The sequence below is a fragment of the Gadus macrocephalus genome, chromosome 5 (assembly GCF_031168955.1).
Source record: "Gadus macrocephalus chromosome 5, ASM3116895v1".
Lineage (NCBI taxonomy): Eukaryota > Metazoa > Chordata > Actinopteri > Gadiformes > Gadidae > Gadus > Gadus macrocephalus.
Genome location: NC_082386.1, coordinates 18,147,312 through 18,208,259, shown reverse-complemented (window position 1 = coordinate 18,208,259; position 60,948 = coordinate 18,147,312). Strand labels below are relative to the sequence as shown.

The following is a 60,948-nucleotide window of genomic DNA, read 5'->3' as shown; positions in this document are numbered from 1 at the left end:
CATCAGCTAAAAATGGACATCATTTGAATATCTACAGTTCACTGCTCACAGAATACGTTTAATGAAACACACTTTTTTGCGACGTCGGTTTGGTCTGACTCATAGACGGACATTATGAATGAATATGTTACTGTTTCTGCAACTCAGCCTGCTAGGGTTTCTTATATCTGGGTGGGAGAAACGGAATGTCTTTTGAGACTTACTTTTACATGTTTCTAAGATGGTATCTGCAGAAACCTGGACCTCTCTCTGAACTATTATTATATGAATCGACATAAAGTCAGTCTGTCACGTGGGTCATTTCAGCAGCAGTGGCTCTATGACTGACACTGGTCCACTGAATAAAGTGAACACACTTTCCAACAACATCCCCACAACCAACACTTTGCACTTTCAGAGATAAGAACTATAGCTTTAAACCTTCATTCTAAATGGTGCTGACATTTGTAAAATTAAGATAGCAGAGGTTTTATATGCTCATTAGAAGCCACATTCATTCTAAAATACAGAAGATGAATGATAGTAAATTATGACTAGAAAGAATATATTCTTTACATCTTTATTAAATGTTCAACATGAGACCAACACAACCAAGGGGTAAAAACCAGAAAGGATGATGTTATATTAATGTAAATCAACAAAAGCTGCGGTGCCACCTGAGACTGAGAGACATAAAGCAGACGTGTCAGAGGAGATCTGTATCCTCCAGTACCTCCATGCTGGAGCCTCTCTACTCTGAACACTCTCCAGGATTCAGGGTTTGAGTGACAGGCTGCGTCTGGCCATTCTTACTGGCCTCACAGCTCACTGAGCCCGCCTTCCTCCACTGGTCTGCAGGGAGGGTCAAGGTGCTGCTCCAGCTGTAGTGGCCATCTTTCCCCTGGACCCCCAGGCTATCAGACACCCCCCCAGACCTGCTGCTGCCCCCCACCTTCCAGCCAAGCTTCCAGTCTGAGGGGAAGCCCCCACTGGCCACACACAGCAGTGTAGCATTGCCCTGCTCCAGCTCCACTCTGGAGGGAGGGAGGACGCTCAGCGTGGGCTGCACCACTCCCACTGGAAGAGAGAGAGAGGAGTGGACAACAGGCTCAGTTAACATCAGCCTCATAGGAGCACAGAGGGAAGGGAACAACAGCATTCATCAAGAAATGTTGTTTATTGTAAAGTGGAAATGTATACAACCTTATTCATGACACATGTCAACTGCCAGGTTGCCATCTTAATAAATATTTCTTTCACTTCCTTTTTTTTATATTTCATTTCGGATTTTGCAAGAAAACTCTTAACAGGATATTATAAGCACATAATACGGATATAATATTATATTCATTAAATGATGACTGCATTTTTTGCTTTTAAAACAGAACCTGATTGAAACTTGATTTTCAATATAATGTAGTTAAAAGTAAATCAATAATGTTTTCAATAAATTATGAATTCTCATAAGAAAGACATGATTTGGAAAAAGTGTCAACAATAAAATCGAACGACTGAACTCCATTAAATGATGTTTAAACTGTCATTAGCCTATCCTACGAAAAATTAAATTAGTTAAAAACAAAGAAAATCTAAATCTATCTTTCCATGTAAGTTAATCAAAAGGTAGTTTTCTAAGTTTGTACGATACAAAAAAGTGTCCTTGTACTTACAGTCAACGATGAGTTTGGTGCCTCCACCAAAAGTGTACCACAGTGATACAAACTCGTTAAGAGGCTGTACAAAAACCTCCCGCATATTAAAGGCTTATCTTACTGTCACACAATCACTCGCTTTTTGACAAAAATCTCTGAATCATTCAATATTTGATTCGCTCAAACAATTATTATAATTTTTTATCTATTGTCTGAATGTACATGGATTAAACAAATGTATTTATTCAACATATATTTTCATATAATTGTTGAAGGATCACTAACAAACAGTGGATTGCTTTAACATTAGTCCAATCATTTGACTCATTAAAAAACCTCAAGACAATGTTATAATCATGCATTTATTAAAAACTGAACAATAAATTATTATCTATTATTCTAGTTTTAGTAAATAATGTTATGAGAATACATTTCATCAAAATAATAAAATTAAAGGATTTCATACAAACCCAGATCAATTTAACCAGAGAAATATAACACATTTTAAATCCCAATAGTTTCCATTAAATCTGTATTTGTATTCCAAAAGTGTGAATGTAGAAGAGATACAGCGGTCCTCCCAGAACGTCTGCAGTCACTCTCACCCCCAGTCTGATGAGTGGAAACAGGTCATTTCCATATAGAGGAAGCTTTGCATGCTCAGCTGAAACTGGGGTTCTGAGAGGGTTTAAAGTCCTCTGAGTTCAACACTGCAGGACTCAGAGCTGTCACTAAACACCCCAGAAACCGTGGCAACCATGAATCACCTCACCCTCCTTTTCTGGACAGTGGTCTGTGGATCCTTAACAGGTTGGTTCATTCCACTCAGTCAAAATGTGGACCACCCTTCTCTGTTTGCTTGTGTTTTCTATTGGATAACTCAATGTTTGGTTTGTTTGTTTCCTACAGGAACCAGCAGTCAGGTGACTGTGACTCAGACACCAGTAGTGTCCTTTACTCCAGGATCCACAGTCACTCTGACCTGTAAAACAAACCCAGCGGTGTACAGCAATACCTATTTATTCTGGTACCAACAGAAACCTGGAGAAGAACCCAAGCTCATCATAAGATATACAAGTACACTTGAATCATCAACACCGGCTCGGTTTAGTGGCAGTGGAGGCAGCACTGACTTCTCTCTGACCATCAACGGCGCCCAGCGTGAAGATGCAGCAGTTTATCACTGTAAGAGTTACCACTGGCTAAACAGTGTCAATGTGTTCACACAGTGATTGAGAGCCGTACAAAAACCTCCCTCAGTCACACTGCGTAGACACTGAGCTGTTACAGCAGGAACCTGCTGCAGCTGCTGAGGGGGAAGAGACTCTGACACAGAGCGCTGAGCACAGAGCTGGCTCTAACCAGGGGCCTCAACCAAGAGCCAGCATTAGATTCCTCAGCATTATTAAACATACAAGTACTACCTCAACTACCACGTGTTACATACAACTACTACCTCAACTACTGCATACAACTACCTCAACTCCAACTTAATACATACAACTACTACCTCAACTACCACATATTACATGTAACTACTGACTCAACCACAACATATTACATACAACTACTACCTTAACTACTAAATAACAATACTACCTCCACTACGAGATGTTACATAAAACTTTGACCTCAACTAACACATATTTACTACAACTAGTCTTGAACCTCAACTTATATATACAAGTTCCACCTCAAATAACACATATAACATAAAACTACTGTCATATCTTCAAGATATTAAACATATTAGATTAGATACAACTTTATTATCCCCCATAGGAGAGGTGTGTTCGTTGCAGCGAAAAAACACAGGATACAAATACAATACAAAACAATAAGAATGCAAAGTATTAATGCAAACAAAAAAATAATTACCAAAGCAACTAAAACAAATTAAAAAATACAACTAGAACTTCAACTACAACATGTTAAATACAACTAGAACCTCAACTACAACATATTAAATACAACTCCTACGTATTGAATACAACACGAAAAGAGTCGACTCGTCTTTATTGTAATGACTTTGGTTGGCCACAAGAGGATGTCATTGAGCTGCCTGTTTTCACTGTAATATCAAGAGACGCTTCTGGAAACCTCAGGCCTAGATTCGATTTCCACTGACCTTGTGTATCTCAATTGACAGAGGTGCACTTCACTTAAGACTGGAAAGCACTTGAATAGCTACAGTTCACTAAACACAAATTTCATAGCTTAAGCTCTTTCACATATATGAATAAGCCACAATCCCATCGTTTTTAACTGTCCCTCAAAATGGAACTATTAACTCAATTTTAACTACCCACATTTATGTCACATTAATATCGAATGTTCTTATGTATGTATATATATATATATATATATATATATATACAATATATATATATATATATATATTGCTTTTATATAGCTTTAATGCCGCCAAAGACAGCAGAGGGAAAAGAGAGGTATACGGTGGGTTGAAGGGTTAACAACGTATGTTTTTATTTCAGGAGCAGGAAGGACATGAGAGCATCTTTCTCAAGGACACACACATGTCGAATCCCTGTAAACAACAGGGATTCAAACCGAGAACCAAATTGGCTGGCAGTTTAAAAAAACACCTCAACCATCCTTTCCCCTATTACTGTTATCAATCAGTTATTCCCAACCGGGCAATGCCTCCATGCAAAACAAAAGCGATAACAATAATTCAACAAATTGCTGTTGTTGTATCTTATGAAGGTTACATGTTGCTGGCCAATAAGGTAAAGGCTGGAGAAGATTTATGAGTTAGCTTCCATTGTTAACGCCTATAGCCCAGTGGTTCTCAAACTTTTTTTTGTGTGACCCTGCTTAGAACTATATTCAGCAGAGTTACCCCATCAACGGTGCAACAATATTTTGGGGAGAAAAATTAAAATAACAAATTATGTATGTGCGTTCTATTCGGCAGTGTAAACATTAAAAGGGTGCAAATACTCAATTTACTCTCACAATTTAGTTAGAAAGGTTGACTTCCTCCCCTGTAAGCTCGCCCAGGGTAGGAGGTGGGTGAGGCAGCTCCCTCTGTCGTGTGTGTGTGTGTGTGTGTGTGTGTGTGTGTGTGTGTGTGTGTGTGTGTGTGTGTGTGTGTGTGTGTGTGTGTGTGTGTGTGTGTGTGTGTGTGTGTGTGTGTGTGCGTGCGTGTGTGTTTATATGTGTGTGCGTGCGTGTGTCTAGCAATTGCTCCTCGTCCATCGTCCAAATACAAGGATCAGGACTTTATGGGATCAACCACGTGTGACGTCTGTCGTCATTGTCTGACTGCAAAGAATTGAGCTGTCCCGAGGTTAGCTTGGCCGCTAACTTGACACGTCTTGACTCCTTGATCTTAGCAGACGTGGTTAGCCTACCTTCCGAATTAGCATGGCACGGCACTGACAGAACCCAGTGTTTACAGCGCAAGAGAATGCCCTCTTTCCATGCTTTCTGGACTCGTTTCAAGTGGATGTTAAAGATTATATTATTTTTTCATATTGCTCATTGCTAATTATTTTATTTCTGGCGAATAAATCAACAATAGCCTACTTCTCTGACCAGTTGGCAGATTACGTTTTAGGTTTTGTTTGATTCAGTAAAGTTGGATTCATGTGGGTAATAAAACATTAACTCACACAAACAGTATTCTTTACTTCATTAGCCTTTGTCTTGTGGCACACAACATGCAACAGGCTTTCCTTCGCTTGCCTGATGGGTTTAAAACAGTGGCAGCACATGTGTCTAGGTCGCAATTACAATACTCTGAGTGGAGGCCAGGTCTGTGTACGAAAGGTAGGCCTACCACAAGTAAATGTGTGACAGGTAAACTTGTGACAGTTGTAGGTGTAAATTGGTGAGAACGCACTATCAATTCATTGTCATTATTATTAGTTAGTAAGTTTCAATTCCTTATGATTTATTACTTAGTTACAGCTTATTGTTATCATTATAATTTTTGTAAGTATATTTTCAGGTTATTGAAGTAGAAAATAATGTGCAGTTTCGTTGAAAATATAACTCACTGTTCATTGTGTCCCAGCTTTATGTTCCACTGGTAGAAATACCAGTGGAACATAAAGTGTAAATAAATTGGGTCATTGTAACGTAAGGCTAATAATAGATAATGAAAAACGGTCGGTATGAGTGGAACGAAAACGAAAGGCATGTGGTTCCAAGTAATCATAACAAATTATTGAGAGTTGAAGCTACCAGCTGGAGAGTCATGAAGCACGCATGGATGCATTTAGCCCTTAATATGCTCATCCTGTTAGCCCCACGATGTACAGGGAATTGATTAGCCGGTGCTTCCTATTTGCGGCTGGTTGAGCTCTTCAGTGTAAAGTTGGACCGCAATACGAGCACACACACACACACACCTACCAACTGCACCCACGTACAACTTACACACAGCATCACACACACACACACCCTCCAGCACACACCCCTTCACCTGAAATACAAACAGCTGCCTCACTTTCGGGGGACTATTGAGACGAGGAGCTTGACATGGAGATGTTACGTAGGATGTTTAGGAACATGGTGTCGGTAAAAGTCCGGGAGTATGTGAAGGACTACTGCCGGCGGAACGGCCTCTTGACGCTGTCTGTGTTCGCCGTGGTGACGGGCTGCGTGCTGGGCTTCCTCCTGAGGTCATTCAACCTCTCCACGCAGGTACGGCAGGGCGCATACTGTCCCCACCTCCAAGGCCTGGTAGACCGACAGGGTGGGAATAGATGGATGGATGCAGGAAAAGCTGAAATGTTTTATGGGCGATTCGGGTTTAAAATGTTGTATAAAGTAAAGTAGAATATCGTGATTGTAGCAATTCGGGTTCTGTGGTCATATGGACTCTGTTACATAGCCATCCGACCCCACCACCCCACCCCTAGGGATAATTAGGATCACCACTATGCACAATAGTTAGTATTAGGATACAAATATAACAGGCCTACATAGATAAAAAGTGTGTGACAGCTATATACTTTCATACGTAGAAATATTGGTATTATGTGCAGATCCCCTGGCCTACAACACATGTGCTTCACATTGAGGCTGTATGACTTAATTGTTAAATATAGGCTACTTTTACCCTTTTAAATTTCATTCACATTGTTCGCTCGAATTGTTCGATTGTTTACTATTTTCTATTTAAAGCGATGCCTTGAATTGTGTAGGCTATTATTATTGTTATTATTATTGTTATTATTATTATTATTATTATTATGTTCTTTAGGTGAGCTTTCACTTACTGAACCGGTTTATGTAGGCCTACAACTGGCTCTCATCCACCACTGAGGGCCTTACCTGGCGGGAGAAATCACAGGGCGCCGTCTGCATCACGTTAGCAACACGTTGGCAATGCGTTAGCATAATCAAAACCACCGATAGAAGAGTACCGTTGTTATATCATGCAACAAACATGAATTAAAGTGGATACCATGCATATCTAACATATAAATCAAACACATTTCACACTTTTAGAATTTAATATAAATGGTTCAGTTGATCCTCCCAATCTCTGCTTTTCTGCAGGCCAAGATCTACTTCTCCTTCCCCGGAGAGCTGCTGATGAGGATGCTGAAGATGTTGATCTTGCCCCTCATCACCTCCAGGTACCGCGCTGATATGACAACAACAGGACAGCTTTGTGATCCGGGGGGAGCCTGGCGGCTGTGTGGCCGCGGGGAACGTTCACGTTCTCTCTGACCATCAGTCTGGCCGTTGAAAGCCTCTCCCAAAAATGAACAAGAGGAGAGAGGAGAGGAACAATCAGCGGTAGGGTAGGGGGACCAGTTGTGTCTTTCGTCCGGGGAGAGCCCCCGTTTCTGAACCTGTCAACATTTAACAATAGGGTTAGTAAATGCATTAATGGATTTTGAATCGGGAAAGGTTCTAGCTGGCTGATGAATATACATTTTAGGGCAGTTGGTAAAAAGTCTTGCGTCTATCTGATAGGCTGCAGCACGTCACCTCACTACATAGGTTCTATGTATCGACTTTCTCCCATAAGCAGGCATGAGCCATAAACAATTGGCTTTCAGTACAATTTAGATTTGAACCCTAACGCATCCATCTCCCTCCCCCACCACCGTACCATCATGGGAGGGAGTTTTAGTCGAGATAAACTTCATAACAATGTGGCACCCAAGGAACGGGTGGCCTTGGAGTCAACCGGGACTGAATATCAATGTTAAAAGATGAAAATCTGCACTTTTCATCGGAGGAGGTGTTTTGGTTACACTTACGACTCAACTAAGACAAGAGGTTAGCACGAGAGAGTCCCTCTGATTGGGTGGTGCTTTCTGAACAACGTAGGGCCGTAATGATTCCCCGGCCGGACTGAAATACCATGTGACACGCAAACTTCAATGCCTGGATGGCTAAGTCTAAGTCAATACAAGGCTAAGTCAATATGCTGATGCTGCGAATGGAAAGTGAATTATATACCCTCACTGGGAGCCGAATTAAAAAAAAAAAAATCAGACTGAAATCCAGTCCAAAAAACGGAAAGGATTTTGGACCCCCCCCCATGCTCCTACCCCCGACTCCTCATTGATCCCCTGTCGTCAATTAGCAGATGTGTTTATCCGAGCGACTTGAAAGTGACCATTTCTGAGTATGTAGCCGTCATCCTGCTCAAATATTCCTCTGGGTAGAATCTGGGCTCGGGGTCCGAACACCGAGTCCTTACGAAGGGAAGTCCCTCCCCCCCGGACCACCAGACCTTCCTGTCCGAACACGAGTCCTTACGAAGGGAAGTCCCTCCCCCCCGGACCACCAGACCTTCCTGTCCGAACACCGAGTCCTTACGAAGGGAAGTCCCTCCCCCCCGGACCACCAGACCTTCCTGTCCGAACACGAGTCCTTACGAAGGGAAGTCCCTCCCCCCCGGACCACCAGACCTTCCTGTCCGAACACCGAGTCCTTACGAAGGGAAGTCCCTCCCCCCCGGACCACCAGACCTTCCTGTCCCTGTGCCTACGAAAGGGAAGTCCCTCCCCCCGAACCACCAGACCTTCCTGTCCGAACACAGAGTCCTTACGAAGGGAAGTCCCTCCCCCCGAACCACCAGACCTTCCTGTCCGAACACGAGTCCGAACACAGAGTCCGTACGAAGGGAAGTCCCTCCCCCCTAAACACCAGACCTTCCTGCCCCTGTAGCCTCATGTCCGGCCTGTCTGCCATGGACACCAAGGCCAGCGGCCGGCTGGGGGTCCTGACCATCACCTACTACCTCTGGACCACCTTCATTGCCGTCATCGTCGGTATCGTCCTGGTGCTCATCATCCACCCGGGAACCGGCTCGGAGAAGGAGTCCGGTCACCATGGCGGCTCCGGCCCCGTCATGACCTCGGCGGACGCCCTGCTCGACCTCATCAGGTACCTGGCCCCGTCGACCCTTGTCTGCCTCACACCTGTCCTAGCATTCCAACACCTGTCCTCGCATTCCAACACCTGTCCTAGCATTCCAACACCTGTCCTCGCATTCCAACACCTGTCCTAGCATTCCAACACCTGTCCTCGCATTCCAACACCTGTCCTAGCATTCCAACACCTGTCCTAGCATTCCAACACCTGTCCTCGCATTCCAAAACCTGCCTGGCATTGAAACAACTGTCCTGGCATTCAAACACCTGTCATATCCGTGTCCTGCCATTCCCACACGTGGACTAGTGTTCCAACACCTGTCCTGATAATCAGACTGTGTATATGTTCTATATCCACCAAATAGGGCATGAAGAAAATGTGTTTAACGTTCATTGTGGAGATGACCATCCATTCTTAGTGTTCATTGTATAAGCCTAAGTGGCTTGGCAGTGGTTTGTAGGATGGACTGTATAATACCACATAAAACCACATACTACCCCCACAACAGAACAAAGTGTTCAGTGCAGAGGGTATCCCTTAATCCCTGCTACGTCCCAACGTGAACCCTCAGAGGACGGCCGCAGATATTACACAGAGAAGATTCTAGAAACCTTTCTCAGCTGAAGGTTGGAACTGGCGGTCTCAGCTGCTGTTTGGAAGAAGGTTCACGACCATATTAAACCAAAAGCTCCTGGGGGCAGTTGTCATTGTTTAAACCTAAGCCTAACAAAGCATGGTTCCACGGTCGTTGGTGAGCATCTTGCTCTTGTCTACATTGCAGTAAAATTAAAATGAAAAAGTGAGCAATACATAGTTACGACAACACAAAGTTTTATACCCAATGTTATGCCCAGACAGCCCGGTATGTTTATATCTTCTGAGGTTTGGGGAGCGGTTCAAGAGGAACCTCGAGAAGGTCCGTCCTGGGACTCCTACGACCTACAGCTTGACCCAGAACAAGGGTGCCCTTATAGGCCCAATTCTACCCCTTACCCCTTCCCTTTACCCCTCCCCCTTGTTTTGAAGGGGTAAGGGGGAAGGGGGAAGGGGGAAGGGGAAGGGAAAGGGAAAGGGAAGGGGGAAGGGGGAAGGGGAAGGGGTAAGGGATAGAAATGGGATTGGGCCTTACTCTTACCCCTTCAAAACAAGGGGGAGGGGTAAGGGGTAGAAATGGGATTGGGCCATATCGTCATCCTGTGCGCCTTTATGCTTTCTCTGAACGCCCTCGCCGCTACACCCTTAGCGGGTGTCATTCATCCACACAGCGATCCTGTTCGGCCTCCTCAGACTGTATAAAATTCAGAGGGTCCAGTGCTCGGGTGGTCCAGCCACAACGGAGGGCTGCGTCTGAGTCCTGTTACGGGTTTGACAGACAGGGCATGAGAGATCCTCGGGCTTCAGGGTCTGTCCTCTTCCTTCTGTAAAACTCTTCCTTCAGTTGAGGCACTTTCGGCAGGTTTTCACACCCTTTTTATAAAACCTTTATTTTTTATAAAAAATAACTTTTGTAGGGTTGGGGTTAATATTTTGTTCTTTGGTTGAAAATGTGGCGGAGAAGGTACAAACGTAAGTGTGTATCAAATGCATAGCTATTACATATCTTTATTTTATTATAATCATTCTTTTATCTGATTGCTTACTGAAATCGTGTGCAAAGATTAAGTAATGACATATATATTAACTTGACAGACATTGATGTCATGTCTAATAGATAACTGATATTCACAAAATAACAACTGTAAATTCAATGTATCACAACCTTCAGGAAATCATCATGCAACTTATTCACATTAGATTATCAGCCTTGACCACATCATAAAATCGTTCTGAACAGTATTGTGTCATTTCTATTACAGGAATATGATCCCGTCCAATTTGATCGAAGCAACCTTTCAACAGGTGAGCGGTTAGAAGTCTTGCTAGCTAGCTACGAGCGGCTCAGTGTTCCTCTGAAGTCCAACCCTCATGTTTCATTTAGTTCTCATTCATTGTTTGGCAAAGAGAGAACAAATGAAAAACATCTCTGTAACCTTGTCAGTTAGCCGGGAGGGCTAGCTTACAGACCCTGGACAGCACAGGCATACAAACACATGTGTACACACACACGCACACACACGCACACATGCATATACATACACACACATATACACACACTAATGCATATACATAAACACACACAAATACATATACACACACACACATACACGCACACACATGCAGACTCGGGGCAGTTCATTCATTAAAAAGCATCAGACGAGGTTAAATGACGTCATCGTTCTGACCCCCCCCCCCCCCCCCCCCGCAGTATCGGACGGATCTGATCCCCATCGTGCAGACCGACAGCGGGAAGGAGTCCCAGGCCAACTACGTGTATGTGATGCCCGACTACCACAACCCCCAGCTGGGCCACCCCGTGTTCCTGGAGATCACCCCGGCGCCCAACATCAAGTACAAGATCATCCCCGGCAACAGCAAGGGCATGAACGTGCTGGGGATCGTCATCTTCTCCGCCACCATGGGTGAGAAGCACATGCACATGCATATACATGCATGTGCACACACACATGCATATATACACACACACACACACACACACACACACGTATATACTCACACATGCATATACATGCATACATGTGCTCACACACATGCGTATACACACACACATGCGTATACACACACACACACACGTATACTGTATACTCACACATGCATATGCACACACATATGCATGTACACACAGACATGCATACACACACAAATGCATATACACACACACACATATGTATATACTCTCACACATACATATATGCACACAAATGCACGCATGCACACAATACATACATACATGAATCCTACATTAATACATACAGTACATACATATACCTGTATGTATGTATGACGTCATATATATATATATCTATATGAATATAGATATATATATATATTTATACATGTGCGCACACACACACAAATGAAAATAAGACACGCAAACACATGCAAACAAACGCAGGTGTGAACAAGGAAACCAACAGCCATTCACAAAGCCAAAGTAAGAAACTCACAGAGGTTCTCTGTGACATCACATCCTGCCCCCTCTCTCTCTCTCTCTCTCCCCAGGCCTCCTGCTGGGCAAGATGGGCGAGCGAGGCGCGCCGCTGGTCAACGTGTGCCAGTGCATCAACGAGTGCGTCATGAAGATCATCAACGCGGCCATGTGGTGCGTGGCCACTCTGGCTGGCGCCGTGTTGTGCGCACGCCGACAACAGACGACACAACACAACAGACACACAACACAACTGTACACAACAGAAAACACAACACAACACAACAGACAACACAACAGACGACACACCACAACAGACAACACAACAGACACACAACACAACTGTACACAACAGAAAACACAACACAACACAACAGACAACACAACAGACGACGCAACCCAACAGACACACAACACAACTGTACACAACAGAAAACACAACACAACACAACAGACAACACAACAGACGACACACCACAACAGACAACACAACAGACACACAACACAACTGTACACAACAGAAAACACAACACAACACAACAGACAACACAACAGACGACACACCACAACAGACAACACAACAGACACACAACACAACTGTACACAACAGAAAACACAACACAACAAAACGGACAACACAACAGACAACACAACAGACAACACAACAGACACACAACACAACTGTACATAACAGAAAACACAACACAACAAAACGGACAACACAACAGACAACACAACAGACAGACACCACAACAAACAACACAACAGACAGAACCAATCAACCAGCGGCTGCTCGGGGATTAAGAAGGACGGATCTGTTCTCGAGATAAGCGGCTGAGGGCCGGATGTGTTCCGGTCAGGGCGCTCGCCTCCCAGCACACACAAAGGTTGTGGGTTCACACCCCAACGTCTGCCGTCCACCTGAAGGGACCTCCATAAGCAAGGCTTAACCCTCTCATTAATGGCATGGATCTAAAAAACGCATGCATAAACGTAGCTTTGGACAAAATCGTTGAATAAATAACTAAATATGATTCTCTGCGAAGGTAGCAAAACGCTGTTATTTTGAAGGCCTCAGAATTAGTAATTCAGCGATTGATCTGAATAAATGTTTAACGGCAATAATATGAAAAACACGTGTAAGACCGATACACAATGCACAAAACAATATGCAAATAAAAAAATATGGGCGTAAAGAAATATGCCTGTGTTTTGGTATGCATTTGCATATGATTTAGCTCGACACGTTTTGAGAACGTCTGAATCGCTCTGTGTAGCCGATCTCGTTCTCAAACCGGGTCGAGCTAAATCATATGCAAATGCATACCAAAACACAGGAATATTTTTTTACGGCCAGGCGAACAATCCCTCTGAATGCGTCAGTACGATCACGCAAACCCGGCTGGCATTAGCCTGGAGAGATCCGGCGGCTAAACGTTGGGTGTTGCTGCTACGTTGCGGCTAGCTGCGCTATGCTATGGGTGTTGCTGCTACGTTGCGGCTAGCTGCGCTATGCTATGGGTGTTGGTCATTTTACCAGGTGCAATTTTAGTGGCGAAAAGAACCAACGTAATTCCACGGTAATTCCCCAGACTTAGATGGAAAAAGGAAGAGAATCACTTAGTGATCCCTTGACCTTTGACCTGCAGCCTGCAGCCGCCCGGCGGTGGCGAGGTGGGCCAAGCTAAGCGGCTTAGCACGCCGCTAAGCCAATGAAACTAACACGTAACGGGCCGTTGGCATGTCCAGCCCAGAGGGCACACGCGAGAGGGCCCGCCCTCTCGCGTGGGGATCTGCATCACGGAGCGCCACACATTCACACACCGGGGATCAAACTAGCAACCGTCTGGTTACCAGTCGACTAGGGCGGGCTGGGCGAAAATCTCAGATTTTTTCAAAACAAACCCGATCATCGATTTTAATCTATTCTTTTTTTTCCAGAAATGACAAATGTGTATATTATTTAGGTTTGGATTTTATTTGAACTCTCAAGCACTCCTTCTCCTCCACACTAGCCCCCCCTTCTCCTTCCCATACTCCTCCTCCTGATGGCGTGTTGTCTCGTCCGTCTTAGGAACTCCCTCCTCCTCCTCCTCCTCCTCCTCCTCCTCCTCCTCCTCCTCCTCCTCCTCCTCCTCCTCCTCCTGACGGCTCCTGGTCCAGTCCCCTCAGGTACTCTCCTCCTCCTCCTCCTCCTCCTCCTCCTCCTCCTCCTCCTCCTCCTCCTTACGGCTCCTGGTCCGGTCCCCTCAGGTACTCTCCTCCTCCTCCTCCTCCTCGTGACAGCTCCTTGTCTCCTCCAGGTACTTCCCGTTCGGGATCGTGTTCCTGGTGGCGGGGAAGATCCTGGACATGCACGACCCGGCCCACCTTGGGGAGAAGCTGGGCATGTACTTCATCACCGTGCTGGCGGGCCTCTTCGTGCACGGCCTCATCCTCCTCCCGCTCTTCTTCTACGTCCTCACGGGGAAGAACCCCTTCGCCTACATCAGGGGGCTGCTGCAGGCGCTGGTCATCGCCCTGGCAACCTCGTCCAGGTGCGTCTCCCCCCCCCCTCCTCACCAATCAGACGCGTCTCCCCCCTTTTCCCCCCTCCTCATCCACAGACATGTCTCCCCCCTCCTCACCTACAGACACGTCTCCCCCCTCCTCACCCACAGACAAGTCTCCCTCCCCCTCACCCCCAGACACGTCTCCCCCCTCCTCACCCAGACACGTCTCCCCCCTCCTCACCCAGACACGTCTCCCCCCTCCTCACCCACGTCTCCCTCCCCCTCACCCCTCCTCTCCCACAGACACGTCACCCCCTCCTCACCTATCAGACACGTCTCCTGCCTCCTCACCCAGCAGACACGTCTCCCCCCTTAGCCACAGACACGTCTCCCCCCTCCTCACCCAGCAGACCCCCCTCCCCCCTCCCCACCCAGCAGACATCTTCCACACATTGTATTCACCGTCATCTCACGAACGCTCATTACTAAGTGGAAGGCATTGTGGAATTATTCTTTCGAATAAATGTAGGATTATCCCGAGCTATTCTAGTCCCTCGATGATGTCCCCTTTCCAATTGTCTCCAAGCTTTTCAGGATTTTTCCCAGACGAAACTCGCCCAAGTCTTAAGAACTCGAAACTTGCTCCCTGGATTTTGCCTCAAGAAAATGAGTGCTCGTTTTTACCCTGATGGTGGCATGATCAGCTCTCTCTCTCTCTCTCTCTGTCTCTGTCTCTCTCCCTCTCTGTCTCCGTCTCCATCTCTGTCTCTCTCTCCCCCCCCCCCCCCCCCCCCCCCACAGCTCTGCGACCCTCCCCATCACCATGAAGTGCCTGCTGGAGAACTGTGGCGTGGACCGGCAGATCGCCCGCTTCGTGCTGCCCGTGGGCGCCACCATCAACATGGACGGCACGGCGCTGTACGAGGCCGTGGCCGCCATCTTCATCGCCCAGGTCAACGAGTACGAGCTGGACTTCGGCCAGCTGGTCACCATCAGGTGAGGAGGTGACCTTTGACCTTTCTCACGAGTTGAGAGAGGAGGAGGAGGAGATCAGAGAGGAGGTGGAGGTCAGAGGCTAGGTGGAGGTCAGAGAGAGGAGTTGGGGGGTGATAGTCCTATCGTCTGTCTCATAAAGTGAACTATGTCGAGACACGATACGCCAACAATCAAAACTCCAAATTCAATGTATGTTCCTGTGGGAAATGTAAATTCCTCTCTCTCCCTTTCTGTCTCTCTGTCTCTCTGTCTCTGTCTCTCTCTCTCTCTCTCTTCTTCCCACCCCCCCCAGTATCACGGCGACCGCTGCAAGCATCGGCGCGGCCGGGATTCCCCAGGCCGGCCTGGTTACCATGGTGATCGTGCTGACCTCGGTGGGGCTGCCCCCCGCTGACATCACGCTGATCGTGGCCATCGACTGGGTCCTGTGAGTGACGGCCTCGGGCCTTTAGGGCCACGGCCCGGCGCACCACACTGGGGTGGCCATGGGGTCTTATGATTGGATAAGACAGGATGTCTCAAGGGCTGATTATGGTCCCACGTCACGCAACACAAGGACCGCGCAGACGCTCCCGATTTGGTTCTGCGTCGAGTTTGAGTGAACGGACCAATCACAGCCGTTGCTGCTGCGTCGCCTCTGCGGAAGGTTACAGTTTTTGGGAGGCGCACGTCAGGCCCTTGCAGTGGACGCAAGGAGGGTCCGCGAGGACGTAAGGGGTCCGTAAACCCCTTGCGTTGCGTGAACGTGGGACCATAATCAGCCGTTTAGGTGTTACTGGCCCTAGAGGGAGATGCGGGCTCCCACGGCAGAGGTGCACAGGAATACCGCAGTGAGAATTAAAAGAGAAAGAAAGAAAGAATTATTATTATTATTTTATTTTTTTAAAGAACAAACCTGGGACCACATCTTTAGCCTTTGGGCTTTATTTAGTCATCCCTGACTATTTGTGTGTTTCAATGTGTGACACAGAGTGCTGTTTCATATTTTATATAAAGAAATTGTCAAATAAAATCGACCGATCAAAGACCGGCGACACGCCGCTCCACACGCACCTGACTTGGAGCTTTGTGGTTTCCGTAGCGACCGCTTCCGCACCATGATCAACGTGCTGGGCGACGCCCTGGCGGCGGGCATCATGGCCCACCTGTGCAAGAAGGACTTTGAGAAGGCCGCCGTCGCCGCCGCCGCCGCCGCCACCGCCAACACCACAGTGGGACCCAACCGGGTAAGAGAGGGAGGGGGGGGGGGGGGGGGGGGTGGGGAGGTAGGTAGGTGGAGGTCAGTGAGAGAGGAGGTGGAGGTCAGAGAGAGAGGAGGTGGAGGTCAGAGAGAGAGGAGGTGGAGGTCAGAGAGGAGGTTGAGCTGAGAGAGATGAGATGAGAGGTTGAGGCTGACAAGAAGACTGAATTAATATGAGAGCATGGTGACTATAACTGCTCTTTATATCCGGCTGTGGGTGGACTATTTACTCTACACATTGGCAAGGTGAAAGGTTTTCTAAGGGGTGTGTGTGTGTGTGTGTGTGTGTGTGTGTGTGTGTGTGTGTGTCTATATAGAGGGACACGGCCATCTCCTTCGGGAACCAGAGTGTCACGATGTCGGAGGCCCCGCTGATGTCGCACCGCTGCGACTACGTGTACGAGGTGGACCGCGACCAGGTGATGGAGAGGCCCCTAGCCTGCTACAACCTCTGCCAGGTCTGAGCCCGCGGCCGAGACAGGGGGGGGGGGGGGGGGGCCGACGGCCGGGGGCAGCCACCCCCTGGAGGAGGCAGACAACGTGGGCAGCATGTGCAGAACAGGACTGCAGGGGACGCGCACACACGCGCACGCACACACGCACGCACGACCACACACGCTGCACTCTGCTGGGATCAACGCGTACAAACCGGAAAGTTTTCAGATGACTTCATTTTAAATTCATGGGCAGGATTTGAATTGTTCTTTCTGAAGAAAGATGAATGAAAAGGGGATGCTGACAAAGAGCTGTTATGGTAGTAAAATAGCCGGGAGTCAACCTGAGCTTTCTATTTCTTGATGGCCTGTACTATCATTCGACTGAAGTGGTTGGGAAACGCACTCCATTAGTGATAAAGGAACAATTGTGTTGCCAATCGCTTGGAAAAGGGGGATCGAATAGTCTTTCGGTCAGGATATGCCTTAATCTGTTCTATGGACTGTGACACTCACTGGGGATTGCCCAAAATTTGAAAATATCCTAATAATTATATCAAGAAGCTGGTAAGAATAATAGCCAGAACTTGATCCTAATAACACCCAGAAGCTGGTTTCCGGTTTAGATTTCCTAAAGAAAGTGTCAAGTATTGCAATTACCAATAAGAGTTCCATTGTTACTGTAGAAACGTGAAATAAGCCATATAAGGTGATTTATGTTTTATACAAATCGATTTTGTTTCATGGCTGTCTTTTGATAATAAAAACAAAACTATGGAATCGCCCTCTTCACTGGTGGAGCGTTAATTTAAACTTAAGGGACCACATGTATGAATCGTTTGAGATTGCTGATACATAAACGGGTTGTTTTGTAAAGTCCTTCCCCAACTCTCTCCATCAAGTAGTATTGTATTTGAACCGGGCCAGAGAAAAGGGAAGTGAAATCAAAGCAGGGATAAATCGTTTTTGTCATAACTGTTCATTTATGATAACTGTGGCAACCCGGCCCGGGCCAATTAAGGAGATGCAGAGCACCTGAGGAACAGGTGGAGAAGCAGGGCTTAAATAGCCTGCTCCTCCACTCATTCTGGGCTCTCCCAGCCATGTTGCTGCTGTACAGAGAGACCGGTCCTCGTGGGTGACGGGGATTCCACCCCCGAGGGATGGGACTGTTGATTCCTCCCAGGTTTTTACGTTCTTTTGTGTTTCTTCAGCGAGACTTTGTTTGAGTTTGGAATAAAACATGCCTTTTTGGTTTTTCCCCGCGAAAATGGTGTCCTGTTTGGGAGGAGGTGGTTCGCTCACCGTGCCGGGTTGCCACATAACAATGGTATATAATTGTTATTGCCTTAAAACCGAGCTCCCGCTCCACTCTGAATGCACAAACTTCCAATTGGCTGTAGTTCACTTACCCACCAAAGGGGCCAGTAATGGAATATCGGATTATTACAAATATTACCTTCAAGTGATCCAGTTCACCACCGCACCCTATTCCATGCTGGTTAATGGTGGCGTTCATGTGAAAGAAACGCCGCCAACCACTTTCTTTTATTCATTTATATTTTTATATCCGATGGATGACTCAGATTAACAAAGCAGCTTTAACTTAATTGCTGCTATCACCGTTGAACTCGATTGCCACAACAAACCAAATTGATTTAGAGAAAATCCCTTTTATCAAGAGGTAGGCGGGAGTGTGTTATTCTTTAGGTTAAATTGACAGCTGCAGTGGAAATGCTTTTGGGCTTATGAATATACAAAGTTAGCAAATCGGAAAACTGGAGCTTCTCAAATCTGCATAACAGAAAAGCGATCAGACCAGACGTTTTTGATTCCACACTGGAAAACCTCCTAGGTTTTTATTAAAAAGAGCCAATGTTAGAAGACATCTAATGAAATCCAAAACAAAACACAAACCAAAACCAGAGACACGACTGTCATCCGGACATTGATACCCAAACACAGTGACAGATAAATGGACTCCTCCATTGCTGTTGTCGAATACTCAAACACCTTTCAACATAAAGGCAGAACGTTAAAATCAACGCCTTCCCCACAAGGAAACATCAATCCATGAATTGTGTGCAACTTAAAACTCTTGATAGTGTAACATGTCAAGTGAATAGAAAAACGGATGACAACAAAATGACAACATTCAAGAGTGGACCCAAGACATTTCTCGTCGTACCTTACCTGCCCCAAGTCATGTCCCGGAATATTGCACAAAGTTAAAGACATATAGGCTTGTGATGGGTCCAAACAAGGGGTTTTATGTTCAACTTGGTGTCAACGGCAGGAGAAAGCCAGTGTTAACAAACATTAGTTTCATACTTGGGTAATACTTTGTTTCGGTCAATGCGTGTTCAAACAAAAAAAGGCATCCATTGGTATGTTGATCGGTAGTATTACGCCAATCAGGCCCCATGGGCCAATGTGAACCGTACTAACAACTACAAATAAAAAGACTCAAGGACAATGCAAACAAGGAAATGCAGCTCGACGGCGATATTAAGAAAAATCGTACTACTCGGACTGCATGCTTGATAGTAATAAATGGGCGAGTAAAAGTGTCGACACATGATAACATGATTAAAAACCTCAAATTGATATATGGCCTATATGGGAATGCTGTATTCTTGTTGGGCTCAAGGACCCAAACCGTGCTGACGTGCCCTTCTTGTGGAAGCTAAGCTAGTATGTGTTAGTTACTCTGAACTTGAGTCTCACCTATATACACAGGGGAGGGACACTATAGCAGTAGGATCTCTTCAGAGGAACAACTACTTGGAAATAAAAAATTATCCAAATATTCGTTAGATGCATCGTGAACCTAAACTGATTTATATGTGGTGGCTGTCGGCCATGCCCGGAGTGCTCAGAGATGGACCACGGCGCATTAAAGTCAGAAGACGTGTGCTTTGTGTCTTACTGGCCTGGGGCCGTGACCGTCTCCAGTAAACTGAGCATCCCGACTGCTGCGTTGAATGGATCAAGTGCTTCACTAAAAGCCAATGCCAACGCGTTGATAAGTCCCTAACAAGCTGGCGACTTGTTCAACCGGTAAGGTCAATGTCGGACCGATCTGAATAAGTGTCAACGTTGCGTGGGGGGGGAAAGTATCGTGAGGAAAACTAAAGAAAAGCAAAAAGCAACCAAAAACCAAAAAAGAAAATTTAATGATTTATATTTAAACAATCAAAACAAAAAAAAAATATTAGAAAAACAAATCAAATTTAAATTGTTGGACATGAGAGGCGATTATATCTACCATCAAAATCAACAGCTTCAAAAATAAACTACGTCTGAAATAAAAAGGTTCAAATAAAATAATAAATTCAAAAAGGTTTGAAAGAGGGGAAACAAAAGCAGAAGGCGGATGCTATTCCCTGGTTTTCTGATGCAACCTCATTAATAGCTCACGCAATCTCAATTAACCCAAAACATCAGAGCCAGAAAATGTAGATTTCCTTCTTTGGTCCATTTTAAGACAAAGACAATTAGGTCCCCCCCCCCCCTACAATTCCGCTCGCTCTCAACAGAACATGACCAGACGTACGTGAACAGACCCGACGCAGTCGTAGGATTACAGTACAAAACGCGGTCCTGCCTTGAGCCACCGCTGCAGTCTAAACCCCGTGTCGGGTACTGAGCGCGGACCCCTCAGCAGTCCTGGTTAACGGGCGGACGTGTGAAGGTAAGTGCTCTGCTAGGGGGTGGGGGGGTGGGGGGTAAGTCAGACTTAACCGATTTAAAATTAAGGCATCTACTAAGGAGTGCCACAAACCGTGGCCACAATACTAATTGAAATTAAACGAAAGATAAAAAAGGGGACAAAATCTCCACAGTTGCCTTTCACCGAAGAAAAGTCCCTTCATCTCCAAGCCCTTATCTCGACAGGGCGGCAGCAGGCTGCGTTTTTCCTCTGCTTAAAACTTGAAAGACTCCCTAGTTTCTTGAGCTGCGTTGGTGATGTCGAGTCCCAACACGGTGGCTCAAAATCCGCCTCACAGCCTGTCAGACCGATAGTAAACCCATCATTAGTCCTAGTCACGCCATGCATGTCCTCCGACCAATTGAAATCAGAGGGCAGCCTTACCTCAAATTCTTAAACATGAAACGAAGAGGGGAAAGCAAAAAAAAAGAAAAAAAAGAAACCAAACTACGTGTGATCAGGCGATACTGTAGACCAACATGCACACGGTGAGTGAGAGTACACCAAAACAAAAACCGTCGTTTCATAAACCCTGACATTGCATCTCCTTTGCCCCACCACCCCGGATCAGTCTTTACACAAGTCTCTCCCCCCCCCCCTCAGCTCCCCAAACCCAAGGCTCTATTTGTGGCCCTTGCTGGTCTTGAAGGACACCTGCAGGATCTTGTCCCCCAGTCGGTAGCCGTGCAGGCTGGAGATGGCCACGGCCGCCTCCTCGTAGTTCGTCATGGTGACAAAGCCGAAGCCCTTGCACTTGTTGGTGTTGAAGTCGCGGATGACCTTGACGTTGGTGACGGCGCCGAAGGGCCCGAACATCTGCCACAGGATGCCCTCGTCGGCGTCCTGGCCGAGGTTGTAGATGAAGATGCACCAGCCCGAGGAGCTGCTGCCCTGGACGCTCACACCGCCCATGCTGCCCATGTGGTCCACGCTCATGGGGGAGAACCTGGGGGAGGGAGGGAGGGAGGGAGGGAGGCAGCGTTACACACCGAGCCACTCAGGACGGAGCGCTGGGCGGGGCGGTGGGCGCCCCTGCCCAGCGCTCTGACCAGACATGTCGGGGTACACTTTGGTCATTGGGCAGACGCAGACGTGTGAGGCAGACAGACGCCATAACTGTGTGCATGTGAGGTGGAGATGAAACGCTTTCTCTCTGCAATCCCGGCTTTCATGTTCAAGATTCAATGAAATATCGGGGGACATTTTTCACTGTTCTGTGTGTGCGGTTTAGCTGCCGATTAAAAGTGTGCTTGTTCCCCGACTACAGAGGAGCCGCTGCCTGTAACGTTTCACAGAAAAGTAGGTGCTTTGAGAATAGCAAAGTCAAAAGACACAGTACTCTTGGTGCGCTACTCAGGGATGTGTGATGGTTTCAAAGTAGGGCTGGGAGATTAATCGAATTTTGATCAAGAGTAGGGGGGGAAGAACAGCTGGATAAATATCGATATATTATTTTAGATTGGAACAGATTTCTTTTTGACCATTTTGTGTATTTTTTTTAGTTACAAAGTATTTTTGAGGTGAGACATGCTGAAGAAATACATGTTTTCAAACTCAAAAATAATGGTTTGAATAATCGTGATTTCAATATTGACCAAAATAATCTTGATTATGATTTTCCCCATAATCGAGCAGCCCTATTTCAAAGTGGAAAATTGTGTTGTGTGGCCGCAGCTTAAGCAGCTACAACGCAACCGCCAATCCATGAAAAAACGACGGCAAGTGAAAAGACTTTACATTGCTTTCATGGTAAGAGAACCCTTCACTAAGAACAAGAGCTATTAGCAGTCACAATGCTAGATGCTGTATCGGTATACACTCAGCATCGGCCGATACATTCACATTTAGGGTCGTTCAGCAAGACGCTTCTATCCAAAGCGACAGACAATAAGTACATTCGTCATAAGTAAGTGAAACAACACATCAAGACGCACTATACTGCGTGGTAGACCTAACAGAGGGACGGCGTGTCGGTTAGAAACCTCGCTCCCACCTGAACCTCTGGGCCTGGTGGTGGACGGGGCCGCCGAAGCCGCGCCGCGACTGGCCGTGGTACATCTGGGAGACGAACGGCGCGCTCTTCACCTGGTTGGGGTTCGCCGCAAACTTGACCGTGATGGGCTCTGCGGCGCCGGGCGGCTTCTGGCCGTTCAGGTCCTTGATGGCGTTCTCCGCCTCCGCCCGCTTGTCGAAGCGGATGAAGGCCACGCCGCGGGACAGGCCTGTGGGCGGACAGCAGGCCCAGGGGTTAGACCTCAGCACCCTGACAACGGCCGGGGTTAGACCTCAGCACCCTGACAACGGCCGGGGTTAGACCTCAGCAACCTGACAACGGCCGGGGTTAGACCTCAGCACCCTGACAACGGCCGGGGTTAGACCTCAGCACCCTAAGTGTCCACCAAAAGCCTTTTTAAAAAGGCGGAGCGCTCCGTGCACTGCTTTCAGCGCGTTTGTGCGCGCCGCTTAAAAAAGGCACACGGAGCGTATTTCGTTTACATCATTAATACGCGTCATCGCTTGTATCCATAGATATACAGCTTCTATCTGTTGGCTCCATCATCTGGCATCTGACACCTGAACGTCCTCTCTGGTTGCTCCTACAGGTTTATTAGAAAATGAATGCAAGATTAATAGCGCTTCTTGCCGTGGCAGTGTGTGTCCACAGCATTAATCGTGGCAGGAGGCAGTACGGGGAATACCACCTTTAACGTGAGGTCGTACAGGACTAGGGCTTTGACTTTTGCCCAAAAATCATATTCGAAGTTTGTTTGTTTATTAATATTAATATTAGAATATATTCGAATATTTATTAATATTTTGACCATTAAATGCCTTCAGTAAGACCTGGGCTGAATCCAAATACTTAGTACATACTATTTCTGTTCAGTGTCTACTACTTGACAGTGTAGTACGGTCTACAGCTATGCGCAGAACGCCTATGAACGCTTCCGAAACTCCACCGGATGTTTGGAGATGACGTATCTCCCCTCAGATGCCGGCAAAATTACCTTGATAAGTTACCTGTTTTCCGTCTTGTCATCGTTGCTATTAAATTAAAAATGTCTCTTTTTACTTAATTACTTACTTTACTTTTTTAATGTCTCTTTTTTTTGCCGCTTTTTACGACGTCTTTCTAAGCCGCTGTTGGTGGTGTCGGGTCAGCCATCTCTTCTTCGTTCGTTACCCGACTCCGGTTGCATTGTGGGATAGCGTAGTGACCTACCGTTGTATACTGTGGCGGTAGTACGCATTCTTTAACGTTTTCCGTACTACACAATGCGTACTGAGCATTCGGACGCGCTATATTTGTGGCGTACTACAAAATGCATACTATAAGTATGAGTATTCGGATTCAGCCCTGGATTGGGTTTTTTCTAGGTTTTTTCGAGGTTTGTTTACCGGCGTTGCTATGTCTTACCGGTCTTACGTGTTCCAACGGTTATAGGGTTTCTAATAAATCGCTGTCTAATCAATACTTAATTTACTGCCTCTTCCGTGGTCATTACAATATTATGAATAGACTGCGTCGGGTTCTCCGACGTCTCTCCCTCTTGGCTTGCCCATAACAGGTTCGAATATTAAGGGCTGCCTAATATTCGTTCGAATTTTGATTTATTTTTTGATATTCAAATTATATTCGAATTACGAAGTTCGAAGTCAAAGCCCTATACAGGACCGGACACTCACTCACAGCCGTTGTTAAACTTTCGTCCGACATGTTTCAGTTTGTGTTTTGTTGATACTTTTAGCCTTGCCTCCTCCTCGATTTTGATTGGTCGTTAGAAAAAAGCGCCGATGACGTGGAGCGCTTTTCTTCAAAAGTTCAACTGTTTTCAACTGGGGCGCGCGTCTAAAAGCGCGAGGCGCGCGGAGCAGCACCTCAGCACCCTAACAACAGCAGGGGTTAGACCTCAGCACCCTAACAACGGCCGAGGTTAGACCTCAGCACCCTAACAACGGCCGGGGTTAGACCTCAGCACCCTGACAACGGCCGGGGTTAGACCTCAGCACCCTGACAACGGCCGGGGTTAGACCTCAGCACCCTAACAACGGCCGGGGTTAGACCTCAGCATGAAGTCACTTTAAGACGCCCCGTAGAAGGGGCTCCTCTGACAGCAGCGTCCTACCGGTGGCCTGGTCCACCAGCACTCTGGAGTTGATGATGTGGCCGTAGCCCGTGAACATGTCCTCCACATCCTTCTGGGCCATGTTCCGGGGCAGGCCGCTGATGTACAGGTTGGCATCCTTAATGGTCTCCGAGCTGGGCCGGGCGAACGAAACCTGAGCAGCAGGAAGCAACGGAGGCCTCGTTAGGTCAAAGGGGACCAATTGCTGAGCTAGAATGTATCATGAAAGTCACTGACAAAATGGAATCATTTTTAATTTAAGTATGGCTAAGTGACCTAGCAGAATCACTACTAACACGAACCCTACAGTCATTTCTATTCACATTTTCAAAAACACAAGAATTCTATATAAATGAACTCATTTATTTAGAATAGTATATGTAACGGTAAGCCAGTCCCATTAAAGTAGGCCTAATATTTTAGTTACAGGATGAACTTGGCAAAAAAGCAACTAAATAAAACCAATTAAGCAACAAAGAAAAAGGCAAATAAAAAGGACAGTTCCTGGTTGCTAACTAGCGGCCAATTAACCTGGCACAGCTGTCCAGAATGTGGGACTACCCGGCAACAGGTGACCTCATTAAAGGGCACAAGAGAATAGTGGCCAATCAGAAATCGAATTGAAGAGTAAAAATTACTAGAAATTAAAACGCTTACATATGAATCAAATCATGCCCATTCTCAGGATGAGAATGGGCAAATCTAGCAGGGGCAACTAGCTGGACGTACATGTAAACACTGTCCTGTAGGGTGTTACCCCCTGGGGTGAGAACGGTTACGACAGGCCTAGGAAGCACAGGAGCCAGGAAAGAAATTAAATGACATGAGATCTTTTGGGTGACAGTTGGAGAACACCTGATGGCACTTTACCTTGATAGTTTTAGACTGTAGCCTTAGTCCATTCAGTGTACTGATAGCTCTGTCTGCATCACTAGGGTTAAGATAGTTAACAAATCCGTACCCTAAACTGTGGCCTAGAGAAAAAAAAGAAAACAATAAAACAAAAACAAAAAAAACGTTTTATATAGTTCAAAAAAAATAAATAAAATCGGCATTTATATATATATATATATATATATATAAAATATTGGACAAAGAAATATCAAAACCCCCCAAACAAACAAACATTGCATAACGTTTCCAAACAAAACAAAAGAAGACAGTTCCTGGTGTAAATGAATCAATCAAAGCAGTATGGTCCTGATGGTGGAGGTGGAGGAGGAGGTGATGGAGTGGGACCAAACCAGCGGCCCTCACTCAGGGAGGGGCTACTTTGGTATCTGGGGCCTCTGCTAGCCACACTGGGGTCGGCACATGTACCGTCAGAGCCCAGATATGGGCCGGCCAGCACCAGCACCTAGGCGAGGTTGGCCAACACTAAATCAAATGTGCCTGTACGTAAAAAGGGGAGGGCCATTCCCAACACTGCCAACCTATAGGCTGATCCATCCATCACTCACATCTGTGTGGATATATTTTAAATAATAATAATAATAAATGACTTGGCTGATCTACACAACACACCTGGTGGGCCAGGAAGGCCTCCAACATCAACAACGGGGTGAGTGAGTGGGGGTGGGGGTCAGTGTGGTGGGGGTGGTGGGGGGGGGGGCGCACCTGCGACCTTGTCCCGGACCAGCTTGGCGGACTCCACCTCTCCAATGCTGCTGAAGAGGCTGCGCAGCTCGTCCTGACTCATGCTCTGGGGAAGGTAGTTGACGATCAGGTTGGTCTTGCCATCCTTGCCCTCGTCGCCCACCATGTGGTCCTCGTAGCCATTGGACATGTCATACACCTCCTGAGGGGACGGACACGGACAGACACACACACACACACACACACACACACACCTTAGAAAACGTTTCACTTTTCAGATGTGTAGAGTAAATAGTCCACCCACAGCCGGATATAAAGAGAAGTTATAGCCACCACCATGCTCATATTAATTCAGTCTTCATCTCTGCTAGGACATTATAACAGGTGTGGAAATCCCGATGTCTGCACTGCAGTGTGTGGGGGACGGTCAGGCACTAACACTATCCACTTCTCCGCTCTTCTACAGCGTCAACCCTCACGGTTGTAGTAGCAGAAGGATTTTTTTGTTGTTGGTGCTGAAATCACTGCGAATATCAACACTACAACAACAGGCCAAATTTCAACGTCTTGTGCCCAGCGGGGGCCGACGGTCGCCACTGGCTGGAACGTGACCCAGTCTGCTGCGGCGCCGCCGCCGCCGGCCACCTCACAGTGGGCCCATTCATGCCCAGTTAGGACTCCCATTGGGTATTCTGGCGGGGTAGCCGAGAACGTCTGACATCATGAATGAGAGTCCTGTGTACCGACAACAAGCGGGCCATGGACAACCAACATGGGGGTGTCTGCCTATTTTCTAATCCAGCCTTTGTTTTTTAGGTGACAGAAAAGGAGGTGTCGTTTGTTTGTTTTTTTCGAGATTCAAGGAGGTGGCAATTGCTTAGCCGACATGTAAAAGGATAAAAGCACTGACCCGAAATAACATTAGAATGAACGGGAGGGAGCAAGTCGTCATACTTACTTTCAAGTACCTAATATTTCCTCTGCGAACTGCCATTAAGACACCGCACTGCTCCTGGGGCTAAGGATACATTGAACCAGTTAGTGCACAGAAAATCACAGATAACATGCACGCACCACAGGTAGCGTCGTATCGACCACGGTCTGACACCACGTTAACATGGGCACGGTATTGGTAATGTACAGATGTGAACCAAAAGACGCCGTCAATCGATACAAACCCGGACCACATGGAATTCAGAGTTCATTCATACATCAAAAACGAGGCTCGCGTCCCATGTTATGATGGGCGTGGCCTTGTTAGCCGCCATGCTAGGCTACCAGTACATGTCGGGCCTACCGCCGCTAGCCCAATGCTACGTCTCGCATTACAACACAACAAAAAGAGACCCCAATACACGAGTGAATGCAACCGGTGTATATTTTATATGTACGGTGACGACAAAGACGCTCGAAACAACTTATATGGGATAAAAAACGATGCCCCGATGCTCGGAGCCGTACTAAAAGGTAGCCCGCTGGTTAGATGGCCCCGAAGGCAGCATGGCCGATATTTGGTACTGCACTCGACGAAATCCTAACGCTGAACTAACAGAACTCAGAGGCGACTAATTTGTCGTCAGTGGTCGGAAGCACTCACCAGATGTAGAGGATATTTTTTTTATGGACTGGTCGAACGGCAATGGTTCTGTTTATCGCGGCAACGACGTTCACTAACGTTACACAGTGCTACAATACCCTGGTGGGGAATAAACACTACAGCGCTGCGTGACCAGTGTCGCCGCGACCACTTCTGCGTGCCACGCCCCCTTATGCGTGCCACGCCCCCTTATGCGTGCCACGCCCCCTAGGTCGTTCTCCACAGCCAGATTACATATATAATAAATATAGATGTATACATCTTAATACAAAAAACTAAAATATTGAAATAACAAATGTAGCTGTTATTGTAAGCACAATAACATCCCGTTACATGTATCAAGCACACGCATTCGTCCAACGCGCTGACAGTAAGCGCATTAACCAATTAAAACATACCCCCAAAAAAGGAAGCACCGAAAAATGTACAAGAATTTATTTGTATATTTTCATTGAACAATTTGTATTTTCCCACACAATAATATATTATTGCAAAATAAATAAATGTTCTGGCGTGTTTATCTACATTCACATTCACTAAATTGTGTATATTAGTACCTTGTTAATCTCTGTTAGTGTGTGTGTGTGTGTGTGTGTGTGTGTGTGTGTGTGTGTGTGTGTGTGTGTGTGTGTGTGTGTGTGTGTGTGTGTGTATAACACGCTATTTTATGTTGAAATGCGACGTAATCCAGGGTTCACGAAAACGTACACTGTCAACACTGCGGTCAAGTGAGCCGCCATTCGTTCATCCGCGGTTAAACCAAAATCTTCGTGCGCCTTTACTCTAAACAGCCTTTGGGTGGTATCTCGCAACGTTTTCAAAATAAAACCCTTCACCTACGTGTGTAGATATATAGAACACTAGCTGGCGGCGTCTAGAATGTCCGCACTTGCGGACATCTTGCCAGTCAGCTGCTCACCCATAACATTGTGTTGGTAGTGGTACATGTAGGCTACTTTATAAATAACCATAACTTGCTACATTTTTAACCGTTTTACCAACAGTTGGGTTTCTTACAAACCTTATTAACGTGGTTATAATATTGTACATATTTTAGAACATTTCAAAAAAAATTTAATCTAACATAATTATTCATCAGTATCAAGTATGCAGTGCCGTAACTACATCTCTGACGTTTATAACAAAACAAACCGTTTGAAAATGTAGCAAGGTGGTTAAGGTTATTTAAAAAGTACATGTACCTACCACTACCAAGTCAACACAGTGTTATGGGTGAGCAGCTGACTGTGGCAAGTTGGCCGCCAGTGCGGACCTTCGACTCCATTGGCCAGCAGAATATGCATGTATACGTTTTTCAAATGACATTTTCTCAAAATCTATACAGTAAAATCAAATGGTTCCTTGTGGTCAAGTAGTCAGTACAACATTTAGTATGGTCATATCAGTCAGTGCCTGAATTTATGTGACATTCGGTCTATAGCCCACTTCAAATTGCTGACATAATGCAATTTGCAAAGGCGAGAATATGCATGTGTACGTTTTTCAAATGACATTTTCTCTAAATCTATACAGTAAAATCACATGGTTCTTTGTGTACAAGTAGTCAGTACAACAGTTAGTATGGTCATATCAGTCAGTGACATTTTCTCTAAATCTATACAGTAAAATCGAATGGTTCCTTGTGTACAAGTAGTCGGTATAACAGTTAGTATGTCATATCAGTTAGTGCCTGAACTTATGTGAAATTCGGTCTATAGCCCACTTCAAAGTGCTGACATAATGCAATTTTGCAAAGGCGAGAATATGCATGTGTATGTTTTTCAAATGACATTTTCTCTAAATCTATACAGTAAAATCTAATGGTTCCTTGTGTACAAGTAGTCGGTACAACAGTTAGTATGGTCATATCAGTCAGTGCCTGAACTTATGTGAAATTCGGTCTATAGCCCACTTCAAAATGCAATTTTGCATTATGGTGACCGATTAAATGTGATGGGAAAAATAAAACGACTTGTCCGACTTGAGGGCCGCGTTATGAAACGATGCGTCAGATAAACGATCGCACACATACGACAGAGCCTATAAACTCAACAAATGAATCCTATTTAACAGCCCGTTCCCTAGTAAATCATTTAATTTTTTTCGTTAAGTGACCGTAACATACCTTTGTTTTCCGTTCGTTCTTTGCAGAAACAACAGATAAAATAAGCTTATTAATAATCAGACGGAAATCGTCGAGCGATGTCTTTTGTTCAGAAGCGTTTTTCAATATGTGTGCAACAGTAGATATGCAAACGTTAAAGATTCTTAGAAAAAAATTCCAACGTCATGCAGCTCATTGTGACGTCATAAGAGAGATGACCTCTCCACCGTGGCCGTGTGTGTGTGTTCCTGTCTTGTGTTTGTGCGTGCGTGTGTTACGGACAGTGCTGTTAGCCTAGCAGAGGCGAGATGTTTGCATGTCATGAATATTCATAATAAGAGCCAACAGAGGATCATGGGCATCAGGGCTCCGTTACCCGATAACGATGCTCGTACGATCATTCTCACGATGGATCTTGCAAGCCATCGTAAATTTATTTGGAGCGCTTCGAACGCGCGTTCACTGCACTCACGACGTTCGTAGGATTGTAACCGTCTGACACGGTGCTGAAATGGGCTCCGTAGGAGGGGGCGACGCAGGAATGATGCAGGAAAATGGGGTTAAAAAGCGTTAAAATATCTCCCCATCAAGGCCATCAACAGAATAGCCTACGAAAAGATTAGACTGCAATAATATGAATGCTAAAGATATTAAAACACAATTGATTAGGCCTAGGCTGACATATGCTACATTAGTCCTTATCCTGAACGCACTACTACATTTTTTCAAGGCATTTTCCCCCCTGAAATAATAACAAAAATAGCTTGTGTGACAACTACATTTATCTTAATGTGCAGCAAAGAGCCGACTATCTGATTCCGCATAAGGTTTCATTGATTGGCGCGCAATTTAGAATCTATGATGTAAAACAAAAAATGCAACATTCCATTAATTCAGTAGCATTCAAACTCAGATTCTGGGCATTGAAACCCGGCTATTGCTGACCCGATTAGGAGAGCTTGGTCTTGACTCTAGATCCTGCCCATATTGTTGGGCAGGATGATGTATAGGCCTTTTTACACTGCCAAGCCGGACACCCGCATGCAAGAATGAGCTCACGTCTGAGTAAAGGCTACAAACGAAATTAACTATATACAAGTGCAAAAACTTCAACTTATTGTTCATTTTGCTGAGCACTTGTTTTTTATCCCGACAAAAGCCTCATAAGGAAAGTTCCTCTGCGTCTCTCGTAGATCGTAGGCCTACCATCTTTCAAGGTATTTTTTAATGTGACTACATAACCTTCTCTCACATGATCAGCAGCTCGCGGATTTCACTTACACCGAAACAGCCTGCCCTGGCCATCATATTCCTTCTTTTCCGGGTAGGCTATACTAGGTTATTAACTTATCCTGGAAATGATAATAGTATATTAAACAAATCCCAGCACCACACCAAAAGGAGGCAGCAAATCAGAGCTAAACATATCTATCTGCTCATTTCCACATGGTAAGAGAGCAACACAAAACAGGTTTATAATATTTGGATGTTTTATTTTCTTTAAATCAAGCAGGTTACATTTCATTCGTTTTTACACAATCTGATATTTGGAGGCATTTGCAAATATGCTCATAAATTACATATTTGTAATCCCAAAGAATGAGGTGGTTAATGATCAATATAGGGATCAACAGTGATCACCCTACAAATGTAGGCATTACGTATGCAGGCAGAAAAAGAAAAGTTCCCATTAAGGTCTCATGTGAAACACCACAGGTCTGAAATACTCGCATGAAAATGGCACAAAAATGAATTTCACTCTCCAACCTTTTGCTAAAGAGACGTTGACAGGCCCACCGAGAGCCTGGAGCTCACGGGACAACATTCACACATTCTGCTTCATGAAGAGGTCAGATTATCGTCAGACCATAGACATTACATGTAAGGACACTGAACATTTGGCCGGATTACACATAGAAATGCAATCCAAAACAAAATGGGTAAAGATAAAGCATGTTTATTGATGCGGCAAACAAAGGTTCAAATATCCTCAAAAGCACTTCAAGCCCTCAAAGAATGAAACTCAAAACGCAGATGAGGTAAAAGAAGAAACTTCTAAATTAAAGTGGAGCGACCCAGGGACAAGTCTGGTTTGGGTTAAAGATTATGGATGGTTAACTTTGTGTAACGTGTTTGGACAAGCAAGTTTAGGTTTTAGGCAAACGACTTCAGGTATTAGGCAAGCGAGTTTAGCCAAGCGAGTACAGGCAAGCGAGTCAAGCTAAGCGAGTTTAGGTTTTATGCAAGCGAGTTTAGGTTTTATGCAAGCAAGTTTAGGTTTTATGCAAGCGAGTTCAGGTTTTATGCAAGCGAGTTCAGGTTTTATGCAAGCGAGTTCAGGTATTAGGCAAGCGAGTTTAGGCAAGCGAGTTTAGGCAAGCGAGTTTAGGCAAGCGAGTTTAGGCAAGCGAGTTCAGGTATTAGGCAAGCGAGTTTAGGCAAGCAAGTTCAGGTTTTATGCAAGCGAGTTTAGGTTTTATGCAAGCGAGTTTAGACAAGCGAGTTTAGGCAAGCAAGTTTAGGTAAGAGAGTCAAGTTACTTTAGGCCTCACTTTATTTGCGGTTAAATTGCGGCATTAGGTTTAGAAAGAAGGTTAAGATCCAGGCTCAGGTTTGCTTCCAGCCTCGTCCCTCTAGTCGCTCCCTATAAAGAGGGTTCCCAGCTACCGTGTTAAAATACAACAGCTGGGATTACAGATATGGAGTACAGAAATAAATGACAAAGATCGATTCAAACATTCTGCCCCCAAAATGTGGTGCAACATAAAATGGAGAAAATATTTACTTTCTCTCCATTGAAACCCAGTCATATCTTACGATCTCACGAGGTCCCGCCGCAAGGGGCGGACTTACGAGCTTTATAGAGTGTGCACTGTGTGTTGATGTTGGGTGTGGATTAATGTGCTGGTGTAGCCATCCAGGGATCCTCAGGGTTTATGGGAGTAGGACACACTGGTGTAGTTCAGTACTGTGAAGTAAATTGATGCAAAAAGTAGAATCAATGTCAAGGGCAATCAAATGTCTATAAATGCAGGAACAGCCCCATCTGGTCACAATCAGCATTTGATTTCATAGACTTAAATTAGCGAAAAAACAAGCATTTATTTACCGCAACAGTCCTAGTGCTGGAGAACCAGGTTTCAAAAAAATTCAATACGAGCCTCCAGGTGCATTGGAGTTACTGCATTTAATTAACTTTAATTTAATTAAGAGCACACTAGTCAGTGGAGATGTTCACAGAAAAGACTTGTCTTCAGACCTTTATAAAGATCAGGAGGGATTATATAATTGCCGTTTGACGCGTTAGGTCTGTTCAAGGAGGAAGTAAATATTTACCAGCGTTGGGTCTCTGCACCATGACACCCAGCTGCCGCACATCTGGTCTCCCTTTAAGTCGCCTGAAGGAGAGGTCAACTTCATTGAACCTAAGGGGAATGGGTCACAAGATAAGGTAAGGATAAATCAAAGCTAAACATAGAAAGGATGAAAACAAGCATTGTCCAACATGGGGTTCGGCGATATTTGGATGTAAAAACATTTAGGTGTACAATCCAACCATCAAAAACAGGCTCTTCTTATCATGCTTCCAATGTACCCGAGTTGCTACGCCCTCATCAGCCACCAGGTGGCAGACTTGATTTTGTCAGTAGAAGGAGCAAAATAGCCATCCAGCTTGATTACAGCAATAGTAGAGGAGCGAGTCAAAAGAATGCGTTTGAGCACCTTCAGCCATTGGCTCTTGTTCAAGGACATCCCGCTGATTGGCTGAAGTCAGATCTTATTCTCTAGAAAGTTTGTTACAGAAGAAGCCCCTAGTATCAAAGCAACATACCCGCCAAACAAAACTAACCTTGTTGAATAAATGAAAATGTCTTCAAGATGGTCAATCCAGTATCTTACCGGTTCCACATGGAGTCTCTAGTCGGCTGTGCTGCGGGCCTTAGGTCCGTCCTCTGCTCCGGGACGAGGTCTTGAGTATAAAGAACCAGTCAGTCATCAAGCTGCTTGGTCTCTTCAAAGAGGTAGAGGTTTGACCGCCTGCACCATGAGGACGCTGTGGATACGGTATGGGACCATTTATCAGCGGATCTGAACTGCAGAACTTTAATCATATCAGCCGTAGATTTATGTACCTTCTCCGGAAAGATGAGTGGTCGTCAGCCCCTGAGCAGTGATCTTCATCCCCAGTGACTCCTTCAATCCTGCTGGAGCAAACACTCAGTTACCATTTGGAGATGACCCAGCTACCCTAGTGTACTCACTACTAAGTGATACAACCCAGTTCAGTGTTTCCCCCAGACAATGTCTTAGTCAAGGTGTGGGGGGGGGGGGGGTCTTCGGTGAGGGTTTCAGTTCGCAATAATACATACAACCGCCTTTTCAATTGCATTCAAAATGCTTTATGGCACGACTATTGTTTTGAACATTATACATTATTACCGACAAATTATTTATCTATATTTTTTGGACTTGAGGAAAGTATGTTTTATTTCCCTACGAGTTTTGCACTTTGTTATTGCATAATTATTTTTTTATATATAATTTTTCTACATTGGTAGTCAAGGCAGGGCCCTACTGTTGTTAAGACTGCCTTAACCATACAGTGCTGGGGGAAACACTGCAGTTACTTGAGTTAAACATTAGAGTTTAGTCCCCAAATGGCGATACCACCAGTTCATGGCTGCGCTCTTTGATTTTCTCGTTGATCAGATTGACCTGGAGAAAGAGCTTACCTTCCATGGATGAGGAGCTGCTTGGTCTAATCACGAGCCGCCTTCGGACCTCCACCGCCGGATCCCCCAGCCGTCCTCCACCGCCGGGACCGTCTCCTCCAGGACCTCCACCGGGCCAACCGCCTGGACCTCCGCAACGTCGCCTCATTTCTTCTGAAATGTGACACAGGTTCTATTTGCACCCCGGACATTCCTCCCGTTCATGATGCACTGGAGAAGAGTTTAGCTTTACTGGATGAGGAGCCGCCGCCTCCGGGCCCTCCAGGACGCCGCCGCCGCCGCCGCCTCCGGGCCCTCCAGGACGCCGCCGCCGCCGCCGCCTCCGGGCCCTCCAGGACGCCGCCGCCGCCGCCGCCTCCGGGCCCTCCAGGACGCCGCCGCCGCCTCCGGGCCCTCCAGGACCTCCAGGTTGGCCTCCACCTCCAGGCCCACCGTTGCCTCCAGGACCGCCGTTGCCTCCAGGACCTCGGCCGTCTCCAGGCCTTCCAGGTTGGCCACCTCCAGGCCCTTCTGAAATGTGAGACACAAGTTCCAGTTGCACACTGGAACATTTCTCCCCTTTCATCATGGATGCACTGAAGATGAGTTTAACTTCACTGGATGAGGAGCCGCCACCTGGCCCTCCATGCCACCCCTTCCAGGTTGGACGCCTCCAGGACCTCCAGGCCACCGCCGCCTCCAGGCTGGCCTCTGCCTCCAGGACCTCCGCCTCAGTCCTTCTGAAAGGCGAATGACGCGTTACATTTGCACACTGCACATTTCTCCCCGTACATGATGCAGATAATCAACTCCTCCTCTGCTTTAGCTCCCACAGATCTCACTGATGCCCTACTGTGCAGTCTTGAGTGAGGTATTATTTAACCCAACAGCCAGCCACACACACCTAGCCTACATCCTGGAGCTGGTCCTTGTGGCTGAGAATGCATCTGACATTTTTCAGAACACCTCAGAGTTGCTGTGGCTGCATGTCAAAGTTTTAATTCTAAACAATTCACCAAGCCTAGAAGAAATGTGCAGCTGTGCAGTTCCGTGTCTCACCGTTCTGCATCCGTTGGGCTGCACGGCTCCCGGCCTTCCCTCCACCTGCAGCGAGCGCCTCCAGACGACCGCCACGGACCTCACGGCGAGCACCTCCAGACGACCGCCACGGACCTCAAGACGAGCACCTCCAGACGACCGCCTCCATCACCGCTACTGAAACAAGACAAAATCTATTTAAACACTGGAGATTTTTTTCTCCTCGCTCACTCAGATGTCAGTATCTTATCTTCTCCCATTCTGTGCGTTCTTGAGAAGTATCATTTCCTATAAACTCCCAAACCCAGCCACACATCTAATCTTCATAAGGACACTAGTCCTAGTGGCTGAGAACGCTTGGCTAACAAGCCAATCACAACCAATGACTGAATTCCAGTTTAATTCTGAACCGTTTGACCACGCCAGGGAGGAGTTTATAGGATGTGCAGTTCCACGGCTCACCCATCTGTTCCTGTAGGACTGAACGGCTCCTGGCCAACATCCACCTGCAGCTCCCAGCTCCAGACACGCTCTGTTGAAGCCTCTGGGAGTACAATCCGCTCCTGAACAAAAACAACTGTTCATAAATCATTTGGTACTCTGCAATCCTTGGAAATATTATGAAGCATGAGCTCGAATAGAAAATGTTCAAATCCTGTATAATGATTAATTGTTGTACAAATGTGTATAGTTCTATTGATTACTTTTTTACTGCTATAAAACATTTAATGAATAGTGGGAAACTACACAAGAAAAGTAAATGAATGCGGTTTTAACGCGGTTATATTAGTAAAGCAAGTCTTACCCAAAAAGTCAATAAATGGTGACCACATTTTATCATTATTATTATTATTATTAACTATTTAGTGCTTCACTAAATTCCTATAGCAAGTGGAAACGTTACTCTCCTTCATTGGTGATGTTCATGTCCCTCGATATCTTCCAATGGACTAGTTGTGAAATCCTTCTGGATCCTCTGCGTCGAAGTGCGTTGTTCAATTTCCAAGGGGCGTGTCTAAAGGGCGCGATCTAAAATGGGTCGATGCTATGCTATTGGATAGGCCTCGACTAATCATAGCATTGGAACGGGTGATGCAGAAATACATATTCCTCAAAATCTTTGAGTAGTAGTCGTTCGTTCTTTTAGCGAGCATATACAGTCTTTAGTTCACTAACTTCCATCTTTGTTGTTGAAACACCTCTACATGTTGCGTATATCCAACCTCACATCAGATAGCCTAAAGGGTTGCTATTGGTCGGTCTATTTCGTACCGGGCAGAAAACGTTACATAACGGAGGGGCGCCTGACCGCATCTTTGAAGAGCAAATTATATACGAGGTCCGTCTAGTTCCGAAGCTATTGGTGAAATACGCAAAACGAATATTGAAATGTTAATTTTGGCATTTAATTTGAGTTTAGGTTTGCCAATCCGAGGTCTAACAGGCAGTAAACATGTTCATTAAAATACAAATGCAAAGTCCACAGAACATACGCTAATAAAAACCACATTGCACAACCAGCGGTCAACAGCAGCAGCAGCAAGTGTATTGAAAGTAGAAAAGTAGTAAAGAGAAGAATAGAATTGGGAGAGTGGTGTGCAAGTCAGACACCGCATCTAACCCAGGACCACCTTGCAGATCACAAGCAGCAAACCTACCAGACCAACCAAACACACATCAACAGGCCCCCAGTCAGTAGGGTCAGTCAGACAGGTTTCCACGGAAGGGCTCAGTGGGGTTATGGGTTGAGCAAAAACAGACCCCTTTCTTCCTTCCACAAGTTTTTCGGACATGTGGAGTCGGACATGTTTCAAGTTATCCGTGGATTCCTGAGGGCAGTGAAGTATCTGCAGAAGGTGACGTCCAGGTCCAGCGGTCTGCCGCATTGACCACGAGATCTTAAACCGAGTGGGACCGCCTCGGTTTGTAGTAGGCCTAGAACAGTTTGTGTTCAACAGCGTGGAGGGTCCTTGTTTCCATCAGAGTTGCTGCAGTTCTTCCATGCTGCTTCCACAGTGAGCAGAGGACACTTCCCAGTGTGGTGGTCGGTACTGTAGCGGTCCGCAGCGTTAGTTAGTCAGTCGATCCCATAGATAAACCACTCAACACAAACTACCACTTCCATCAGCAAATCCACATTAACCTCCAGCGGTAAAACATGTACAATAGAGGGGCGAGAACAGACGACAGGAGGAGATGTTGTGCAGTGCTCATGAAGGAAGTAAACCACTCAACACAAACTACCACTTCCATCAGCAAATCCACATTAACCTCCAGCGGTAAAACATGTACAATAGAGGGGCGAGAACAGACGACAGGAGGAGATGTTGTGCAGTGCTCATGAAGGAAGTACCCCGCGTTACTCACTGCGGGGGTCCACGTCGGTGGCCACGATGTCCGGATTGTTCAGCCCACGCAATCCAACGCAAAATAAACGATTAACATCCGTCACGGTGGGGGCGCTTTATGAGGAGAGGCGGGGGAGACGCAGCTGAAATCAATTAAGAACTAGTGACCACCAGAAGAACGTGATTGGTTGTGAGCGAGAAGCTCGAGACAGAGACGGCAAAGGCCTGCGTATTGGTTAGAGAGCATAAATTCAGGCACTGACTGATATGACCATATCAACCGGTGTGCTGACTACTTGTACACAAGGAACCATTATATTTTACTGTATAGATTTAGAGAAAATGTCATTTGAAAAACGTACACATGCATATTCTCGCCTTTGCAAATTTGCATAATGCCAGCACTTTGAAGTGGGCTATAGACCGAACTTCACATAAGTTCAGGCACTGACTGATATGAACATACTAAATGTTGTACCCACTACTTGTACACAAGGAACCATGTGATTTTACAGTATAGATTTAGAGGAAATGTCGTTTGAAAAACGTACACATGCATATTCTCGCCTTAGCAAATTGCATTATGTCAGCACTTTGAGGTGAGCTATAGACGAGACGAGAGACGGCAAAGGAAAAAGTACATTTCTCGCTAGAAATGTCATTAGAAACACGTTTAATGGTGAATCTGTCCTAAAATATTGCATTTCCCATTCAGTTAATGCTGGGATTTGCGTATCATATGCACGCGAAATGGTCATTTGGCGTATGTACTGCACGCATTTTGAAAGTGTCAAACCGTGCGATCTGTACGCATATTGGTGAGACTGGGTTGTACATCCACAGATCTATCTTGCTCCTCTATCACTTGATTCAGGTCCAGAAATAAACGTTTCCTCTGCAGGAGAATTTTGCTCACATTCTTCTGAAGTCCAAGTCTCTGTAATTGTGGCCTCTCCATCTCCTTCTATGCCTTCAATGCCAGATACAGAGCTTCTGATTTTTCATCCAAAACAATGCCCAAACCAAAAGTTATTATTATAAATTATTCGAATTGATATATTAATAAGAAATTAACGTGTCAAGAGTTTGCGTGTGATCCTTGCGCCAGGGGCGTAATTATGTAATTATTTGACGCGACAGCACACAATATTCATTCTTAAAAACGACAGATGAAAATGAAAACCCCGTTTTTGAGGTGGATCTTTGCCGCCCTCTAGCGATCAACTGCGGACACTGTCTTCCTCTGCGACCTCTTTCGATTGCGCCAGGGGCTCAAGGATCACACGCTAATCTTCTCCAATTTTAGAAGGTATGTGATACCGAAGTAACACAATCTAAGCCTGTACCTGGGTTAAATATATACCTCTACTTCACAAAATGAATTTTCTCTAATGGTGCGTTTAAATAAAAAAAACACAATCACACACACATACAATACAATACAATAGATAAATACACAGATCCAGTATCTGGTGTCATTAGATATTATGTATATTGTTGATTCAACTATTCTGTAACGCCATCGGTAGGTATTCTGGGTAGAGTAGGGCATCGACTCTCCGACGTGGGGTTGGCATAAAGGTGTCTGTTCCTTATTCAATCTTCACCTGTCAGATCTGGCTGGCATCTCGGTTAGAGAAAAGCCTTTGGCCTCCTCTCCTACCTGAGCGTAGCTGCTTGACCAGATCAGCGTCCATCTGCGCCCAGGCGGACTCCCCCAAAGGGAGCTTTGTAAACATCACACATGGCTGAGCCAAAAGGCATTTTCTTCTAGTACTGCTTAAAGTGCATGCTTGTTTTGGTGTCTTCAGGAACGTTGTAAATTGCCCCTTTCAGTCTGTGACCAGTTGATCGCTAGAGGGCGACGAAGATCCACTTCAACCAATACGTTTTTTAAGCTGGGTTTTCATTTTCATCAGTCGTTTTTAAGGATGAATATTGTGTGCGGTCGCATCAAATAATAACACTTCGATACTGTGTTTATAGAAGTCAATCGACATTCAGGATGGGAATACTGTCCAACGGATCGCCGTCCTACGTGCGTTACAATGCATTACATCATCTATCCTCCATTCATTATTTTCCTCAGCTCTCTTCCGGCAGATTCGGTCCTCTGGATACAGAGAGGTGATTGGCCCCTTGACTCAGTACGTCATCGTCCAGCATCGCATCGATTCGACCGCAGGGGCCACAAACCGAGCATCGAGTTCCAGCTCCTTCGAGCTGCCGCAGCGCAAGGAAGGCGGCAGGCGCGTATTAAAAAGCCACTACTCGAACATTGTAGCTCCTTCAATCTTTATTCACATGCACCATTTCGAACACAGCCCAGACAAACAGGTGGAAACACACCAGGTCAGGACGAGGTGGGGTTTCAAACTAGAGGAAGTGAAGTGAATGTTGGCAGAGGTTTTCTCGAAGAGACAGCAGACCAGAGTGTGACCTTGGGGGAGGGGGAAAAAATGATAAGTATCCAAGCCAAACCCGCTTTCTATTTCGAGTTTTAATCCATACAACTAAACGATGAGCTGCATTTGGAAGAAAACTGCTGCATGAAATAACAAGGCCCCAAAGTTGCAGTTTTATTGCCATAATTCCAATAAAGTGAGTCTCTGCAATCTGGAATAGAGTGATTTAAGCTACACAGAGCTTTAGTGAGTTTCGCTATAGAGCTGAATAAGGACACACAAATAATATGGAAATAGGCCGAGCACGAAATCACAGACTCACGATAGATTAAACACTATATTCTCCCTCTAATGTAGACCAAAACATCGGAATATGGTCCCTGCAATGTGCCGTTGGGTGGGGTTCATTTGAATCCTGATAGAGAAAACGGACACACGTGAAACTCAATGTCTTATCTGTTGCTACAAAATGGTTGTTGTCTGGCTTTATTGGATATATTTTTTGCTTGTCGACAACGAGTACTAATATTTACACACCGTGTAACGCTCGTTTATCTGTTCACCTTTTGGAAACATTTTGGCAATATTTAAAATACGTTAATATACAACATTTCTTTTTTCACTCATGCTACTGCGCTGATAACGAGGGGAGGCCGGTAACGGCACGCTATCTGAGACCGCTCCCCATTATCTCTCCTTTAATAGCACCAAGTTGTTCGACACCCAATAAAAAGGGGGGGGTTCGCTGCCGAAGAACCTCCCAAGATAGCATTTTTATGATCCACTACAAAATGGCCAGAGTAACTAATGCTATTAAGGAGATAGCTGACCACGGTCCTAAGCATACCATTAAAACCCTTATGTTCATAGCGAGATGGGACGATGTTTGGGAGTTATCAAACTCTTCTGAGGAAAACTGCATTTGCAGTAGTGTCATTAAAAACCCAGGATAAAACCTTCATATTAGAAACTTAATCATCAAGTACAAAACAATATCGATCATTTCACATTTCGATAACATCTCTTCAGTTCTTGTTTCATGGCTGGATGCGTCAACGGCGAGAATGAAAGGTTGGCGTTTTATTTCAATTAACACTTGTTTCCAATTTAAGTCTGCTTAGTCTCTTAAAAGAAACGTTGAAAATACGCTAATCAAGTAAACTCTGTGGGATCCAGAGGTCCCGTTCGCTGTGGTTCTGTAAACGGGCTTGCGTCCGTTCCAGGACAGCAGCTGGTTTGGCAAAAACATGGCGTTGGTTCGGGTCAGAGTGCGTCCCCGGTGGGAGCAGTTTCCTGTCTCACTTTGTGACGAGACGTTCCCTGAGACTTTTTTTATTTTTATTATCTATAGTGGTGACAAAAACCTCCCTTAATTCCATTTTTGTCCAGAAAACGGTTTGTCCTCTCCAACACAAGTCTGTTGACCACCGCAAAGACAGCCGTCAGAGTCTTTTGACACTAAAGTTAATACAGTACCGAGTACAATGCCTTACGTTAGAAAAAAAGAATAAAAAGACAACGGAAAACAAATCGCACGAGTACACTTTCACGCATTTCGATTTTAGCTTCTAGGTAGTTTAACGCAAGAACATTGCCGTGTTCCAATATCCATACTATCCGTACTTACTAGCCTAAATTTGAGTACGTAGTGCGTTCCGATTCAGATCGGGCGAAAATAAGTACTGGAAGGAACCGGATGGTGCACTCAAAACGGTCAAATCGCAAAGTGTGGATCGCCGTACACATTTCGTACTCAACGGCAGCCATCTTAGCTACGTAGCGGAAGAAGGCGGAGCCAGGCTGAGCGAAAGTCGACGCATTTTCCACATAGCCTGCATTATTAGAGTCATTTTGTAGTTTTTATAGCTTTTTATAGCAGCTAGGCGTAAAGAGTTCACCGTTAAAAGCGGGATGTTTATTGCGGGGGAGGAGCCACGGCGGCAGTCGTGATCGTAATTTCCGGTTACTGCACCACGGAGTATTCGATTTGGAACAACACTGATATCTGAAAATTAGCCCACTCAGTGAGTGCGGATTGTGTACTTCGTTTAAGTGTACTCATGGAAGTATGGATATCGGAACACGGCACATGTCCCCAATTCTACATGTACTGCCCCCAGCACCTCTCCTCCTCCCTCCCTCCACCCACCCACACCCCCTCAGCCGGGGACCCAGCTCTGCGGGGAGGTCTTCGTGGAGCCCGAGAAACCCCCGCCGTTTCTCTCCGTGTTCTGGGCCGTGGCGAGGTGCGACTCGAAGCTCAGGTCCAGGCAGTCGGCGTCCATCAGCTCGTTGCGGATGATGGCGTCCATGTCGCACTCCAGGTCGCCGTTGAACACGTCCAGGTCCAAGTCGGCGGGGAAGCGGTGGGGGGGGGGCGGCAGGAGCCCGCCCGCGCCCAGCGGCAGAGACCCGGACTTCACCGGGGACCTCTGGAGCCGCGCTTTGGCGTCGGCGGGCCCGGCCATGCTCGACCCCGGCCGGCCGTTGGCGTGCGTCGGCAAGCCCGCTTGCCAACCCGCCACGGAGACGCCGCCGCCGCCGGGGGCGAGGCCGGCCACGATGCTCAGCGGGGGGTCCTTGCGCAGCAGCAGGGCGTTGCGGCGGGAGTTCTGCAGGGCGCCGCTCATGGCCTGGGACATGAGCGGGTCCGACTGGGTCAGCATGACGTTGGCGGGGCTGTGGGCCTCCAGGCCCAGCAGGTCCTGCAGTGCCGCGTCGCCGAACAGCGGGCCGCACGAGAAGGTGGTCTGCTTGTTCTCCTGGATGGTCTGCATGGGCGACTGGCGCAGGCTGGCGATGGACGGCGGGCTGAACAGGGAGGGGGCGCCGAAGCTGGCCGAGGGGCTGCCCAGCCCGGCCCCGGGGCAGCCGAAGGGGAACACCGAGCCCGCCTGCGTCCCGTCTCCCCGGTCCCCGCCGCCCTCGCCCTCGCCCTCGCCCTCCTCGTTGTCGTCGTCGTCGTCGACGTCATCGTCGTCGTCGCCGCCCTCGCCGGGGGGCGCCTGCTGGGCGGCCGTCAGGCTGATGTTGTCCAGGAGGTCGTCCATCAGGTTGTCCGAGAGCCCGTCGTTGAGGTTCATGGTGCCCGCCAGGTCGGGGAGCGCCATGGGCCCCGTGGAGGAGGACATGCTGCTGGGGCTGGAGTACAGCATGGGGGAGAGGGGGGCCGAGTCTCCGCCGCCACCGCCGCCGTCGTCCTGAGCCTCGTCCAGCTCCGGGTTGGCGAGGATGGGCGACAGGCGGCCACTCAGCGTGCTGGCGTTGGAGTTGGTGCGCGAGCGGAAGTCGGTCCAGGCGTCCAGCTCGTCGCTGCTGCGCGACGCGGGGCTGCCCGTCCACTTGGACAGGCTGGACGAGCTCTCCGAGCTGCCGTCCTGCGCGGCCATCAGGGACGCCTTCTTCTTGGTGGCCCGCCCCCGGGCGCCCTTGATGTACTTGCTGTTGTCCATGGAGACGGCGCGGCGGCGCGGCGCCTTGCCCCCCTTGCCGCCCTCGGGGTTGACCATCCACCAGGAGCTCTTGCCCGTGCCCTCGTTCTGCACCTTGACGAAGCGGCTGTGCAGCGACAGGTTGTGGCGGATGGAGTTCTGGGGAGAGGGGGAGAAGACGTTTGCTTTAAAAGGGGGACACGTTATACCACCAGGTGAGAGTGTGATTAGCTGTGACAAGACGAACGGGCTGGTAACGTTAAGCAGACGCTTTTATCCGAAGCGACTTCCAACAATACATTTGTCCGAAGAAAGAGAACGAACAATATATCGCCGTCGGTACAGTAAGGATGTTCATCGAACCAAGTGCCAAGCACTAACGATCACTGGGATAACCCATTCCCCTTACGCAACAAAGATAGCTAGCTGAATGGTCTTCAAAACGACACAACCAGGAGCACTGCAGTGCCCTCTACTAGGTCCTCATCCACACTACGGAGACCGCACTAACGGTGCCAAAGGCTCCAGGTACACACACACACACACACACACACACACACACACACACACACACACACACACACACACACACACACACACACACACACACACACACACACACACACACACACACACACACACACACACACACACACACACACACGATAGAGAGGCATAGATTATGAGAGAGTATAAAGCTGGTTACTGCAGAAAAGTATTAGGCTCTCTGGCATTATCAACTTGTATGCCAACATGGCTAACCCTGGCTAGACCTGGTATTGCTAATAATAAATGGCCTCCAGGTTTTCCGACTTGCTGTACTGAAACACAGTCAACTCAGGAATGACGTCATTCTCAGCTCCGGCTTCCGAGGTGAATGGAATGCAGCATAAGTCAAGAGTGTGAGAGATATGGAGAGAGTATAAAACCGAGAGACCAGAGAAAATCTGCAGAGACCAGAGAAAATCTGCAATCTTCCTAAGTAAAGTTAAGGGAGAGGACCGGGGTAGTGCTGATACGGGTGGAGAGGAGACACAACTACAGGGAGTTTGAGGACAAGATCATTATCGGCGTATGAAGTCAAACCCCATGGTAAAGAATATCATGAGGGACCGAGTATTTTAGTGATAACACTGAAGTAATGCAAGATAAACGGGGTGAAACTATAGCATTTATCTGAGAATGCAAAGATATCATTTACTGTTATCATTTCATAACCCTTTTCATTGGTTAATATTTAGATAATAATACAGTGAACTTACTAAGAAAGATGATTTAATGCTTGTAATGATTTGCTACATTCAATTAAATCCCAGCAATAGCCTAGTCCGGAGGGCTGATGGATGAGCTCAGGTTGACCTTCGATCAAACGAAGAAAAGATCCACAAATACAGCCAGAAATATGTTACAAATTAAAAAAAAATTAAACCGAAAACAAAAGCTAAATCTGATCGTGGCAGAGTGTTTTCAATTTAAAAGAGACGGCATGAATTATGAGGCAGGTTTGAATGCAAGCACTCCCAAAGCCTTGTAATCAGTCCCAGAATCCAATGCGTGTAGCATTGCTCACATGGACACCAGCCGTCGATGGACCGCTCCACTCACAGAGTCCTCAAAGCTAATTATAGGATTAGGACAGCGAGCAGGCACTTTCTTCACTCGGACCAGCACATGACTGACCCAAAGGTCCCAGGGATTGGACGTCCCTCTACTGGGGGGGGGGGGGGATGGTTTCCTGTGTAACACTGGAGTACCAGAGTCTCAGCCACAGGTTAACAAAGTCTGGTCATATATTCTGCTTCTAATGGGATACCCTTGTGGCAAGAAAAACGGCTTTCTTGAAATTACCCCTTGCATTTGAATCACTTGCATTTAATTAATCTACTGGTTAAATCTAGCGAGATGTCACCAGGTGATTTGGACAATATTCAAACGGTCCAGTTTCCCGTCATAATATCTTTCTAGATTTGGTTTTCGTTGCGGTCTTTGCATTCGTGGTCATTTCAGTCATCAGGCGAGCGGCCATTGGCGAGCATCTGCATCACACACTCTACACACAGACCCCTAATCTGTCTGTAATCCGCTGGAGCAACACACACGTACCTCCAGCTACTGACCCTCAGTCCTCCATAGTGAGGGCCAGAGGTTGAGGGTAGCCTGGGTCTGCCCAGGACATGAATGCCCTGAGCCCCCACGGCCAAAAGGTCCCGAGAACCACCAGCTAGTGATTCCTTGGTGCCCACTACACACTCGTATTGTACACCCCGTTGCCGGGACGCGTCCCCAACCCGGAGCCTTCCCCTTGGGGCCGTTGCTCTCTTCCCCCTCACCCCCAATAGTCATGGCCTCCATCATGCCATTGGACCTTGGTATCATCTGACCATGCGGAGACTGCTGGTACCTCAGTCCCTCCACGCTAAAAGACTGCACATGCTTCTTAGTCCAAACAAAGCCCAAAGCCGATCGTGATGGACGCAAAGCAATGTTAATGACTTTTTCCGCGTCCGGTTCGTTTCGCCCGAGTCTGAAACGAAGCGAACGCAAAAAAATGCAGCCGCGCTACATTCAGCCTCTGGGGACGTTGTTACTCTGTTAAAAGGACGTGGCTCCACATCTTGTTTGTGTCTTGCGAGCGACATGAAGTGAACTCTGTGCTCTCGTTGGCTCTGGGCCTTAGGGTCCTGTGGGGGGTGGTGGGGATCAGGGCTGCGAAGGCTGCCAGCTCCGAGCTACAACCTGGCTCACAAGCTGTGTTTGATCCAGGCTAAGCTCAGCTCCTGGCCTGCGGGCCTGGCGGCATCGCGCCAGCTGCACACACGACCGAGCAGCCCTTCCCTGGACCTTCTCTTCTCTCCCAGGAGGGGGACGGGCTGGAAAGGAAGACCTAAACATAGCCGGCTTTAACGACCACAAACAACAACTGTCCATCTGGACTACCGCATCCAGAGGAATCCAGCAACGCGGTCAGACCCGAAGCCAACTAAGCTGACCCTAACCCGTAGCCAACCCTAAACCGAACCACACCAACATTGCTCGGGAATCAGATAACACTTCGAATGGAGATTCTGAACTACCGAAGATCTTTTTCTTTTTTCATTGCATCAGTTGATACAGCTTTTTTAAATATCAAAACGACATAATATTTCACACACTCTCATAGCCTTTCATGCCAAAAATATTGCTACACCGACTCTCTGAGCGCACATGAGAGGTCCCTGATATTAGAACGGAATCAAGAAATCATCTAAATCAAAATATTCACTGCCCTGGTATACGAGGGGGGGCGGAGGGGACCCCCGCTGACAACTGTGCAGGGTCACACTGTAGTAAAGAGTGCCCCTGTAAAGTGTAACACAAGGTGACTGACGACGTGTAGCTTGAGTGCGGAGGTTCGCAGCGCCTTATCCACTCGCGCCATCCAACCGCCACTTCCCCTCCAGCCTGGAACAAGCACCCAGGGGGCCATTATACGTGATTGTATGTTACATGCCCTTCCTACTAAATGGGGCCGGGGGAGGCTGGGTTGATTTATTCGTTTATTTCTGTTACGGGGAGTCCCGTGATGACCGTGATTAAACCAAATGAAGCAAATCACAACAACGGCGCGCCCATACGTGCGCGCTCCCGTCGGCCACTCTGCCGTACCTGACGGCGCTAATTGGCGCGTGACACCGGCAGCACCTTGCAAACTAATCCTGTCGATGTCAGCATATTGTCTGTTTCAGGAACAACATGAACCCCTGCGTTTTTACTGAATAAAGGAAACACGGCACACATGCAAACCTAACAGATATACAAAACACAAACACACTCGATTGTATACGTAAGTACCTGCTTTCTGTTACAGACATCATTCATGCAATACTTTCTTAACCTCATGTATTCAAATAAAACAACCACAGTAACCGTCGCAATAATGTAGGCCAAAATGACATCTACAGTTGTGCAGGATTACACGTCCCCCTCTCTCCCCCTCACTTCCCAGATTTAAATCCGGGAAAGCGCGGAGATTTGATCAGAACTGAATCCACAGCAGATGAATTGGTTTCCCAGGCCAAACTAATCCTGTTGCAATTCCCACTGAACGGACACAGGAGCAAAAGCCCTACCACCGTGTGTGTGTGTGTGTGTGTGTGTGTGTGTGTGTGTGTGTGTGTGTGTGTGTGTGTGTGTGTGTGTGTGTGTGTGTGTGCGCGATCATTGCATCATACAAGTCTTTCGATCGACCAGTGTAGTTTATATTCAATATAACACCCGACTTGGATATCTAGGCCACACACACACACACACACACACACACACACACACACACACACACACACACACACACACACACACACACAGTTTAGCTGTCCTCAGACAACCTATACACCACGTTGATATCAGTCGAATGTACTTGACAAAAGCCCAAGGTGCTTATCTGATATGGACATAACTGTGTCCACTTTAGTGCGTTGCATCTCACCCAGTGCAGTGCAGCACACAGTGCAGTTGATATGCTAATGAACCATGCGGGGTTTTGTTGTGGGGTAGGTCTTGTTTTGGTGTCACAAGCAGCACGTCACCCCCTTCTCGCACCACCGACCACCGCTCACCTTCCAGCCCGCGGAGCTGTTGCTGTCTCCTTTGTCCTTGAAGTAGGGCACCGACCTCACCATCCAGTCGTAGATCTGGGACAGGGTCAGCCGGTTCTCCGGGGAGCTCTCGATGGCCTGCGTGATGAGGTCCGCGTACGAGTAGTTCCCCCAGGCGTTCCTCCGGGCGGAAGACTTCCTCAGCTGCTGGGAGGCAGAGCCGCCGTGAGCCGCCGCGGCGGAGGGGTGGATGGAGGAGGAGGAAGGGGACCCGTCCTCCACCCCTTCCTCCCTGCTGCTGGACGGGGTGCTCCTCCGTACATCCACGGGCAGGGAGGAGGCTCCGTGCGGCGGCCTTGGCCCGAGCTCGGCGCGGTTCTTCTCGGACGCTGCGCCATACGCCGCGCCATTCTCCGCGTCGTTCTCGTCGTCCTCCTCTTCGGGGATGACGTCAGTGTCATTCGTACCCGGTTTGCTCGCGCCCGACTCCGGACGCGGCAGGGGCCAAGTGCAAGACCGGGGCCTTTTCTGGGGCTCGAAGTCTGGGTCTATTTCAACGTTTAGGTTTTGTTCGTCCTGCGACGCCTCGGCCATGTTATTTGCGATATCTCGGCTTTGGCACAAGATCAATGAAATCACGGGACACGAAGACACGGGAGTCGCGTCCCGTCAATTTCTACGGGGTTTTAAAACGGCGATTACTTATGCACGATATGCAAATTAGGCCCTCCTTAGATATTCTCGCAAGGCAAAAACACGTGCGTCTTGTATTCTCATGGGCTGTCCGGAACCCGCTGCAGAGCGTCCGCTGGATCCGTCCTTCAAATCAACCAAGTATCACCATCTTCCATGCGTATATCGCCCACACCCTGGTGAAAATCCATTTGGATTCGGGGGAATGTTCGCGTTTCCCAGAGCCAGCGCGTCGCTCTCGTCTCGGAAGAATCCCGGCCGCGTTCCGTTACAATCCGACGACATGCATGCCTCAGATTAATTCATTAGTATGGACACATCACCTCCTGCACCCACAGCTGCCATCTTGACCGTTTCCTTTCCCCCCCACCACCACCACCAAGTTCTATATCATCCGTGTCTTCTCCTCCTCGCCTCTCTTGTTCTCCTCCTCCTCCTCCCCAGATACCATCAAGGCGGAGGTGGCTTCTAATAGGCCCGGCTCACAGGCTACCGTTGAACCGCTACAACGCTCCGACGCGGCCCAAGAAGAACCCCGGAGGAAGGTTGAAAATTAACGACGCTCTCCGCGAATCGTTTGCATACTGAATAAGTCCACAATGGCGAACGGACATGTTTACAACCCGTTCATTCAGTCGAATCGGTGGTGGTGGTGGTGGCGCAAAACGCGTCCTTCTCCGAGCACAGAGGGGGTGGGGGGGAGAGAGGAACGACCTGCCCCTTGCCTTGCAAAGAAATTAAAGCGACAGTATGTGCCTGGCCGTGTCCTCCCGCTTGCCTCCTCCGTGCGTTACCTTGGAATCTACTCGTTCATAGGGAATGCGAAGTGACGTCACGAAGGACACCATCTTGTGAGACAGCACCGACGGGAGCAGTGATGTTCCAGCGATAGAGGGGGCGGCGGTTTCAATCGTATTTGGACAGAATAAACCTTAAAAGTACTTTTAAAGCAAAGTACACAGACAAAAATAAAGTAGCCTAGTATTCAAATGATGAAATGCGGTCCTGAAACTCAGCCTCCTCTATTGCAGGAACATACTGTGGACCAAAAGAGCCAACGACCTCTAAAGATGGCACTTTAATCACAATTTTACAACGGTGTGACGTCAACGACACAGGCCAATGCGATCAGAGTCTGTGTGGTCCATGGTGTGTGAGCCCCCTCGCATGGAACACGATTAGAGAACGACAAAGGGGAAGATTGGCTTGTCCTGAAACACAATGTTTCTAACAAGGTCAGAGGAGCTTTGACACGTCAGCCGTGGTGAGAGTTGATAAGGACGCACGAGTCCTGTTGTTTTAACACAAACATCCTAATCAGGCCTAATCACATCCTATTTAACACCATCAGGTTGAAGACCTGTTAAGCCGCGGCTGATTATGGTCCCGCGTTCACGCAACGCAAGTGGGTTACGGACCCCTTACGTCCTTGCGGACCCTCCTTGTGTCCACCGCAAGGGCGCCTCCCAAAAATTGTGACCTTCCGTCGAGGCGACGCAGCAGCAAGGCCCGCTAACTAAAACCCGACTCAGAACCAAAGAGGTTGACGACTGCGTCAAAGCGTCTTCGATGTCATTGAGTTGCGATCAGCCCTTTACTTTACATACATGTCCTAATCAGGCCTTCACAACACTTAACACACACATCCTAATCAGGCCTTCATAACTCTGAACGTCATCAGGTTAAGGCCTGTTACTTTACATACACATCCTAATCATCCACAACGGCATCAGGTTAAATACTAGAGGATAAATAACATAAGTCCTGATACATTCGACCAACATTACCACTGGATGAACTGAAAGCATAATAGGCTAAACTTAAAGGCTTATTCCCATCAGAGTTTAATAAAGAATATTTTATATTGTAAATGGCAGTACGTTTGGTAAGCTCATGATTGAATACGCCCGTTCACTTAATATTAACTTTTTTTTTTTATAGAAATTTGCAGGCATTGAACCGTACTTGTGAAATGTACAATTATACATTATTATTATTACTATACAGCCCACAAATTACTTTTTTAGATTATATAATCTAGTTAAATCCTCATTATCCATCCTAATTGGCCTGTTTCCATGAACCTGTGTACTGCTGCTAAATGGCTCCATTCCTTCACAGTCTCCCAGGGCGTCCAAGCAGTGGGATTCAATCAATAAGGTCATTGGATGTTTACGGTAGAGAGAGAATGTTTAGCGTTTTCCTGCATTTCTACCAAATTGCTTGTTGTTGTTCAATACATTGTTTTTAACCTTTTCGGGTCAACACAGAGACAGAGAAACACACACACACACACACACACACACACACACACACACACACACACACACACACACACACACACACACACACACACACACACACACACACACACACACACACACACACACACACAAATTACAGTTAAAATCTCCCAGGCAGCCCAAAGGTCCATCAGAAATAAAATGATAAAATATGTATGCACACCCACCCACAGGCAGATGTTTATATATATGCTCATACTGTAAAGTGCAATGTAGAGATAAAATCAAGAATGTCAGTAATAAATAATTGGCTGAGGTGTGCGAGGGCCAGCACTGGGCTCTGAGTGGAGGCCCATGGAGTGGGTTCTGGAAGGCCCAGCAGGGACTAGCTTGAGGCGTAGCCGCCGGCGCTACAGGCTGGTGGGAGCCCCTCTCTCCCCACCGCCAGGGGTCCGTCGTGGGGCTTATTTGGCGCTGCGGTCGGCCTCCACCCAGTACTGCTCCGTCTGCATCTCCGTCAGCCGGGACAGAGTGCGCTGGAAGGCAAACACCTCCTCCGCCCCGCTGAAGATGGTGAGGTCACTGGCCGAGTCCTGTTGGGGGGGGGGGGGGGGGGGGATCACCGTCTCATCAAAATAATCCTACCCTAAAATACATATCCTCTCATTTTAAGTTGACTGAAAATCCTAACGTGTTGAATCCTCTTACTTTTAATTCAATTTAATAAATAGGTTGATCTTCTTTTTCTTTTTTTTCAAAGGGGCATTTACGTAAAGCTTCTCAAACCACTTCAGACACTTCACACCTCCTTTCATGTTTTTTCTCTATGTTCTTATCTTCACACGCACTAGAGTAGGACGCGTGTTCACTAGGGCTTTGGTCCCGTGAACACACGTCTCACAGGAGCAGGTGGAGGGGTAGAGGTAGAGGGTTTGCCGCCGCCCCCCCCCCCCCATGTAAGGCTACAACCTGGCATGGTTAGCAGCACGACACAGGGGCCGTGCTCGAGGGGGAGGAGGGGGAGAGGGGAGAGGAGGGGGAGAGGGGAGAGGAGGGCGAGCCGCTGGACGTACCCGTTTGAGGCCCAGGTCGTCCATGAGAACGTGGCTCTCGTGGAGGTCGTGGTCGTCGCCGCTGACGAAGATGTCTTCTAGAGCGTGGTCGGCGAGGATCACCACCCGCACCTGATCACAACAACAACAGCCTGTTGGACCACAACACCAGTGGGGTGTTCCACGAACGGAGGTTGAACAAACACAGAGTTAACGCTGAACTCTAGGTTGGTTGAGCCTGTGCCGACTAAACCAGAGCTGTCGGTTCCACCGCACGGGTTATGCATTAGTTCAATCAACACGGGGGGTTGGTTAACACAGGGTTGTGCGCGTCCACGCCAAACCTATAAAGACGTGATGTGTGGATCATGGAAACCCTGATCGAAATGGCGAAACGGGCCGCTTATTTCAATGAAATGGAACTCCAGGTTCTCCTGGAGAGCTATGACGAGGAGAAGGACATTATCACAAGAAAAGGGAACGCTAAAGCCTCTGCAACCCGGAGAACCAAAGCCTGGCAGCGGATCGCTGACCGCGTAAATTCGTTAGTTACATGTCAAAAGCATGATCCTTAATATTTGAGCCATGAATCTAATATCCCAGTTTAGCATTCTTAACGTTCCTACCACATAACCCTTTTCTTCTAAAAAAATATGTACTCCGATGGCTCCCAAGCGCTCAGCGGATCAAGTAAAAATAAAGCATTATAACATCATACAAACTGGTAAGCTTTTCCCACCATCGTATTGGTATATTTTGTCAGACCAGCATTTAAATTGTCATACCATAATTGTCACTCCTGCGTTCAAATAAGCCCTTTTTTTTTTTTTTAAGCCAATCGTAAAAAGGCCGACAGTCGGCAGACTGGATCTGGCCCTCAAATAGTATTTTCCCCGGTGGAGGAGCTGGCAATAGACATACATTCAGGGCGCCCTGGCATGGAGGGGGTACCTGGAGGTACCTCCTCAGAGAGGCAGGGCCCATGTGAGGTTACCCCACTGGTTGAATGTAGGTCAACCTAGGTTTTTCTGTTTTTCTTGTATTTTAGATTTTGTTTGTCTTCGAAGTAACACATGCAAACCGTGTGCGTGCCACAGCGCAAATGTTACAAATGTTTTTGGAACATTTTGGGGGGTGGGGGGGGGGGGGGGGACCCCAAAAGCCTCAGCCCCACAGCCGTGCCAGAGGTGGGCCGGGACCCCAACAGCCTCATCACCAGACCCTGGTACCTTGTGGTCGTAGAGGGTGTCCACCAAGGTGATGAGGCGGCGGGCTTGGGTCTTCTTGTTGAGGTCGAGGAGGGGGATGTCCCGGATGAAGACGGTGTCGAACAGCCGGGACAGCTCCAGGTAGTCGCTGGCGCCCAGCGGCTGGGATCAGACACAAAAGGTGCTCTTTTGTTTCGAAACTCAATTACATTTATACTTTATTTATACCTCGCAGTGCCCAACCAGGTAACACAATTACCAAAAAAGTAACACAATTACCATCAACATTATTTAAATGGGTAACATTTTAGAGGTTGATTTAAAAGGAAACAATATTGCAAACTACTAGATACAAACAGAGTTGCCCTACAAATTTTTCAGATTTGGTTGAATTATATTTAAAAATTGCCATTTCAAATCCCATTTACAGTTACAGCTTTCATCAAAATCAAGTGTGCAATACGCATTGTTGAAATGACCTCAAATGCAACTCTGATTCAGATGGCCTCCTTTAAACTAATTTCATATTATTGTCGTCATTACCTTTGTCCGCATTTTGCGTTCCTGTTTTGAACTAAAAGCGGACAAAAAATAAAGTTGGATTGAATGACAGCGGTAATGTGACACAGGGCGGCTCGGAGTAGACCTACTCTGTCACACAGCTCCTGGAATGTGCAGTCGGCGATGGTCCCGCAGGCCTTGGCCAGACCCACCTTCCTCCCCTGAACGCTGAGCACCCGCGGCCGAGTGACTGGAAAACATGATCACAACGCCGCCTTAAAGGGGTCCGCCACACTGCTACACGAACACAACGCCGCCTAAAAGGGGTCGACCACAACTGCTGTTCTCCTCCAAAGTTGGGCCGCCAACGTTTTTCTTCCAAATCAGGCCATCGGGCCGCATCGCATAGGGGCCATCTTGGTTCCAAACGCTATCGGCCATCTTGGTTACAACTGCTAGCTGCCACGCTAGCTGCCAAACCGCCAGCAAACATATAGAACCAAGATGGCCCCTACGCAAATCCCTCAAATTTTTAAACGGAAACAGAGTTCACGTCGCAGGACGTTATTATTTCATGCGTACGAGGACGTTCTCTCTTATATAAGAACCTACCCGTGCATGATGGTTCTGCTTGGCTATGAGTCAGCCATTCCACGAAAACAGCCCATCCTTAACTGAAATAGCAAACCCATCTGGAGCTGGATTGATGAGTGGGTGTGAACAATTTTTCCCTTTACATTTACAAGCGGCATACACACATACACACATCATATATACACTTCATACACACATTCACAAACCGACGGTGGAGTGTAACAGTGGAGTCAACAGTAACGGAGTAAACCGAGTAAACACCTTGGAACAGCCAGCTCATCAGGAGCAGTTAGGCAGAGGTTCTCAGACTGAGCTGAGTGTAGGCAGAGGGGATCGAACTAGCAACCTTCTGGTTACAATTCAACCCACTCTACCTCCTCAGCTAAGCCAGCCCGTTTGCATTAACATTAGAGCTGTCAGTTAAACGCGTTATTAACGGCGTTAACGCAAACCAATTTTAACGGCGTGAAAAAAATTATTGCGCGATTAACGCAATTATTTTATTAAAAAATAAAAAATAAAAAAAATCTTTTTCTTTTTTCTTTGGCTCAAAACAAAGAAGCAGTAGCCTGACTGCTATGTTCAAATGACATTTGTTCAAAGCAGTCGTTTAATTATAACTATAGGCTCTTTTTTTGTATCGTCCTGTTTTGATCAGTATATGCCAATGTTGTTATCAATAAAAAATCATTTGCACAAGGCAAGCCGATGCACTTCACCATGTTGATAAGAGAATTAAAATGAGAAGAATTATGGGACAAAAAAATTAAGGGATATTTAGCATAGAAAAAGAATTTGCGATTAATCGCAATTAATCGTGAGTTAACTATGACATTAATGCGATTAATCACGATTAAATATTTGAATCGCTTGACAGCTCTAATTAACATGCAACCAATGATTATTTAGGTAAACCACAAAACCATTGCCAGCTATCATTACATCCGTTCAATGAGATAAACCACAAAACCCATCAGTGCTTAAGGATTGAGCTGACTGAAGGCATGTCATAGCAGCTACACTACCAAAAACCATCTTTTACCATTGCACTCATTAATTCTCGGATGCAAACAGCAGAACAGAGATGTCCCCAACAGAGGTGGCCTCAGTATAGAGGACTCCCAGGTATAGGGTCTACTTTAAGAGATCTTCAGGTCTTACTGTCGTTCTGTTTGAAAGCCAGCTCGTCAAACATCTTGTCAAGGGCAGCCTCCACGTCAGGGTCGCTAGAGCTGTCACCAATAAAAGAAAAGATAATTAATACTATTCAAACAATACATTCTATTTGGATGCACGCAATACTCAAGGACCCCTTACTTGAAGATAAGGAAACCCTTATTATGATAATAATAATAAGATAATAACAATTTATAACCAAAGTCTAAGGAATCAAACATCAAGTCCTCCCGGGTTAATTAACGTGGAGCTACTCATAGTGTTGCGTTTGGTCCACGTCGCGGGCGTCTCTTACAGGAAGTAGAGTTTTCCGGCTGAGGGTCTGTTCCTCCTTCGGTAATCTATTCCTGAATCCAGGCGCAGGGTTTGGCAGTATTGCTGCATGAGAGGGAGCACAGGGGATGCTTTCAAAAGAACACAAAGAAATGATGGCCGTTATCAAACAGCATCAGGCTTACATCAAATAAGGAATTCAATTTGCCTCACATGAATCTATATTGTAAGATTAAAGTCTATATTCGTTGATACAAAAATGGATTGATTAATCCAACGAGCCAATATTTGGTGACATGAATCTACGGCTCCGATAAATGTTTTAGAATAATAATATAAAAAGTAAAATTGTCATAAAACATCCTATAATGTCCGGACAAAAAATAGATAATTATTACAAATGGTGAAATGAAGATGAGGTTAGCAGTATATAAAATAACATAAGAAGCATTTAGCAATATTCATATGCCAGCTTGTATATTATTGTACATATATTGTACATTGTTTAATATATCAGCATTCTTCCTCTTACCTGCAGCACAGCAATGAAAGGCACAAAGTTGACTCTCTGCAGGCCATTCTTGTACAGGTCTAAAGAGAAGAGACCACACTTCAGCTTTTCTGTGCTGAATCCCAGGTGAGTACATGACACCATCGCACATGGTTTTAAGATAAGAGAGCATGGCATTAACTCTGCCTGGGTTAGGGGTTGGACTGCCCCTGGTGGCTACCCATGACTATAATGAATGTTCTCATGATTGCATACAACAAGTTGGGAAAAAAGCAAACCTTTAAATACATGCCGGTGCAGTCCAATTCTGTCTGACATTTTTCATTTTAGAGGAACTTTTCTTCTACATTCTATTCCTCAGACAAATCAAGCTTTGATTTTCATTGAACTGTTCTTGTGAAATGTACAATTATACATTATTATTATTATTATTATTATTATTATTATTATTATTATACAGCCCCCAAATGACTTCTTTAGATTATATAATCTAGTGAAATCCTCATTATCCATCCTAATTGGCCTGTTTCCATGAACCTGTGTACTGCTGCTAAATGGCTCCATTCCTTCACAGTCTCCCAGGGCGTCCCAGCAGTGGGATTCAATCAATAAGGTCATTGGATGTTTACGGTAGAGAGAGAATGTTTAGCGTTTTCCTGCATTTCTACCAAATTGCTTGTTGTTGTTCAATACTTGTTTTTTACCTTTTCGGGTCAACACAGAGACAGAGACAGAGACAGAGACAGAGACAGAGACAGAGACACACACACACACACACACACACACTCACACTCACATACCTTCAGGGGGCCGGTTCGAGGTCGCTACGACGACGACACCGTTCCGGAAGAGGTTCTCAAAGAGCTGCTTCAGGATCATGGCGTCAGCGATGTCGGTGACCTGGGTGATGGGGATGGGGCGGGGGGGGGGGGGGGGGGACGACATTGTGAACCATATCACCTCACAATGCAAAATTATGCACCTGTGCAACCTCCCAATTAATGGGGTGAATGGAGGGAATCGTACAGCCAACTAGTGCTCCGGCCTGTAAAGGACCAACGGATTAATATGACACATCAAAACACCCTTATCGGCTCTTACAGTGAGCTTTCCATTGAGGAGATCCAAGTTCGATTCCCACTGGGGCCATCCACGGCCTGAATATGCACTCTCAGTGTTGGCCAAGGCTCTTTGGTTAAAAAGCTTCACCCAATGCCAGATATTTATCGATTGCTTTTGAAGCATCACAGAATAATGGAGCAATCATTTACACAAGGCCGGGGGATGTGTATTGATCTGTTAGGATGTGATTTGTGATCATACCACTACACTACTATTATTTTGGGGTGGCATGTGGCTCAGGAGGTGGAGCGGGTTGGCTGGTAACCGGAAGATTGCTAGTTTCCTCCCGGCTCCTCCTAGCCAAGTGTCGAGGTGTCCCTGAGCAAGACACCTCACCCTAACTGCTCCCGACGAGCTGGCTGTCGCCTTGCGTGGTGGACTCTGCCGTCGTGTGGGAATGTGTGAATGGATGGGTGAATGTTGAGCAATATTTTAAAGCGCTGAGAGACCACTGGTTAGAAAAGCGCTGTATAAATGCAGGCTATTTACATTTGCCCTTCAGAATGTTGCTTTTGGTATTTGGTATGTTGTATGTCCTGTCCTGGCACTGAATGTAGGCACTAATGATATGTTATACATCCTGGCACTAAAGTATTAGTTGTATACAATTCCTTGTATACAGCAAACTATCTTTGCTGCATACAAGGAATTGTTAAACCAAGCGATTGTTAGTGCATTGCACTTGATATATTGTTTCGTCTTCTTCTTACAAATGTACTTATGGATTTGTAAGTCTCTTTGAATAAAAGCGTCTGCTAAATGCCTTCAATGTAAATGTCAATGTAGAATACCTGGAACTCATCGAAGCACAGAAGGCACGCCTCCTCACTGATCTCGGCGGCCACGGGTGCGATGGGGTCGTAGGATTTGGCCATTCTCCCTGCCTTCCTCTTCGGCATGCTCTGCTTCAACCGGTGGATTCCTACGAGGGCACGCAAAGACATGTTACACGTCATTAAAACAAATACTGGCATCTTTAGATAGAAATTGCATTTGTTCTGAGAGAGAAACAGAATGTGATACCGCGGAATAAAACCACTAGATAATATATTGTGATCATAAACTGTTTATCGTGGTTCAACTTATTTCAACTTATAGCAATATCAACTAATAAACCAATTTCACTGATCGTCATTCATGTCATTATTAATATCATATAGCTACATGAAAAGAAGATTTTCTTTTTATTTAGCCTTTATTTAACCAGGAAAAGTCCCATTGAGTTACAGTAACTCTTCTCCCAGGAAGTCCTGGCCAAGGCTGGCGTCAAAAAGTTTGAAAACACATAAAGGACAGGACAAAGGTCACACACAAATATCATACAAGAACATAAAGACATGACCCTTAATATGCCAAACAACAAGCTAATACAGAGTACTGACACTTTTGTGCATCTTTTGTGCATCAATCAATCCACATGCTCAACACTGAATCAATCTCTAGGTCAAGGAGAAGGTGAAGGGACTTTTACGTTGCATGTTTATGTCTTCTTTGTGTTTGTGTTTCTCTGTTTTCTGTTTGTGTTGTGCGATGTAATGCCCTTCAATGTACACTTTGGACAATTAATGTTACATGTTTGCAGTGTTGCCACAGTTACCTTGAAAAAGTAATCTGATTACTGATTACTAGTTACTCCTTAAAATAGTACCTTAGTTACTTTACTGATTACTTGATTTTAAAAGTAACTAAGTTAAATTACAAGTTACTTTATTAGTTAAATTTAGCTGCGACAACATCCCCTGCCGCCTCAAAATAAAAAATTACAATCGGTTTTGCCTATACTAACTCCCCCCCCCCTGTCAACAATTGATACTTATCACAAACATGCAGTGATGCCATCACATCACATGCATCACTGCATGTTTGTGATAAGTAACAATGGAGCATCTAAATTGATGCAAAACAAATTTCGAACAAATAAAGTATATTATTATTACAACACCATATACAAGCTTAAACACATTCATATGACTCTGGTGCTGCACAAAGTGACTCACGTTTGTGAACGTCCAGCATGAAGCCGTGGAAGTGGACCCTCTTCTTTTTCTCCGTCTCAACGTGGGAGTAAAACATGTCCATGACCATGGTCTTACCCGTGCCTACGCGCCCCACACACACACACACACACACACACACACACACACACACACACACACACACACACACACACACACACACACACACACACACACACACATTTTAAAAGAGACCCAACACTTTCACTAAATGATTTAAATACTTTGAAAATTGACTGCTTCTACCTACCAACGTCTCCAAAGATGTAGTAACCTTTCGGCGGTTTGGGCTTTGTGAAAAACTGCAAAAGCGACATGAAACTAAAGTGAGGCGACAGACAACACCTCAATGGAAAAACGTTCAAAGAAAAGCATAAAACGCACCTTTTTAGCGGAGCATGCTTCTCATCAAGCAGTTGGTCGTCTTTGTTTGACTAAACTCTAATCTTTCTCTACCGCTAGCACTTGTCTATTGTTATTTTACACTCTATTTCTTGTTCCTGTTGGATCAGTTCCCTTGTAAATAATCTTTTGTCCTGTTTTGCAGGAAAAAATTGATATTTAAAAAATGATTTCATTGACAAGTGAACACCAGCCGCCGGTCGGTACGAACCTTGGAGAAGAACGACTGGGGGGCGTTGCTGTAGCCTCGCAGGGTTTTGTGCATTTGGTCCAGCTTCTCCACCACGGCTCTCTGGTGCGGGTC

At 46.4% G+C, this 60,948-nt stretch overlaps 4 protein-coding genes, 1 long non-coding RNA gene and 1 gene segment (V, D, J or C); 2 read left to right on the top strand and 4 right to left on the bottom strand.

The window, feature by feature from the left end:
* Positions 1–545: 545 nt before the first annotated feature.
* LOC132457420 (immunoglobulin kappa constant-like) lies at positions 546–2,225 on the bottom strand. The segment is given in 2 exon segments: positions 546–1,056; positions 1,650–2,225. Coding segments are annotated over 2 exon segments (411 nt in total).
* A 3,705-nt stretch (positions 2,226–5,930) lies between these two features.
* slc1a8b (solute carrier family 1 member 8b) lies at positions 5,931–17,999 on the top strand. The gene is made up of 11 exons (XM_060051523.1): positions 5,931–6,305; positions 7,167–7,246; positions 8,796–9,014; positions 10,859–10,901; positions 11,308–11,521; positions 12,123–12,222; positions 14,352–14,585; positions 15,342–15,536; positions 15,829–15,963; positions 16,618–16,762; positions 17,094–17,999. Exons 1-11 carry the CDS (start codon positions 6,141–6,143, stop codon positions 17,238–17,240), a joined length of 1,677 nt encoding a protein of 558 aa, XP_059907506.1. The 5' UTR covers positions 5,931–6,140; the 3' UTR covers positions 17,241–17,999.
* Positions 18,000–19,035: 1,036 nt separating this feature from the next.
* On the bottom strand, positions 19,036–28,404 carry LOC132457343 (ELAV-like protein 1-B). Of its 3 annotated transcripts, none has more exons than XM_060051596.1 (7): positions 28,243–28,404; positions 27,604–27,663; positions 26,667–26,847; positions 25,920–26,023; positions 25,050–25,203; positions 22,916–23,144; positions 19,036–21,868 (listed from the first exon to the last, which is right to left on the bottom strand). In XM_060051596.1, exons 2-7 carry the CDS (start codon positions 27,637–27,639, stop codon positions 21,544–21,546), a joined length of 1,029 nt encoding a protein of 342 aa, XP_059907579.1. In that variant the 5' UTR covers positions 27,640–27,663; positions 28,243–28,404; the 3' UTR covers positions 19,036–21,543. The 3 variants fall into 3 exon arrangements, with proteins under 3 accessions (XP_059907579.1, XP_059907580.1, XP_059907581.1); XM_060051597.1 differs by having other exon boundaries at positions 23,008–23,144; XM_060051598.1 differs by lacking the exons at positions 25,920–26,023; positions 27,604–27,663; positions 28,243–28,404 and having other exon boundaries at positions 21,419–21,868; positions 26,667–26,807.
* A 4,105-nt stretch (positions 28,405–32,509) lies between these two features.
* Positions 32,510–33,061, top strand: LOC132457451 (uncharacterized). The gene is made up of 3 exons (XR_009525646.1): positions 32,510–32,575; positions 32,619–32,665; positions 32,764–33,061. It is a non-coding gene; the product is annotated as an uncharacterized LOC132457451 (long non-coding RNA).
* Positions 33,062–42,274: 9,213 nt separating this feature from the next.
* foxo3a (forkhead box O3A) lies at positions 42,275–50,937 on the bottom strand. The gene is made up of 2 exons (XM_060051498.1): positions 48,876–50,937; positions 42,275–44,439 (listed from the first exon to the last, which is right to left on the bottom strand). Exons 1-2 carry the CDS (start codon positions 49,446–49,448, stop codon positions 43,009–43,011), a joined length of 2,004 nt encoding a protein of 667 aa, XP_059907481.1. The 5' UTR covers positions 49,449–50,937; the 3' UTR covers positions 42,275–43,008.
* Positions 50,938–52,000: 1,063 nt separating this feature from the next.
* Positions 52,001–60,948, bottom strand: part of afg1la (AFG1 like ATPase a) — a 9,925-nt gene continuing 977 nt past the window's right edge. Inside the window, exons 1-13 of one of the 3 annotated variants that reach the window (XM_060051552.1) lie at positions 60,856–60,948; positions 60,627–60,778; positions 60,493–60,544; positions 60,225–60,326; positions 59,019–59,149; positions 57,906–58,005; positions 57,127–57,185; positions 56,617–56,699; positions 56,307–56,377; positions 54,701–54,801; positions 54,072–54,212; positions 52,864–52,974; positions 52,001–52,383 (exon numbers count right to left, since the gene is read on the bottom strand). The exon at positions 60,856–60,948 is cut by the window's right edge and continues 48 nt beyond it. In XM_060051552.1, coding sequence (XP_059907535.1) covers positions 52,255–52,383; positions 52,864–52,974; positions 54,072–54,212; positions 54,701–54,801; positions 56,307–56,377; positions 56,617–56,699; positions 57,127–57,185; positions 57,906–58,005; positions 59,019–59,149; positions 60,225–60,312 — 1,014 coding nt within the window. In that variant the 5' untranslated portion in view covers positions 60,313–60,326; positions 60,493–60,544; positions 60,627–60,778; positions 60,856–60,948 and the 3' untranslated portion in view covers positions 52,001–52,254. The other 2 variants (XM_060051550.1, XM_060051551.1) reach the window with 2 other exon arrangements.

Bases quoted from the DNA above. Each gene is read 5' to 3' on its own strand.
- foxo3a (XM_060051498.1), bottom strand. From the start codon at position 49,448: ATGGCCGAGGCGTCGCAGGACGAACAAAACCTAAACGTTGAAATAGAC. The intron at 44,440-48,875 runs GTGAGCGGTGGT...CCCTCTCCCCAG, and splicing joins ACAGCTCCGCGGGCTGGAAG to AACTCCATCCGCCACAACCT.
- slc1a8b (XM_060051523.1), top strand. From the start codon at position 6,141: ATGGAGATGTTACGTAGGATGTTTAGGAACATGGTGTCGGTAAAAGTC. The intron at 7,247-8,795 runs GTACCGCGCTGA...CTGCCCCTGTAG, and splicing joins TTGCCCCTCATCACCTCCAG to CCTCATGTCCGGCCTGTCTG. The intron at 12,223-14,351 runs GTGCGTGGCCAC...TGTCTCCTCCAG, and splicing joins ATCATCAACGCGGCCATGTG to GTACTTCCCGTTCGGGATCG.
- LOC132457343 (XM_060051596.1), bottom strand. From the start codon at position 27,639: ATGGCAGTTCGCAGAGGAAATATTAGGTACTTGAAA. The intron at 26,024-26,666 runs GTGCGCCCCCCC...TTTTTTCTCTAG, and splicing joins GGTCCGGGACAAGGTCGCAG to GCCACAGTTTAGGGTACGGA. The intron at 25,204-25,919 runs GTAAAGTGCCAT...CCTGCTGCTCAG, and splicing joins TACAGTCTAAAACTATCAAG to GTTTCGTTCGCCCGGCCCAG.